The sequence below is a fragment of the Oncorhynchus nerka genome, linkage group LG14, assembly GCF_034236695.1.
Source record: "Oncorhynchus nerka isolate Pitt River linkage group LG14, Oner_Uvic_2.0, whole genome shotgun sequence".
NCBI classification, from domain to species: Eukaryota; Metazoa; Chordata; class Actinopteri; order Salmoniformes; family Salmonidae; genus Oncorhynchus; species Oncorhynchus nerka.
Genome location: NC_088409.1, coordinates 68507282 through 68579370, shown reverse-complemented (window position 1 = coordinate 68579370; position 72089 = coordinate 68507282). Strand labels below are relative to the sequence as shown.

Genomic DNA, 72089 nt, shown 5'->3' with positions numbered 1-72089 from the left:
GAATTTGTTCTGAATTTGGGGACTGTGAAAAGACCCCTGGTGGCATGTCTGGTGGGGTAAGTGTGTGTGTCAGAACTGTGTGTAAGACTATGCAAACAAGTTGGGATTTTCAACACATTGATTCTTATAAAAAGAAGTGATGCAGTCAGTCTCTCCTCAACTCTTAGCCAAGAGAGACTGGCATGCATAGTATTTATATCAGCCCTCTGATTACAATGACGAGCAAGACGTGCTGCTCTATTCTGGGCCATCTGCAGCTTAACTAGGTCTTTCTTTGCAGCACTCGACCACACAACTGAATAATAATCAAGATAAGACAAATCTAGAGCCTGCAGAACTTGCTTTGTGGAGTGTGGTGTCAAAAAGCAGAACATCTCTTTAATATGGACAGACCTCTCCTCATCTTTACAACCATTGAATCTATATGTTTTGTCCACGACAGTTTACAATCTAAGGTAACACTAGGTAATTTAGTCTCCTCAACTTGTTCAACAGCCACACCATTCATTACCAGATTCAGCTGAATCTAGAACTTAGGGAATGATTTGTACCAAATATAATGCTCTTAGTTTTAGAGACGTTCAGGACCAGTTTATTACTGGCCACCCATTCCAAAACAGATGGCAACTGTTTGTTACGTGTTTGAATGAATTCATTAGCTGTGGTTGCTAATGTGTATATGGTTGAATCATCAGCATACATGGACACACATGCTTTGTTTAATGCCAGTGACAGGTCATTGGTACAAATAGAAAACAGTAGAGGGCCTAGAGAGCTACCCTGCAGTACACCACACTGTACATGTTTGACATTAGAGAAGCTTCCATTAAACAAAACCCTTTGAGTTCTATTTGATAGATAGCTCTGAATCCACGATATGGCAGAGGTTGAAAAGCCATAACACATAGTTAGTCAATAAAATCAAAGGCTGCACTGAAATCTAACAGTACAGCTCCCAATCTTCTTACTTTCAATTTATTTCAACCAATCATCATTAATTTGTGTCAGTGCAGTACATGTTCAGTTCCCTTCTCTATAAGCATGCTGAAAGTCTTAATTTGTTTACAGAGAAATAGCATTGTATTTGGTCAAACACATTTTTTTCCAAAGGTTTGCTAAGAGCTGGCTGCAAGCGTATAATTATGCTGTTAGAACCAGTGAAGTGGAATTACTTTGGCTTCCCTCAAGGCCTGAGGACAAATACTTTCCTCTGCGCTCAGATGACCATCCTCAGTAGCTTTCCATCTAATTCTGCCATCTAAGTCAATGGCAGAATCACTACATACTTTATTCTGGTATTGCCTTTTTTATAATAATTTAAAAAAAGGTCAATGCCAGGGGGTTTGTCATTAATGATCAATAACAATAATTGTTCCTGTGCTCCATCTTCAATTTCTCAGAGATCGTTTCCCTCACTATGTCCTCAGACTCCGTCCAGGTCTCATGTGGAGAATCTGCAATTCGGTCCATAACCATATTGTTCTGCCTTGATTGTCCCTTGAGTCTGATTTATCCATCATTGTTATCATGGATTCACACACATAATTGATGTCCTCTCTCAATGACTTACAGATTGCTGTCATCTTGCCATTCTCCTGTTTCAACTCATCGAGCTGACCCTGGGAGAACTGCTAACTGTTCTTCAGGTCCTGGACCTGCCTTGTCAGATCGTCCCTTTGTTTATTAGCTGAATCCACCAGTATTTGGACAAAACACTTGAAGCTATTTTCTTGTTGTAACAACTGCTTGTAAAACCATTTTTGTTCGTTTAAAAGATCCTTCACGTGTGATAGAGAGACACCACTGTCTTCAACAGTACTCCCACCGGCTTTGGTCTTTGTCATGGTAGCAACGTCATGGTAGCAACGTAGGTTACACTGTTACTCTTCACAATTCCAGACGGCAGGTCACAGGAAAGATTGAAAACAACAAATAACAGGGATCTAGACAGCCACAAACCCGGGACAATCTGAGGTCTAAGCAACAATGGCTAATCGTGTTGAGGGCTGCGTTCAAGCCTTACAGAAACCATGCTAGCTTGATAGACAGTTAGGCTGCTGCTACTCCAAATAGCTCCTCAGACGCGTCCTTGGGTCGGCAGGATCACTAGACAGTACCAATACACTTTCAAAACAACAAACTTTTCAAAACAACAAAACCTAGCTCTCCTTCGTTTTAGAGGAAGTGACGTGTGTTTAAACAGTGTTCAACATTTAAAGACCTGCATCACTATACAGAGAGCTTTGCCGTTTCTAAATGTACTTATTTGTGTGATTTTGGAGCCTTTGTTCATGTTAATTGAGGGACTCCCATACTACACAACAAGGATGCAAAGTGATTTGCTATTTGGTGTAAGTTTCTCAAAAACATGTGAAATCACAAAAAGCTGTCTGGACCCCAACATCAAAAATAGAGACTTGGTTGTAAAAATAAGTTATTTTTAAATTCCGCTGTGGGTACTTCACATGCTGATTCCATTCATTAGCGTCCCTCTTGAAGCTTGACCGTGTTTGGACAATGCGCTTCACCACTTCTAATATTTACATTAGCCTGGACCACCAACAGTCTGTGTATGTTTAAATTAAGCTTTGAATTCTCAATTGGGTTCTATAGAAGAGAAGGGAGAGGAATTTTTGTGCATATGGAACATTTCTGGGATCTTTTATTTCACCTCATGAAACATGGGAGCAACATTTTGCATGTTGCGTTTATATTTTTTGTACAAGTGAACTCATACCAGTTCATATTAGCAGAGATCTCACAGAACTGCTACCTACGGCCTCCTTCAGAATTATTCTACAGGTATAACCAAATAAAGTGATCTGGAAGGTCATTTTTTCGATGGTCCAAGGGCATTGAGTTGTCAGCAAATCACGCCAACTCCACCCTTCTCCCAGACAGACAGGTACATCGAAGTAGTGCACTATATCCGGGAATAGGGCGCCATTTGGTACGAAATGATACTCTAATGGTTCTGATTTACAGACAGGCTCAGGTCTGAGATCCTCTGAAGCAGAGACATAAATTCACCTGTGATATCTGCTGGGACTCCTGCCATCTTCACCACCAAGCCAGACCTTTTGGCACCTGGTAATTTATCACCTTACAGGGAGCAGGGAAGGATGTGTGTGTGTTTGCCATCAAAATGCCTTCACTGTTCTCCCTCCCTCCTAAAACACAGGAGTCAGAGCCCAGGCTTATAGGGGGACTAGCAGAGAGCTTTCTGGGTACTTATATTTCAATGCATCCTAGCAACAGTGGTAACATACTCTATCCCTGAATGAAATCGAAGTACATAGGGTCTTACGCCCAAAAACCAAACCTCAAATCGAACCCAAAACCCTTAGTCTTCTAATCAAAAGCAAATGTTTTGGAAAAATGGGTTTAGAGAGACTGGTTTACGAGAACCCATCATTTTGGAGAATGGGAAATATCCAGCTAAGAAGAAATAATGAAGAAGAGAGAGGAGAGGCATTTTGGTGCTTTGGTCGAGCATAGCCTAAGAAGAATATAGGCCTAGCGGTCTTATTACGAATGAGTTCGAGTTCTAATCTAGAATGAGTTCTATCAATTCAAGCACTCAATCAAGTTAACACCCATTAAGTTAATGCAGCCTTTCTTCCAAGGGAGTCAACTAACCGATTACACAAATAAACTGTTTATTAACAGCTAATAATAATTACATAATTTATGTAATCTAGATTCTAGAAAATGCCAGATATTAAATGCTGAGGTTCATAGTATGAATTCCTCATTAAAGAGCAAATTCATAAAGCATAATAAACTGAATGTAAACTGAAAGCACACTTTGCTGGTGAAATACCTTTTACCAAGACAAATATGATTATTCATGTTCTAAATTGTTCAGTGGGGTCTTTCTCCAACATATCATAAACATTATAGCAAAAAAGTCCGATTTCATAACTTAATACATCTGATACCGTTCTCTGTTGTCATAGCGGTGCAGGTTTCTTCTAACAATATTTTAGGATTTTACATTTTGTAGTTGTCTTCAAAGTTCTTTACAAGGGTCATAAAAAGAAAAATGTGCATGACACGAGCTGAATGTAAAAGGCTTTGAAAATAAAAAGCTTGTTATACGCTCAGTGCTCCATTGACATTTCACAAAGATACACTTGTATTTTTGAGAAATCTTAGAAAAACAACTGACATTTCAAATTAATATGAACATTGTATACTAAAATATGAAAATACTGTACATGTCATGTTTCAAAATCGATATCCATTTTACATCTATTGTTTTATGTCCTGCGGATTTGAGATGACAATTTCAACAGAAATGTTGAACAGAATCTATAATTCTTGAACAGAATCCAGCCAAGCTGATGCGATTTTACAGATTTTTTACCACTTTCTTTCTCTGGCCTCCACGGATTTAGTCACCCTAATTCTGGTCATCCTACAAGGGTAAATACTCCAGTAACCTTTGAACAGATTATGACAGATTATTATAGAGACATGCGGTTCGGACCATTGTTTTTTTTGTTGAGAATTATGAGATTTTATTTTAATTTGACACGCTACTGCATCATGTATTCAAAGCTTCCTGCTATTTGTTTGAATCTGATTCTATTCACCAAGATCAAATTCACCCTCACATACACATCCATATACTCAGTGGCATCATGCCCATAGGGGGCCAAAAGACACATGCCCTCTCAGATCTGCCTCGTTTTAAACATTTTCAAAAATGTTAAAGTAACTACTAATCCTAATTTTTAAGCCCACGTTATACCATTATTCTTCATAAAAAGATCTGTCAGCGGTATTTTGCAGAGGGGGCATAGTAACTGGACCAGGCAAAGTGTACCCCCCTATAGATACCTAGGCAGGACGCTAAATACTCTGGTGCGTGCCGCATCGTCAGTGGAGGAGGAGAGAGTTTAGAGTGACACACACAGCGTTTGATTTGATTTTAGCTGCCAGTGATGGGATTGAGGTTTATCAATTTATTTGATAAAGTTATGTACACTATTGGTTCCTTCTTGATGAATAAATTAATCCAAAAATGTTTTGTTGTTTCTCTGTAATACTAACCATTAGGGATGTGCATCACCCTTAAAAGCACAATTCGATAAGCATCTAGATACATGGGCTCTGATACGATACAAGGATACTTTTAGTTTGAAATGATTCAGTTTGATTCCATTTGATTAGTGAAACAAATCGATGCAATGTGATTCTGTTCAATTCGATACACTAACAATTGTTTCATGAACACAATCATTTTCCATTCTAAATGATCTGATACTGAGGAATCAAATCCATTTTTTATTTGTCACATGCTTCATAAACAACAGGTGTGGAATAACAGTGAAATGCTTCACTACATGCCCTTCTCAACAATGCAGAGAGAAAATAATTTACTTAAGTATTCACACCACTGATTTAATACTTTGTATAATCACCTTTAGCAGCGATTCCAGCTTTGAGTCTTTCTGGGTAAGTCTCCAAGAGCTTTCCACACCTGGATGGTATAATATTTTCCGATTACTCTTTTCAAAATTTATCAAGCTCTGTCAAATTGGTTGTTGATCATTTCTAGACAACCATCTTCAAGTCTTGCCATAGATTTTCAAGCAGATTTAAGTCAAAACTGTAACTTGGCCAACATTCACTGTCTTCCTGGTAAGCAACTCCAGTGCAGATTTGGCCTTGTGTTTAGATTACTGTCCTGCTGAAAGGTGAATATATGTCCCAGTGTCTGGTGGAAAGAAGATGTCGTGGAAATTCTTACACAGGGACACACAAAGTCAATCTTAAATTAATAATTGTTTATTGTCAGCGCGCTGGAGAGGCTTACAACCAACTCAATGCACCATAGTACACGTCATTCAGGAGCTCTCCCTGGGCAGGCCCAGCCGTTGTCTTACATATGGCTATACACAGACACGTTATATTAGCATGATTTAGCATAATTAATGAATCATTGCCTTTTTGTGTAATTCATGTGACCGACCAATACATTTCATAACATGTGACAGACCAACACCTCACGAGTCTTCTCATCTCTAAGCTGAGACATCTTTAGTTTGTTCTCAAAACAAGGTCTGGGCATACTGCCAAATAGCAGCTACTGATAAGTGAGGATTTGTGTAGTCAGCCACTTGCATGAACACAGAAATTGGTTACAAAGACAACCAGGTTTTCCTCTAGGATTTTGCATGTGCTTAGCTCCATTCGGTTTATTTTGTATCCTGAAAAACTACCCAGTCCTTAATGATTACAAGCATACCTATAAACATGACACAGCCTCCACTATCCTTGAAAATATGAAGAGTGATAACTCTGTACTTTGCCCCAAAGATAAGTCTTTGTATTCAGGACAAAAAGTTAATTGCAAACAGGATGCATATTTTGGAATGTTTTGGAATATTTTTTATTCTGTACAGGTTTCCTTCTTTCCCTCTTTCAATTAGGTTAGTATTGTGGAGTAACTACAATGTTGTTGATCCATACTCAGTTTTCTCCTATCACAGCCATTAAAATCTGTAATTGTTTTAAAGTCACCATTGGCCTCATAGTGAAATCCCTGAGCTGTTTTCTTCCTCTCTGGCAACTGAGTTAGGAAGGATGACTGTATTTTTGTAGTGACTGGGTGTATTTATACACCATCCAAAGTGTAATGAGTAACTTTACCATGCTCAAATTGATATTCAATGTATGCTTAAAAAAATAAAAATGTTGTTATCTACCAATAGGTGCCCCACTTTTTGAGGCATTGGAAAACCTCCCTAGTCTTTGTGGTTGAATCTGTGTTTGAAATTCACTGCTCAACTGAGGGACTTTACATATTATATGTGTGGGGTACAGAGATGATGTAGTCATTCAACAATCATGTTAAACACTATTATTGCACACAGAGTGAGTCCATGAAAATTACTATGTGACTTGTTAAGCACATTTTTACTCCTGAACTTATTTAGGCTTGCCATAACAAAGGGGTTGAATACTTTTTCACTCATGACATTTCAATATTTCATTTTTAATTAATTAAAAACAAAACAAAAAAACAACAATTTATCTTTGACACTATGGGGTATTATGTGTAGGCCAGTGACACAAGATCTCTATTTTATTAATTTTAAATTCAGGCTGTAACACAAAATGTGGAAAAAGTTCATGGTTGTGAATACTTTTGTCAGGCACTGTATGCATCATATATAGCTGAAATTTTATTCACACAATTATATGAATGAATCGTAATGAATTTTCCTTTTTTGACGCCGTCATTCCAAAAAGACACAGTATGTACAGCGTCTACAGAAGAGTGAGAAAGTGTACCCAGAACCAACCAAGCCACTTCAACAGGTCAATCGTATTGATTTATTAAGATTGATTAAGGGTAGAGTAAATTAATTCTCCATTCTCTCCAATGAGCCGATTAATAGTACTGATTGAATGGTAGGGGATGATAGTTCACTGTTCAGCTCATAGTAAAGACCAATCAATTACCAGCCAAATGCTAGTAGAGTAGAGTTATTCAGTAGACTTCTGTCTCAGGGACCTCTATCTGGGTAACAATGAATGGTCGAGAAAATCAGGCTGCTGATATCTAGAATTGCTGTGTCAGACTTAAACGATTGCATTTCGACAAAGGTGTTATTGGAGGGTTTTTGGCTTCAAATTTGGATTAAAAGAAGATCTGGAATTTATTGTGAAAACATAGTTGTTTCACGTTGTCAAATATGTCTAATTATAAGTGGCTGATACACTGTCTAATCTGTCTGTTATACTGGCAGTCTAATCTTTCTGTTATACAGACATATTGACATGGCGTGGATCCAGGTTTTTACTCCCCATAGAACAGAATTAAAACGCTTATTGGCTGAAAAAGATTTAGACTGGAATTAGACTGATAATCTTCAATCAATCGTCAAATCCGCAACTAAATTCTGTTTTCTGCTGCTAGAGAAAATGTTGAGTCAACTTTTAATTTAGAAAATTAGTTATACAAAAATAGGCTAACTTTGAATTGTAACTGCTGGTCCTTAGTGTGGAAAAAAACTCATACATTTGCTTTCCCTAACTAATTGGGAAAATTCTCAAAACATGTCTGGTGTTTCACATTGTCCTGGTCGGCCAATGAAAATGGTGTAATTTATAATAAGTGGCTGATCTGGATAGCTGGGTCTGTGGGGGTGGATCATCATCATCTCTAAGTTGTTAAGGGCCTTTTGCAATCTGTCTGCATGCACAGCTGCCAGAGCCGCCAGATCTTGGCTTGGGTCATAGGTTTGAAGCCCATGGGCCAATAAACCCTAATAATCCCAAGATTTATATTAGAGATTCCATGGAATTAGACACCTAATCTGCCTGTGCCATTTCATAAGTAGCCTGATCTTGGTATAGACATCCTCTGTTTGGGCTCCTCTTAGGGTGTTTACTCCGTAAGCTCACTAATAAGATAAGTGTGATTGCGACTACCATTTTTCAGCTAAGGAGGATCCTTAATCTAAAAAAACTTGATGCATAGTTTGTTTCCTGAGACAGCAGGAGAGCAATATGAACGAGCATTAATCCATCCTCAGCCACCTTACTCCTGTATGGTAGGGTTATCCAGGGGCATTCACACAGACAAGGACCACAATTATCCAATAAACTACTTAACTATTTTGTCTGTTATTTTATTAGATATTCTATTTATTCTACAATATGCTCTATTTAATTTCAATAAAACAGGAAAGCTCTGAATTTTCTTTGACATGGAAAAACTGTCTGTGGTTAGTTCTACAATACTGTATTTTTTACCAAGCAAACAAATACAAAATGGAGCATTGAATCCAACCAACCATATTCTCTTTTGTCTTTGGTCACAAGACTATTGATAGAAGATTACCAGTCTAAATCCCCAATCTTATTTTCTACAGCCGATAAGCTTTTTTATTCTGTTTTCTGGCTGTAAAAACCTGGATGCAGGCCACGCCATGTCAAAAAGCTTTAACAGACAGATTACATGGATTAGCCACCTTCAATAAACAGACTATTCCACACCTGGGGCCTCATTTATCAAAGGTGCGTAAGCACAAAAAAAAGTCATCCTTGTGTGCTCCAGTTTTCCTCCAAAGTTTGGGATTTATCAAATTTGAACTTGATGGGAACTTCCATCATATTTCCACAAACACCTCAAACCATGAGTACACACAACTTATAGTGGTTGAAGAATTGTATTGCAAGTAAATACTGTTATTTTGGGGAAATGTAGGTCTTTGTTGACACGCATGGAAGAAATTAAATGGTAATAAAAAATACAACTTAAATTTAAAATATATGCTTTTGCTGTTGGCAAGGAGATCCTATAACTGGGCTTGTAGGCCTAAGCTAATATGTTTATTTCATTATATAAATCATAATCATACTGCAGGATAAGTCTCTCCTTTTCTAACATTTTTTTATTCCCGCTACTATACAACAAATATGACCATTTATTCATTCAAGCCTGATTGAAAGTAAATAGACCAGTATCCTATTAAAGATATTTAGGTAGGTTACAGTACTGCTGTGCGATAGGAGCATGACATCAGCATATTACATCTCAGAGCCTGTACCAGAGCAGGAGACAGAAAAACAATCATATATCGAAAAATGTAACATTGAACAATAGTTTGTTTTTGCATAGACGTGTGGGCTGTAGCATTTAATTGCAGAATGCGTGACCAGTGTTTGGCACACGCATGTTTAGTTTGAAAAAAGTCACCGTACAATATCAAAACATTCTCCCTACACCTCTACACAGAAATGAGATCAAATGTACCATTGTGCTTTCTTTTAGAAACTGTCATCATGGCCAAGTTCCAACATTTCCAAATCATACAGAGTCTGTATTTATCAAGTCAATAACGGCGCAAAACCATAATATTCTAGCACTGAGATGCAGTGCCTTAACACACACACACACGGATGCAGCGGTCTAACTATTTAACTGTACTTAGAATGCTTAAAAGGCCGCTAAAATGTTAAATATTGGCCTAGCGTCGTCCGGGTTAGGGAGGGTTTGGCCGGTAAGGATATCCTTGTCTCATCTCGCACAGCGACTCCTGTGGCAGGCCGGGCGCAGTGCACAGTGTTTCCTCCGACACATTGGTGCGGCTGGCTTCCGGGTTGGATGCGTGCTGTGTTAAGAAGCAGTGCTGCTTGGTTGGGTTGTGTTTCGGAGGACGCATGGCTTTCGACCTTCGTCTCTCCCGAGCCGATACGGGAGTTGTAGCGATGAGACAAGATAGTAACTACTAACAATTGGATACCACGAAATTGGGGAGAAAAGGGGGTAAAAAAATAGATAAAAATCTTTTAAAAACTCAGCAAAAAAAGAAATGTCCCTTTTTCAGGACAATGTCTTAAAGAATTTGTTTAAAAAAAATCCAAATAACTTCACAGATCCTCATTGGATAGGGTTTAAACACTGTTTCCCATGCTTGTTCAATGAACCATAATCAATTAATGAACATGCACCTGTGGAACGGTTGTTAAGACACTAACAGGTTACAGACGGTAGGCAATACAGGATGTCAACAACAACTGCCCGAGTTACACCAGGAACGCACAATCCCTGCATCAGTGCTCAGACTGTAAGGAATAGGCTGAGAGAGGCTGGACTGAGGGCTTGTAGGCCTGTTGTAAAGCAGGTCCTCACCAGACATCACCGGCAACAAGGTCGCCTATGGGCACAAACCCACAGTCGCTGGACCAGACAGGACTGGCAAAAAGTGCCCTTCACTGACAAGTCGCGGTTTTGTCTCACCAGGGGTGATGGTCGGATTCGTGTTTATCGTCGAAGGAATGAGCGTTACACTGAGGCCTGTACTCTGGAGTGGGATCGATTTGGAGGTGGAGGGTCCGTCATGGTCTGGGGCAGTGTGTCACAGCATCATCGGACTGAGCTTGTTGTCATTGCAGACAATCTCAACTCTGTGCGTTACAGGGAAGACATCCTCCTCCCTCATGTGGTACTCTTCCTGCAGGCTCATCCTGACATGACCCCCCAGCATGACAATGCCTCCAGCCATACTGCTCGTTCTGTGTGTGATTTCCTGCAAGACAGGAATGTCAGTGTTTTGCCATGGCCAGCGAAGAGCCCGGATCTCAATCCCATTGAGCACGTCAGGGACCTGTTGGATCGGAGGGTGAGGGCTAGGGACATTCCCCCCAGAAATGTCCGGGAAATTGCAGGTGCCTTCGTGGAAGAATGGGGTAACATCTGACAGCAGGAACTGGCAAATCTGGTGCAGTCCATGAGGAGATGCACTGCAGTACTTAATGCAGCTGGTGGCCACACCAGATACTGACTGTTACTTTTGATTTTGACAGTTTATGTCTCAGTGGTTGAATCTTATGTTCATACAAATATTTACACATGTTAAATTTCCTGAAAATAAACACAGTTTATATGCCATTCTATTTATCAGTGGGAATACTTGGGAACAGATTTCCTTAATTAAAATCACTTTGAGAGTGAAAATTATATATAAATAAAGCCTATTGGGTTTGCCCTGACAGCAAATAGAGTGCCGTTTAGAACCTGGGTCTTTTATTAGGACTGAGAAATGATCCTGCCTGGTCGTTGCAACGGAATCACCACCAGTGGCAAGCTGCCAGTCTCTCATCTCTGCTGTAACAAAGCACATTAAGAAAACACACTTGGCGTGTTCGAGCCCTGTTAATTACTGCGATGTAATGAGTAATTATTTAATGTGTGTGTCACACAGCAGCTACACCAGTTATGATTTGGCGTGGGGCAGCTACTGGGAGGTGTCATTGGTGTGAAGATGAAAACAAATGCAACAGATGCGAATCAGCATCACACCAATGACAGGAATAAAACACACATACACGCACTCAGTCGCCATATGGAGTAACTCCTACTTAACAAACATGAACATGCTGGGTGGAGTGTGTTGAGGTCATATGAATAGAAGATTTTATTACTCTGCCATTTTCAGCCATGAAAATGTCCTTGACTTTCCCTAAATACAGTGCATTCGGGAAAGTATTCAGACCCCTTGACTTTCCTAATTTTGTTACATTACAGCCTTATTCTAAAATGGATTAAAAAAAAGATATATATTTCTCAATCTACACACAATACCCAATAATGTATTGAATACATAAGTATTCAGACCCTTTACTCAGTACCTTGTTGAAGCACCTTTGGCAGCGATTACAGCCTTGAGTCTTCTTGTGTATGACACTACAAGTTTGGCACACCTGTATGAGGCGTTTCTCCCATTCTTCTCTGCAGAACCTCTCAAGCTCTGTCAGGTTGGATGGGGAGCGTTGCTGCACAGCTATTTTCAGGTCTCAAGAGATGTTTGATCGGGTTCAAGACCGGGCTCTGGCTGGGCCACTCAAGGACATTCATATAGACTTGTCCCAAAGCCACTCCTGCATCGCCTTAGTTGTGTGCTTAGGGTTGTTGTCCTGTTGGAAGGTGAACCTTTTCCCTAGTCTAAGGTCCTGAGTGCTCTGGAGCAGGTTTTCATCAAGGATCTCTGTACTTTGCTCCGTTCATCTTTCTCTCGATCCTGACTAGTCTCCCAGTCCCTGCCGCTCAAAAACATCCCCACAGCATGATGCTGCATCCACCATGCTTCACTGTAGGGGTGGTGCCAGGTTTCCTCCAGACGTGACTCTTGGCTTTCAGGCCAAAGACCTCAATCTTGGTTTCATCAGGCAAGTGAATCTTGTTTCTCATGGTCAGAGTCCTTTAGGTGCCTTTTGACAAACTCCAAAATATTTATCTGGACACTTTCGGTCTTTGATATTGCCACTATGCAAGTACTATTTACACCTTCTGTATCCTGTTCATGTGACAAATAAACTTAAATTTGATTTGCTATAGCATGTGTTTACCACAACGCCTCACATTTGAATCCTTAACGGGATGTGTGGGACTAAGGCTTAAGAGGGTGTGAATGATGCTGCAAGGGTGTAGACAAGAGCTCTCTAGTAGGTGTACCAAAAAATTCAAGGGCCATTTTCTCAAAAAAGACACGTTACACGTTTATTAACATATAAAGCAGAAATACTTTCCCATTGTTCCTCAACTGCAGTGTACAATATCCAATTTTATAGCTCTGAGTCTCTACTTATATCCAATGTAAAAAACACAATTTCAAATTTTGCTACACAAGACCAAATCAAAGCAGTTGGTCACATATGAATCTTAAGAAACAAGGTTCATTAAATCAATAATTTGCTAGCAACAGATGACATTCATATTCTGATATTATCTAAGTGCTTTTCAGAGACTACCTTTGATGATAGTGGTAGCAATACTTGGTTATAAGATCTACAGAAAAGACAAATGCCAAAGGTGGAGGTGTGGCTGTTTATATTCAGAACCACATTCATGTAAAGCTTAGAGAGGATCTCATGTTTAATACCGGTGAAATAATATGGCTACAGGTTCATCTGCCTCACCTAAAGCCCATTCTGGTGGGAAGATGCTATAGACCACCAAGTGCTAACAGTCAGTACCTGGATAATGTGTGAAACGCTTGATAATGTATGTGATGTCAAGATAGGTATATTATCTGGGTCATTTAAATATTGACTGGCTTTCATCAGGCTCATCACTCAAGAGAACGCTTTAAACTGCAACTAGTGCCTGCAACCTGGTTCAGGTTATCAGTCAACCTACTGGGGTAGTTACAAACAGCACAGGAATTAACTCATCAACATGTATTGATCACATCTTTACTAACGCTGCAGAAATGTGTTTAAAAGCAGTATCCAGAACCATCGGATGAAGTGATCACAATATAGTAGCCATATCAAGGAAAATCAAAAGGTCCAAAGGCTGGGCCTAATATAGTGTATAAGAGGTCATAGAAGAAGTTTTGTAGTGATTCCTATGTTGTGGATGTAAAGAATATTTGTTGGTCCGTGGTGTTTAATGAGGAGCAACCAGATGCTGCACTTGACACATCTATGAAATTGCTTAACCTAGTTACTAATAAGCATGTACCCATGAATAAAATGACTAGAGGGATGAGGCAAAAAATGCTAAATAGGTCTGGCTGTACGAGCGATTGGCAAACGTACTGCAAACTGAGAAATCATGTGACTAAAATTAATAAAAAGAAACACCATAAAACAAAGAATGATAGTAAAAAGTTTAGTACCTTCAATGAAATTTGGGCAAAACGGCTCATTTCGCTCCATCATTCAATCAGATGGCTCATTCATCACAAAACCCACTGATATTGCCAACTTCTTTAATGATTTTTTTCTTAGGTTTGACATGCCAGCAACAAATGCTGACACTTTACATCCAAGTACATCTGACCAAATTCTGAAAGACAAGCATTTTAATTTAGAATTCCATGAAGTGTGGAAGAACTGAAAAAAATTGTCTATCAATGACAAGTCACCGGGGTATGTCAACTTGTAACAAAAAAATACTTAATTAAGATAATAGCGGACGATATTGCCACATCTTTAATTTAAGCCTCCTAGAAAGTGTGTTCACTCAGGCCTGGAGGGAAGTAAAAGTTATTCCCCTACCTAAGGATAGTAAAGACTCCTTTACTGGCTCAAATAGTCAACCAATCAGCTTGTGGGGCTTCCGAGTGGCGCAGCGATCTAAGGCACTGTAGCTCAGTGCAAGAGGTGTCACTACAGTCCCTGGTTCGAATCCAGGCTGCATCATATCCGGCCATGATTGGGAGTCCCATAGGGCAGCGCAAAATTGGCCCAGTGTAGTCCGGAGTATGCCGTCATTGTAAATAAGAATTTGACTTGTCTAGTTGAATAACAATTTAAAAAACAAAATCTAGTTATCAACCCTTTGTAAACATCTGGAAAAATGTGTGTTTGACCAGATAAAATGCTATTTTACAGTAAACAAATTGTCAACAGACAATCAGCACGCTTATAGGGAAGGACATTCAACAAGCACAGCACTTACACAAATGACTGATGACTGGCTGAGCGAAATTGATGATAAAAAGATTGCGAGGGCTGTTTTGTTAGACTTCAGTGCGGCTTTGACATTATCAATCATAGTCTGTTGCTGTAAAATTGTATGCATTATGGCTTTACACCCCCTGCTATATTGTGGATAAAGAGTTACATGTCTAAGGGTGGGTGTTCTTTAATGGAAGCCTCTCCAACAAAATCCAGGTAGAATCAGGATTTCCCCGGGGCCCCTCATTTATCAATGTTGCATAGAAAAGCTTCTAAAGGAACTCAAAGAAAATGTAGAATGTTCGCAAGTACAAAAAAGTTGGTATTTATCAATTGCTCGTACGCTTGACTAACACACACCTGTGAGTATTTTGCCTTGATAAATCAGACATTCTAAAACACTGTGCTAGTGCACGTACAGTCTCATTTACATAAAGAACCTCCCTAAATGACCATTTATGCTCACAAACCTTCCCTTTGAAGCTGCAAGAAATGTCAAATTTCTGTCAGCCAACATGGAGAAATCAAATTAGAAAAAAAAAACTTTTCGGACACAGAAATATAACTTTTGATCACCGAAGTGGAAGCAAAACAAGCCATACGTTTTGGAGCCCTCAGCAATGCTTGGGAGCAAGTTAGAGCTGTGGTCAAATCTGCCTCACTTGAGTGAAGAACAGTAAATGAAATTAAAAATAAATGGTTTGATTTAAAATCATATTCAACAACAAAAACATGATGATCCACAAAAGGGATATAAGTGCAGCCGTAGGAGGGCAGAGTGACTCTTCACGGTCTGCTATGGACCTGTGCATTGGCAGCATAATTGGAGAGACCTCAGTGTCTGGCATCATTTGTGATGGTGATACTGAGGACCCTCTCCGAGACCCTGAAGGAATATCAGACACACCAACTGATGGTAAGTCAAGCTTTAATTTCACAACCACATTCAGACATGGACCACATCTAAATCATTTTTCTTGACAATAAATATAACAAATATATAGAACGAAATAAATATAGGCGGCAGGTAGCCTAGCGTTGGACTTGTAACTGAAAGGTGGCAAGAACGAATCCCTGAGCTGACAAGGTAAAACTCTGCCATTCTGCCCCTGAATAAGGCAGTTAACCCACTGTTCCTAGACCATCATTCAAAATAAGAATTAGTTCTTAAACTGACTTGCCTGGTTAAATAAAAAGGTAAAAAACATTAAGAAAAAACAAAAAAAATGAAATCTTGACAAACGTGGGTGATTTGCATGACCCCTCATTCCCAGGCCTACCAGAAGGGGAGCTTCTGGTAGGTGCTTCAGCTGCACCATATGTTTTGACTAACGCAGTCCTAAAACAACAAGAGATCAACACATCAATATTATTAATATTTGGAAGAACAGATACCTAAAACCGTTGTATGATATATAGATTCGTCCTCAGTGCCAGGGCTATGGGTAGTGGGAAACACTCCCTGTCAGGCATGGGCTCATCAGGTCTGGGTGGATCATTCAGTGGAATGTCATTTTTGATTGCAATGTTTTGAAGCACACTGCCAGCCTTGACAATGTAGCAAACCTAAACCGAGCTGTCTGTTTGAACTACTGGCACACAGCTCGGACACCCATGCATACCCCACAAGACATTCCATAAGAGGTCTCTTCACAGTCCCCAAGTCCAGAACAGACTATGGGAGATGCACAGTACAACGGAGATATGACTACATGGAACTCTATTTCACATCAAGTAACACATGCAAGCAGTAAAATGTGATTTTAAAAACAGATTAAAAAAATACACCTTATGGAACAGTTGGGACTGTGAAGCAACAACCATAGGCATAGACACACGCATACAAACACTATACACACGTACACATGGATTTTGTGCAATAGATATGTGGTAGTAGAGTAGGGGCCTGAGGGCACACACTTAATATGTTGTGAAATCTGTTGTCTATGTATTGTAATGTATAACTGATCAAGGATGATTAATGGAAACAGGATACATGAGCTCAATTTTGAGTCTCATAGCAAAGGGTCTGAATACTTATGTAAATAAGGTATCTTTTTTATTTTTAATAAATTAGCAAAAATGTCTAAAAACCTGTTCTCGCTTTGTCATTATGCGGTATTGTGTGTAGATTGATGAGTAAAAACAAAGATGTAATACATTTTAGAATAAGGCTGTAACATAACAAAATGTGGAAAAAGTCAAGGGTTCTGAATACGTTTAGAATCCACTGTAAATCTATTCAACACACTATTGTTCTTAGAATTACAATTTTACAAAGAGAGTTTGTGTTATAAGACATTTTAGGAGGACATGTCATTTGGCTGTAACTTAACAAAATGTGGGAAAAGTCAAGGGGTCTGAATCATTTCCAATGGCACTGTATATGTGATCATATCCAAATGTAAGCTAGGTTTGAAATGATGTTTTAGTCAAATATTATCTGTCTTGCGGTCAATTCCACAAATAATTTGGAATTTTGTTTCGGCCCCTGACCATCCACTCCAGAATTTTTTGGGGCACGCGGTTGAATCGGATTCCTGACCTAAAGACAATTTCAATGGGGGAACCGGAGTCCTGACATTTTGACCTTGCAAGGGCACCCACCATTTTTGACCAGGGTGCTAAAAGTAGAAAGTACAGTGCAACGGAGGGAGATGAAGATGTGCTAAGTGAGCACATTTAATGTTGACAATGTTTGCTAAAGTTAAAAACAGTTTGCTTATTTGTTACATTGTGGTTAAAATTATGAATGTAAATCATACTCCTAATGAATTAATCAGATGCATTTCGTGAGCTTGTCATTTTGCCAACGCACCTATAACGTTCGAAATCCATCAAAGCATATTGAGGCTATAATAAAGTTCAGATGAATGATTGGATTATAAGGACATAAGGTAAAGAAAACATTTCACCCTCTTGAACTGACCCACATTTTCCTGCATTCTAGAACACTTAGTGGACTAGTATTTATTGTATGTTTAATTAGAATGTAGGTCAAATCTATTAAAAAGCAGATAAAAAAATAAAAAAATGCTGGCCTTTTAAAGCTAACTGGAAAGGCCTGTAACAAGGAACCCAAACCAGCTGCGTGTGTGCACCATCGTGCATACATTTTGTCCCCCTACACTAAACGTGATCACGACACGCAGGTTAAAATATCAAAACAAACTCTGAACCAATTACATTCCTTTGGTGACAGGTCGAAGAGCATTAAACCTTTATCGCAATTTAGCTAGCTAGCTTGCACTTGCTAGCTAATTTGTCCTATTTAGTTAGCTTGCTGTTGCTAGCTAATTTGTCCTGGGATATAAACATGGAGTTATTTTACTGACTTGCTGTGCGATCTGCATCAGAAATATAACTGACTTCTATTTTAGCCCTTGGCAACGCAGACGCTAATTGGCGCGCACGAGCAGTGTGGGTGCAATAATTGAATAATATAGATTACAAAATGTATTTTGCAACGCGACACACATGAGACGCGAGCGGTTTAGTCAGCCTGTAAGAAATGTGCTTTACGTGTAGACACACTGAACAAACCGAGCTGAAACACATATGTATCGATCGACAGGGATGTATCGATCGACTAAATATCGATGTAACATACACCAAAAATTGTTTTGCTGGTCATAGCGTTTTGCCGGTATTCACACTAGCCATTAGTATTTTGTGTATCTAAGCGCTCTCTTACAAACCTTTCGGTACGGTGTTTAACTACATTTTCTTTAAATCAATTAGTAATCATGTTAGAGAATAATTGTGGGCATAGCGGGAAATGTTTATACATTATTCACATATGAGAAAATCAAACTTTCATTTCTAATTTTCTACAACTAGCCTACCATCCCAGTTATAATCAGAGATATTGTTTGGTCAGTTCAGGACAGAACTTTCCGAGACACTGCAGCGAATTTGTTCTGACCTGAGTTGACCAGTCAATCAAGGCCAAGCCTTTCGATCAGAAAGAGGAAAGCTGGAGAGTACAGCCTGGTCTTACCTCTAGCCCAGGGGTGTCAAACTCATTTTCCCCACAGGCTGCATTCACTCTTCACCAAGGTCAGGAGGGCCATATTTAAAATGGATTATTTCCTTTGTGTCAAAATGTGCAAATCATAGTCCTCTATCCATCGCTTTTGGAATTTGATGCTCCCTGAGTATCTAGATGGACAGAGTGAAGAGACTATAAATGTAGGTCTATCATTTCTACACAGTTTTGATTTTGTTTTAGTAATTTCAATGTGATTTTTTTTATTTTTTTTTTTTTTATTTTTTATGGATTATTGTTATTTATTTCATTTTTTCAAACCGCCCGTGGGACAGATTGAATTGGCTAACGGGCCTTGAGTTTGACACATGTGCTCTAGCCTATATAATTAGCATAACAGGTAATAAACCAGAAATAATATAAGCTATAACCTCTCAGTTTACGCCGAAACAAGTCCTGTTCTAAAAACAGTATTGTTAATGACAAATGTCCTAGCCGTCGCCTCCAAGCTTTTGCAGAGGGGCATCTCTGTAATCTCTTCTCTCAATTGAACCATTAAAAAAGCAGTTTAGGAGTGATTAAGCCATCGCAATCGATTAAGGCCTGGCAGCAGCCGCATCTACCGACGGGTCAATAAAGGCTTGTTAACTCAGTCACAGAGAGAAGCGTGACAACTTGGAAGAAGTTGTCAGTCCGTCATCAATATCAGACAGATTATGGGAGATATAATTAAATAATTATCCTGCCACTGTTGTGTTGTTGGTATTGATTTATTCGACCAAATGTCTCGCCACTCTACCCCATGCATAGCGTAGCATAGCATATGGACGCTTGGCAGGAGACAGAGTTTGAGTCCCAAATTGCGCCCTATATACACCTAATGGGCCCTGGTCTAAAGCAGTGCACTATATAGGGAAAAGGGTGCCATTTGGGATGTGTACACAGAGGCAAGTGACAAACACCAACTGAAACGGACTGCCCTAAGAACATATGCAAAAAACAAAACAAAAAAAAAAACAGTACAGTAGCCCTTTGTCTAGCACATGTACTGGAGTGTGAGGACATCAAACATATGGCCTGTTATTAAACCTCTTAAATGTAACTACATGTAATCCCAAAAATTAATTATTTATCATGACAGGCTCATAAACAATAAATAGCAATGCTGCATATTCTAAGAAAGGTTCAAATATCACCTTTCTGGTAAAATATATTACTTTTGAGGACACAAGCTCAAGTACATGAAAATAATGTGAAAATATTACTTGTTTTATATGATGCATGTCCTAACAAAACTACATGAATAAGGCTTGAAATCATTTATATGTTTTCTAAATATAGTATAATCCATTTAGAAAATGACTGACTAAGATTTCACCTTCCTTATAACTGTAGAAAAGATTAGTATATTTAGAGTTGAGAAAATGCATATTTTCTAAAGTTCTCTCTTGATCAAAATGTCCATCTCATTGCTGTGAACTTCTCAGAGCTCTAGCTTGGCTTCCTGAACTTGTTAGAAACTCACCATTCATCTCATTAAATCTTGTCCATCTATGACAAAGTGTTTGTTTAAAATCTATACTGAACAAAAATATAAACACAACATGTAAAGTGTTGGTCCCATGTTTCATGAGGTGAAATAACAGATCCCAGAATTTTTCCACATGCACAAAAAGCGTATTTCTCAAAAATGTTGTTCGCAAATTGCTTACATCACTGTTAGTGAACATTTCTTCTTTGTCAATATGATCCACCCATCTGACAGATGTGGCATATCAAGAAGCTTATTAAACATAATGACAGGTGCACCTTGTGCTGGGGACAAACTGAAGAGTATTTCTGTCTGTAATAAAGGGGCTGGATCGGATCCCCGAGCTGACAAGGTAAAATTCTGTCGTTCTGCCCCTGAACAAGGCAGTTAATCCACTGTTCTCCGGTAGGCCATCATTGTAAATAAGATTTTGTTCTTAACAGACTTGCCTAGTTAAATATATTAAATAAAGGCCTTTTGTGGTAAAAAAAACTCCTGATTGACTGGGCCTGGCACCCCAGTTGGTGGGCCTGGCACCCCAGTTGGTGGGCCTATGCCCTCACAGGCCCACCCATGGCTGCACCCCTGCCCAGTCATGTGAAATCCATAGATTAGGCCCTAATAAAGGTACTTCAATTGACTGATTTCCTTATATGAACTGTTACTCAGTAAAATCAATGAAATTGTTGAATGTTGCGTACATATTTTTGTTCAGTATACTAATCATTTTAAATTACTGGCTATAAATCAACAGCGATAAAACCACACTCTCCTGATGTGTTAACAAGTGACGTAAGCTTCAGCCAGGAGTTGATGGACATCCCAGTAGAGACATACGCCTGTGTCCATGAGAATCAGTGTAACCACTCAAAGCAAGACATTTCCATCTATGGTGTCCACATACTGATTTATAAACAAACCGGCACCATAACGGTCATTTTATCATAAAGTTAAATATTTACAGCATATTTCTGAACACAAAAGAGAGGGACAGATATTGGTTACAATGCCACCTCCATCTGTCACATTGGTTACTGAACCCACACTTCAAACCCACAGTAACATATGAAGATAGTACATTGTTATTTTCTAAGTGCAGAACAAAAGATGTCATTACATATGTTATACCTCTCATTCCTAGAACTGATTAGACCTGTTATGGTCAGGTTTACGTTACTGTCCTGATTATGATGCAAACATTTGGGGCACATTGACTTCAATTGGTTTTTGGTTAGAAAATGCTGATATTAATGGTTGGTGCAAACTTTGGGAACAGAATAATGGCACAAACACACTTGGCATCTGCACTGTTCAAGAAAATGTGTTTTTGTAGAATGTTCTGTGGAAATTGTTAAAAGTACTCCTTCTGTATATAATTGTAGGATTTGATTAACTTTGCAGTCATTAGTTTTTGTTTGACATACATTTTAAAGTGAAAAATTGGAGTCTCAGCATCATTCTGTTACCATGGAATTGCCCCAATCAAACCCAAATAGTGGATTTTAGTCTCTCCTTGTGCATAAACTGCTTTCAAGGAATCAACAATTGTTTGTATGTGTGTATATGGGGAGCACCAGCTTAGAGGCCAACCAGACCTAGTACAAGGTGCTGTGTCCCTCCCTGTAAGGTTGAGGCTTACCTGGTCCTGGGTGGGGTCCCGTGGGTGCTGGATCTCAGCTCCCACCACAGCAGCAGACAAGGAATTCTAGAAGGCACAACCTCTACACTGTGGTAGCCTCGTCACAGAGCATGCCACTGGGTCCCAGATAGCACAGTAGGCTGTATGTGTGTGTGTTTAAGAGAAAGTAAAGTAAAAAACAACTAAATGCTCCATTTCACCCATGTAAAGTAACCCCCAGAAAAGCCTGCAAGGAGAAAGCATCAAAGGCCTCTGAGCAGCTAGCCACTCATTAACCCACTCCTCAGCACAGGAAGGCATACATCAGAATCCCGGGGGAAAGTGAATTTGTACAAACACTCTTTGGCTGGTGACACTGATTGCTGTTTTATAATGACAGATAGTTTAAATGGATCATTACATTGAAGGGACTGTAAATACATATACCAATGGAACTATAGAATGCTGTTGAGGAAGTGTGTACTGTATGTATGGATGAAAGGTGCTTGGATCAGAGAAATAGAATGATTCATTCTTATTCTTCAGCTTGGATAGCAACACTGTCAAAGGGAAAAGTGACTAGGGGATTCTAGCAGGCACCATGGCTTCTTTTGTCCTGACTAATCTACAGAGTCAGTGATTTGGATGTATCCAGGTTAGAGCCTTTCAGAGTTGGGACATCGTTCAGACAGGTTGGTTTCGCTCACCCCCACTTCAAAGAAAGAGGAGCTCCCCAGCATAGACTTATGGCATCAATGAAGCAGGGGTTTTGTGACTATGGAAACATCTTGCTGACTGCAGTGTTTAGCTCCTATGACAGCTTCCCTCTCTTTTTCGGCATCCCCAAAGAGGTACTAAAACAAGCCTGAACAAGGAAAGTCTAATAGCAGGTTCTTCATATGTGGCTGTATTATTCCAAACCCCTACAGTGAAATCACAAATGAACTAATTCCTATAGGTTAGGCAACAATGTAAAGATGAAAGATAAAGTCAGATGTATGATTTATTTCAGGTCTACCTGTAGTGTTGTTGTCCCTGTAAGGCTGAAGACTGCTTCGGGGGGCCTGTATGGCCACGATTCCCCGGACCATCAGTAGGGTAGGGGGTACATGGGGGGCCTGGGTGGGAGATGGACACTGGGCTGGGCCTGTGGTCCCCCACCCTCTGGTGCATTTAAGCCTGGCTTTCTTCTCCAGATCACACAGAGTGCTCTGCAGGCCACCTAAGGTACATGGTCCAGTCCTCTGGAACAGGATCTCTGGTAATAAGTCATGTGGAAGTCAAGACTTGAGTTGGCATGATGTGCATCGTATCACCTGTTACACACAAACAATGTGCATCACTACCTCAGATACCTGGGCTCCAACCATGGTCTATGCAGTGGCCTCTAACTCACCTTTCTCCTCCAAGAGGCCCTGCTGGCCCCTCTATCCTGCTTACAGCTCCTCTGCACCTTGATGCCTAGAGGGAGCAAGCAACAGATGGATGGTTTTGTTTTCCAAATGAGCACTGATAAATTCACTGACAGAAAACGGGCACACTGACAAAATTACTCTGTGACACGTACGGGCTATTACTTTTTCTCCCCAATTGGTAGTTACAGTCTCGTCCCATCGCTGCAACTCCCGTACGGACTCGAGAGAGGCGAAGGTCGAGAGCCACTCGTCCTCCAAAACACGACCCTGCCAAGCTGCACTGCTTGAGTAATTTTGCTTGCTTAACCCGGAAGCCAGCCGTACCAATGTATTGGAGGAAACACTGTACAACTGGCAACCATGTCAGCAGGCATGCGCCCGGCCAACCGCAGGAGTCGCTAGAACGCGATGGGACAAGGACATCCCGGCAGGCCAAACCCTTCCCTAACCCGGAAGACGCTGAGCCAATTGTGCGCCGTCTTCCGGTCGCAGCCGGCTGCAACACAGCCCGGGATCGAAGCCGGGTCTGTAGTGACGCCTGCAGTGCCTTAGACCGCTGTGCCACTCGGGAAGTATGTAACCTTTCTGACTACCATGCCCGTCCTTTGTTAGACCAGTGGGGCTACGCTCAGTCTCAGGTTCACCTCCAGGACTTCCTGAGGGACACACTCTGCCCTCACATTTAGGGCTTTGGCCCTAATACTAGTCCCAGGCTTGGTAGAGGCCTGGTCCTTCCATCCTGTGATGGCTTGCTCTCCCTCAGTCTCCTCAGCCTTGGACCTGAACCAGCCACACTAGCAGATCTGACTCTGGCTGTCCTGCCATGGACCTATAGGCCCTGGTCTTTGGTCTGGGACACTGGATGTGGGTGCTAAGGGCACCCCTGCCTTGGTCCTGCCTCTGCCCCTCTGACTGCACCTGACTTGGGTTTGGGCCTGGTTCTTAGCTTGGGTCTAGGAAAGAACTCTCCCTTTCCATGGCTGGGTCTTGCCACAGCACCTTAACCTGCCAATTAAAGCAAATTATGTCAATATGCCAGTCGCCCTATACTGCTTAGTGTTCTGTTAAGTGGAAAAATCTCAAACAAGCTGAAACAATGGAAACAAACTTACTTTCCAATTATCATCAACCTGGAACCAAAACAAATGCAACTCCAATTAGTCTACTGCATGAATAAACACACTCATTGATTTAATTTGTTCAAACTCGTAAGAATATCTAAAACCCGACTTAGGCTAAACAATGACGAGATATTAAAGGGACTTAGGGAAGCCACAGTAAATACTCCAATAACCTTACAGTGCTACAGAACAACAGACTAACCGCCTATTAGGATGCTTTTAGGACATCTGCTTACCCTCTCCCATGGCACGCTTGTTGATACTGATGTTAACGAGGTGCCCAGTCACGTTCAGCCATGCAATTACATTAACTAATGATGCTACGGCACTGTCGTACAGTGAGGCTGATGAGCAGAGAGGAGAGCTTTAATTTAATGGTTCGGTCGACCACTTTGGGCTCCTCTGTCAACCAATCACAGGTTAGGGATCGTTAGGGAGGTTTGTGTTCTAACGAGACAACATCCTGTCACGCTAATGGGGCTTAATTTGCCAGACTTCACTGTTCCCGCCTCCCTCCGTCAAAAGTTTAGCTTCTTTAACCAATGGGATGATTGCCCATTTTCGGTAAACCCCAATAATCCAAACAAGGCCCTTAAAACCATGATCACAACTAATCCTCCTAACACTGTAAATGACCTTTTACTCTTCACAACATCATTAAAACATTTTCCCCATTAAGAGGAACGGTTAGCATGTATGTGACAATATATTCCATTTGCTTTAACTGTTCGCAAACAAAGATTACAGGCGTATATGTGAGGCAATAAATACATATTTACCAAGGTTTAATGGAAGCCATAATATCACATCAAACACAATACTATCTCACTTTGGCAGAGGGCTGCAAGCCAGAAATTAAGAAATTGAGAAAATGACCGCCACCATAGCAAAGACAGACAGGTAGAACAACTAATAAAATATAAACATAAAAACAGGTAATCGCAGTGCTAGAGGCATCACTACAGACCCGGGTTTGATCCCGGGCTGTATCACAACCGGCCGTGATAGGGAGTCCCATAGGGTGGCACACAATTGGCCCAGCATCGTCCGGGTTAGGGGAGGGTCTGGCCGTGGAGGCTTGTGGCGGTCCGAGCACCTTCAGGCTGAGCTCAGTCGTCAGTTGAATGGGGTTTCCTCCGACACATTGGTGCAGCTGGCTTCAGGGTTAAGCGGGTGGGTATTGAGAAGCGTGGTTTGGCGGGTCATGTTTCGGAGGACGCATGACTCGACCTTTGCCTCCTGAGCCCTTGGGGAGTTGCAGCGATGAGGCAAGATCGAAATTGGGGAGAAAAAGGGGGTCAAATACAAAAAAAGAACAATAATAATAAAAATTATAAACAACATAAATAAAAAATATATTATTTAAACTAGGCAGTCAATTACAGTTTCATAACAGAAAAATAAAATACAGCATTTATCATTTAAAATAACGTTTTTGAACGTCCTTGAGTGGCCCAGCCAGAGCCCGGACTTGAACCCAATCAAACATCTCTGGAGAGACCTGAAAATAGCTGTGCAGCGACGCTCCCCATCCAACCTGACAGAGCTCGAGAGGATCTACAGAGAGGAATGGGAGAAACTCCCCAAATACAGGTGTGCCAAGCTTGTTCCGTCATACCACAAAAGACTCGATGCTCTAATCACTGCCAAAGGTGCTTCAACAAAGTACTGAGTAAATGGTCTGAATACTTATGTAAATGTGATATTTCCATTTTGTAATACTTTTGCAAACATTTCTAAAAAACAGTTTTTGCTTTGTCATTATTGGGTATTGTGATGTCATTATTGGGTATTGTGATGTCATTATTGGGTATTGTGATGTCATTATTGGGTATTGTGTGTAGATAGATGAGGGGGGAAACAAAGCACTGTACACCTTGCCAATACAAGGTGCTTTATTGACAGTTCAATCTACCCATCTGCACTCTTCCACATCAACTTGACAACACAAACCAAAACCAGCAAACATGATTTTATTAATCAATTTTCCATATCACAATTATTTATATTTACTGATATATAATCACCCTGGAGATGTTCTCAAAATGGATGATGGGGTTTCTGAGGTTTCTTGTGTTACTGGAAAGGCCTTTGTGTGTTTCCCCAAGTCATTAAATACACGATACACATCCCACACCACACCTCCCCCCTCTAGTTTACATCAGACAATTACTTTATCATAGGATTGTACAGTAATTTTGGGGTAAAATGGAAGAGTTCTATCTGTGTGAAGTCAGACATGCTGCCTCACCCCCCACTCCTCTCCTCACTCCAAATAACACATCTCATTAAAACACATAACGGGACAATGCTTCCATCGCGTTTACAGGAAAATAAAGACGCATTTCTTCTTGCATTTTGATGATGTGTAAATATAAGACAAAAATATAAGACTGCACGCAATTTGTGCAACGTTCGTTAGCTCCAGACTGTTTAAACAGATAATGTCGGTCAGACGAGACGACCCAGCCATGCTGTCACGCTAGATAATGAGACATGATGATCTGAGAACTGGCTTTACTGAGCGTCTTGGTGTCTGTCTAATTGTCTATAGTCTATGGTTATAACCTGGAACCTGGGCCCGTGTTTATAAAGAGTTTCAGTTCCAATGTTGATCTAGGATCATTTTAATAATGATTTAAAAAGAAGCACTGATTCTAGATCAGCACTCCTACTGAGCCTCTGAATACAGGCCCTTGTGCCTAGTCATCTACAGTTATAAACTGGTGTCTAGTCATCTATGGATATAACCTGAGGGACAACAGAGAATTAGCTGGTTAGTTTAGGATGCTTTCTGTCTGGACCTGGACAGCCTGCGTGTCCTGCTGCCTGTCTGCCTGTTCTGGCCCTGGGTCCCCCCTGGGTCTGACCCTGCGCCTGGGTCTGGTTCACCTCCTGTCCTTCTCACTGACCTTGGTCCTCCTTTCTCTGGGTCTCTTGCTGTTGGGCCTTGTCACCACTCTCGCTGCCTGTCCTGTTCCCATCTCACACTGACAGTCTCTACTAGCTGAGGGAGCAAGAGCGCCGCCCCTCTGGGTATCAGTGGTAATGACCGTTCCTGTGCCCCTGCTCTGGGCCAAACAGGTCCTCAGACACAGCCTGGGCTGTTCCGGTAGATAGAGCAAGGCTGGCCGCAAGCACAGTTCCCTCCCCTGTCATCGTCCAATGCACTGTCCTGGGGAGAGGCTTGGTCCACATCCTCTTCATCATCAAACATCTCAGGTGTGAAGATGCTCTGGTCTTCCTCTAGCAGGGTGGGATCGTCTGGGCTCTGGTCCTGGCTGGGAGGGGTAGCTGCCGGTCCATCCGTCCCCTTACGGGCCTTCCTTCCTGGGCAGGGGATCCAGACTTACATTCTCCTGGTTCTCCTTCTCCCCCTCCACAGAGTCAGGCCGAGGCGGGACGACCAGAGGACCACAACGCCGGCCTGGGTCCCGGAAGATGGGGGGGTCTTGAAGTGGGTGGAGCTCACAGGAGTGGAGGTGGTGCAGGGGCCGTGGGTGGTGGAGACAGTGGGGGAGGGGCCTTGGGATCACTCTTCAGATGAGCGGAGGGGTGTTGCTGTGTCTGCTTCTGGTCACGTGCCCACAGAGAATACACACGTTATGGGAAACCATAGAAAGGAAAGACAACACAGTTGTATGAAGACTTATAATACATTTAGACATTCAGATGAGCTGATTGGAGCAGTCATCAGGTGTTGACAGTAAAGGTGAGAAAATAATGGGGAAAGTACATTGACGATGTCAACATTGGCCTCAAGGATCCTATATGCTGGGCCCGTAACAGCTAGGTTAGTGTGCAGTACACTGCACATGTTTAGTGGTTTAGGGGTGTGGGCAAAGGATGTCTTTCTGACTCTTATCCAGAACAGTGCAGTGGAGAAGAAATCACCACCACCGTCTCACGCTCAATATAACACAAACAATGGTCAATGTGATTTATTTAAAGCAACAGTCTAACATCTGCTCATCAAGCTGCTTGCCTCAGACCAACCCAGCATCACTCAGCCATGTATAAGGTCTCGTAGTAATGAGACAGATTGATCCAGCTCCTGACACCCCCACCCACCCCTCAAAACGCAATTGACCAAACAGCTCAGCCTTACAGCGACCCAAGTAACGAGACAGACAATAGACTAGAGCTCTAGAACAGAGTGTATCCACTTAATTTATAAACCCAGTGACCTCATAGTACTATCATTCCGTTAGGTTCAGAACCCATGTTTTTCTATGGATCCATCCTCAGTGAGGTCCAAGGTACCATATGAAGCCGGATATCTCGCTGCATTTACGCTCACTTAGCTTGACACCTATAAGAGGTTCTGCTGTAACAAACAGCGGAGGGTAGGATCAGAAGGAAACGGCATTGCTCCTCTACACCCCTAACATCCTTGTTCCATTACATTTATTTATCAGATAAGTAGATCCAAAAAGCCTCACACATTGTTCCCCTGTTCCCATCCACTTTACTGGGACAGGACTGTTCATATAATACCATCCCATCATGAATAACAAGATAGAGGAAGACACCAGATGTTGGTCTGCAGTGAGGTCATGTAGTCGAGGTAGTGGGAGATCTTTGTGGAAGACTGACTGATGCAATGGACTCATTAGGAACCACTTATACAAGGAGTTAACGTAAAGAGCTCTGGATGAAGCTTTCATATGTTTTTATGCACCAATCAAACCTCTGATAATCTACCAACTTCCCTGACATAACTTATTTATCTAATGTAATACATCCCTGTACATCTCATCTGTGTTTCCATGGCTGATGATGGACAGAGGCCACAGAGCAGGTGGGACAGAGACCATAGGGGGAACCCAGGACCTGACCCCCTGTAGCTGGGTGTGGGGCTCTGGGACCTGAGAGGTGGTAGTATGGTAGTGTGGTGCATCGTGGCCCAGAGAAGGCTGTCTGAGCTGGGGCTAGGACTGGGCCGACAGTGGGACAGATCTTCCACAGTCACTAGAGATTGACTGGCTGAACAGGATGGTGGTGCTGTCGAACATCTGGCTCCCTGCTCCATGGGTCTCTCCTGCCCCCTGTTGGCACCTGGAGAAGGTCATCAGCGACTGCATAGCACAGATGAAGGCGTTGTGGTGCCTGAATAGGTTATGCACCCACTTGTACAGACCTGGTGTAAACAGAGACCAATCTTGTTAGTGGAAAACAAAATATAAAAACAAAATTATTCCTACTTTTCTAATAACACTTAATTTATCAATCCTCTAGGTTAAAACCACAACACACCTCTATCTTGTGGACCACCAAGTGCCCAAGATAAGAAACTACACATTGTGTCAGGCAACGGAGACAGAGGGTTTGTTTGAGTAATTCAAGCTCGAGTGGCTGCAACCTGCGATCATTCATTTCAGTACCTGAGATGTATTAGTTGGGGTTGTTCCCAAACCGGTCGTCTACCAGAATGAGGGCTCCCCAGTCATTCTTGTGTCTAATACACCTGTGGTAGTAAAAACATGTTCAAGTTCAGGTAGTAACCTCCTGGGTTTCAAAATGATCAAACATTTTTATGCTTACTGATCATGAGCCTGATTTGTGAGCTAGGAAGAAGCCTCCTGTGATAGGCTGAGTCGAGGACAGAGAAACAAACAAGAACACAAAGAGACCCGTACCTGACCAGGGCTTGGTTGAGGGCTCTGTAGGCCTGGATCTCATACCAGCGGGAGCCTGACAGCAGACCCCTGGCTTTACAGTGCTGGTCATTATACTTCATCTTCAGCTCCACCTGAAAACACAGCAGGAATGTTAGATGGAGACACGCCACAGGACGGGTTATCAGGACACTGCCATACTGCCACCACAGACCAAACCAAAGCTGAAACAGAGCAGAACAGACAACGGGACACAGACTGGTATGCTTACAAAGACATTGAAAGATTAATGATAGAAAACATTTGTCCCGTTTTAAAATCTGGTTAGCTGAAGTCACTAGTCTGTTTCATATGGCAAGGATTTAGCATGATATCTCTGGCAGATCCATCACATTCGATAAGATATGGCAACCCTTTCTGTTTTATCTATCATGTGATGGGCAACATGACAGAGTCTGCAATCCACCCTGATCCATAGTAGCATACTTATTTATGACTTTTGTGTCCAATTTCAATTTAAAAAATGGTGCCGATTATTTTCTACTCAGTCAAGGCACTGTTTTTGTTTTTCCTGTCTTCTTCCAGAGGGTCTGCTTGTAAAAATGAACATGTATAAATAATGAACTTTTATTATGTTACAGCCTTATTCTAAAATTACATGTTTTCCTCATCAATATACACACACACAATACCCCATAACGACAAAGCTGAAACCGGTTCAGACCCTTTGCTATGAGACTCTAAATTGAGCTCAGGTGCATCCTGTTTCCACTGATCATCCTTGATATGTTTCTTCAATTTGATTGCAGTCCACCGGTGGTAAATTCAATTGAACAATGTATAAAAATATTTCCCGCAATGCGCACAATTCTTCTCTAACATGATTACTAATTGATTTAAAGAAAATGTAGTTCAACACCGTACCGAAAGTTTCGTAAGAGAGCGCATAGATACAAAATACTAATCGCTAGTGTGAATACCGGCAAAACGCTACGACCAGCAAAACATTTATTTGTGTATGTTACATCGATATTTAGTCGATCGATACACCCCAGACTTTTGGCCATCTGTTTCAGCTCGGTTTGTTTTCCAGTTATGTAGTTCACTGTCTCAACGTAAGGCACATTTCTTACAGACCTTTCCCGTTAGCTTTAAAAGGTCAGCATTTAAAAATAGATTTAATAGATTTGACCTACATTCTAATTAAACAGACGATAAATACTAGTCCACTAAGTGTTCTAGAATGCAGGAAAATGTGGGTCAGTTCAAGAGGGTGAAATGTTTTCTTTACCTTATGTCCTTATAATCCAAATCATTCATCTGTACTTTATTATAGCCTCAATATGCTTTGATGAATTTCGAACGTTATAGGTGCGTTGGCAAAATGACAAGCTCACGAAATGCATCTGATTAATTCATTAGGAGTATGATTTACATTCATAATTTTAACCACAATGTAACAAATAAGCAACATGTTTTTAACTTTAGCAAACATTGTCAAAATTAAATGTGCTCACTTAGCCTATCTTCATCTCCCTCCGTTGCACTGTACTTTCTACTTTTAGCACCCTGGTCAAAAATGGTGCGTGCCCTTGTATGGTCAAAATGTCAGAACTCCTGTTCCCCCATTGAAATTGTCTTTAGGTCAGGAATCAGATTCAACGGGACAATTTTTTTTCTTCTTCTGGAGGATGGTCAGGAGCCGAAACATAATTCCAAATAATTTGTAGACTTCAAATTGACCGTAAGAAACCACACATATATAATATTTGACTAAAACATAATTTCAAACCTAGCTTACATTTGGATATGATCACATATACAGTGCCTTTGGAAAGTAGTCAGCCCCCTTGACTTTTCCCACATTTTGTTAAGTTACAGCCAAATGGCATGTCTTCCTAAAACTTCTTATAACACAAACTCTCTTTGTAAAATCTAAATTCTAAGAACGAAAGTGTGTTGAATAGATTTACAGTGGATTCGGAAAGTATTCAGACCCCTTGACGTTTTACACCATTTGTTACATTACAGCCTTATTCTAAAATTCATTTATAACATTTTTTACTCATCAATCTACACACAATACCGCATAATGACAAATCGAAAAACAGGTTTTTAGACATTTTGGATAATTGATTAAAAACTAAGTATTCAGACCCTTTGCAATGAGACTCAATTGAGCTCAGGTGCATCCGGTTTCCATTGATCATCCTTGAAGTTTCTACAACTTGGAGTCCACCTGTCTATATATAGAGCAAAAACCAAGCCATGGGGTCGAAGGAATTGTCTGTAGAGCTCCGAGACCGGATTGTGTAGAGGCACAGATCTGGGGAAGAGTACCAAAACATTTCTGCAGCATTGAAGGTCCCCAAGAACACAGTGGCCTCCATCATTCTTAAATGGAAGAAGTTTGGAACCACCAATACTCTTCCTAGAGCTGGCCGCCTGGCCAAACTGAGCAATCGGGGGAGAAGGGCCTAGGTCAGGAAGGTGACCAAAAACCCGATGGTCACTCTGACTGAACTCCAGAGTTGCTCTGTGGAGATGGGAGAAACTTCTAGAAGGACAACCATCTCTGCAGCACTCCAACAATCAGGTCTTCATGGTAGAGTGGCCAGACGGAAGCCACTCCTTAGTAAAAGACACACCACAGCCCGCTTGGAGTTTGCTAAAAGGCACCTAAAGCACTCTCAGAACATGAGAAACACGATTTTATGGTCTCATGAAACCAAGATTGAACTCTTTGGCCTTAATGCCAAGCGTCACGTCTGGAGGAAACCTGGCACCATCCCTATGGTGAAGCATGGTGGTCATCATGGGGTGTCATCATGTGTGATTTTTTGTAATTTAATCCATTTTAAAATAAGGCTGTAACGTAACAAAATGTGGGAAAAGTGCCTTCGGAAAGTATTCAGACCCCTTGAGTTTATCCACATTTTGTTACGTTACAGCCTTAAAATAAAATTGATTAAATAAAAAAAATCCTCAGCAATCAACATACAATCAGAACATTTGACTGAATCTTGTGTAGCCCAGAGCATTATCTTTGACATGAAGTGAAAAGGACAAATCGCTACTTGTCAAACACCCCAAAACCACCAAATGTGCTCCAATGGCTGATAGGCTAGCCATAGCTGTGGGCCATCACCTGTGCTCAGACCTGCCATCCAGCACCTTTCAGGCATCAGGCAGGGCACATCTATTGAGAACTAATGTGATTCATGTGGGCTGTGGAGTGGGAAGGTGAGGGGCAGACCAGAATCTCAGGGGGAGACGCCAACCCCCTGTAAAAAAAGAGCCTGAAGAGGTTTATTGCCTGCCCAGAATTCCCCCTCAGACAGATCTGTTGTGAAAGGGGGAATAAAGGGGGCATACAGTGGAGATGAAGAAGAGCAGACAGGAGGTCGGAGGGGATCTAGGCAACACAAGTGATGAAGTTGATCTGGAAAACAGATCTGCTGTGAAAGATGGGAGGATAGAGCAAAAGGCAAAGAGATGATGAGACAGGAGGTGGGGGGCAGAAAAGGTGGTCCAGTCAACACAAGACGAGCAACAAGCCATGCCACAAAAAGGCCACGAAAGCATCCATCTCCATCAATTTGCATCCATCCATCAATTAATCTCTCCTGGATTTTCAGCGCTAACCTTTTGGGATTGACAAGTGAAAAGTTCATGTGGCGTCTGACGGGGGGGGGACATATGGGACATGCCAGCGAACAACAGGAACTGACAGGCAGGTGCCGTGTGTTCACAGCCCAGAGCACCATGTCCCCTAACGACACGGGCATGTACACACTGTTCCCCTCTCTGCTTTCTGTCCTGGCAGAGAGGTGTGTCATTACTGGACGTCATCATGGTCTGGATGAGTCCGTCCATATTTGGTCTGAGCCAAATAAAGAACAGGAATTAGATTCATTTAAAAAATAAATAAATAAACGCCTCACTAGACCATGTCAAAATGGACCTGCAGAAGCCACTCCATTTTCTTCCTGGCCAGATGTATACCACTCATGTCATGGGGGCTCACGAGGCGCAGGTTTAGTGGCTGGATGGTGAGATGAGATGTCTCCTCCTGTCTGTTAAACACCAGAGGGCTTGATGCATCTGCTTCTGAGACCACGAACGGAAATGGCCAGTATCCCCGAGCAGCCAATGTCATCGAAATCCAATGGGAGTCCATTTCAGCGTCCCACCCCAAGTGAAAACCATATCTGACATGACAGGATGCATATGTGAAAAAGCCAATTCTAGCTTCTAGCGAATCTCCTCCTAAATGTGAAAGAAACTGCCAGATAGAAGAGATTAGTTAAAATGTCAGGAGATCGCTAGTCGCTCGTTCGCTTTGGCCCAGTCCTCCCACCGCTACCTGTTCATGCTTAAAAACATACATTTAACCAGCAAGCATGGTTTGCAGCTGAGCGGACTGGTTTGCGTGTGCCCCCCTGGCAGTCCTAACCATCTTGTGCCTGTCAGTGAGATTGTGGAGCGCTCCATCTGCCTAATGTGGCAGAGCTGACAGCTGGGTGCCTCGTCCTCAGTGTGTCCCTGTAAGACGTGAACACAACCAGCACACACACACACATTCTTACACCCCCCCCCTAAACTGTCTGGTCCTCCTCCTCCATAAAGTATCAAAGCAGAGACACGAGGTCTCTATAAAACTATGTTTGTGTCTTAAAATGTCTGCTGTACTCCTCATTAAGAAAACAGAGATGCCGTATCAGTGGCCTTTCATTGCCTGTTGAACCAGAGGATTGTTTCTCTCCCTCACACACGACTCTGTATTGTAAGACATGCCTGTTGTGGAAAAAACAACTCTACATGTGTATAATGTAACATTGTGTGTGTCCCAAATGGCACCCTATTCCTTATATAGTGCAGGGCTCTGGTCAAAAGTAGTGCACTAAATAGGGAATAGGGTAACATTTGGGATGCACTTTAAAATGTAATAGTAGCTTAGCAGAGCTTTCGGTGTGGAGGACTGTTTACAGTTCACCTTTGATCTCAGGCACAATAACAGGCTAGTAAACGCAGGGCTGCTCTGTGCTTTGGTTAAAACCTTAAAGTTTTGTTGAGAGTTGGGTCTGGGAAAAGCAGTCTAGGCATGAAGGTAGGCGTCCACAATACATGAGGGCTCTACATAAGCTATAGGGGGTGCATGCTTGAAATGTGGGACAGGGTCAGTGAGTCCAAGTTAACGTGTGCTGAGAAGGGAATGTCTATATGTGCTTCCATAAAGGCATAAATGTTAAACAGCTGGGAGAGTAAGAATATATGTACTTTTGTGGCTGTGGGCATGTGAGCGAGACCATTTGAGTGTAGTATAAGTGTAGTTGTGAGAGAAAGTGTGCACTACATGTGTGATATGAACATGCGTGCATGTGAGTGTGTATCTGACCCCTCTAAGATCCCCGTCATAGCCGAGGCAGTGTTGTGTTGCTGTGTACCTGTGGCTTCCTGCCTGCCCGGCGCCTGCTTGGTTGTTTTAGCGTAGCTGTCAGAGGGGCCGTGGGGACAAACAGTCACAATGACCTGGACCTGACAGTCATTAGTGTCATGTCCTGTTCCCTCTTCTGGTAATGGGGGTCAGCTAGCAGACCTTACCACCCCCCCAGGGCTCCTCTGGGGCCAGGACCGGCAGCTGATACACCAGGAGTAGAAGAAAAATAAAAAGGAGAGAGCAAGAGAGCTGACATGCGGACTGCCATTTACACCATAGATGAGAGGAAAGAGAACTTTTCAGAAAATATCTGCTGTGCTGTTGGGTGAACCTGTTTCTCAGCATGAGTATCCCCCAGAAGCCCATAGCTCGCACTCTCTCTCTCTCTCCCCCCTCTTTCCTTCGGCCACATCTAGCCTACTCATCTCCCATCCCTCCAAGGCTACTCAAAATGTAGCCTGCGATCGGGCTACACGATAAGGCTAAATACTGATGCTGGGCCCCGCGACCCTGACCTTCATTTGAACTTTACCTATCGTCTTCTGATTTCATTTAACATTACATTTAAGTCATTTCGTCCATATTCAGGTGTAAATATGAGACAAGAAATCCACAGAAAAGTGTTATTAACCCACCTGCCTCTGTATGTGGTGATCTGCTCATCATCACCTAAGGCTCACAATAAAGACAGTACCCGCGCGCGATGCATGCATACTAACCAGTCTTACAAGGGTTTACATGGTTTTGTGTCCACGGCAGTACCAGTGTTTAATAATACATTCCTATGGATATTTTTTCGACCCGAAGGACCAACCGCACAGACAACCGGTAGAGCAAGTTCAAACGTTACATTATTCAACATTCTGGCTTGTGAGGAAACTTTCCAAGTGTTTGCAGTGCTTTAATTCAGACTGTATACACAGAAAGCTGGCATCACAGTCAGATTTATTAGGCAACACTGGGCCATGACAAAAAGGTAAGGAAGAATGGAGGGAGGAGGGATGGATGGAGGGAGGGTGAGAGGAAGACAAAGGTAGAATCTATCTGCTCAGGCAGACAGAACAATCACTTTGGGATGATTTTTTATTCATCTGTTATTTTACCAGGTAAATTGACTGAGAACACATTCTCATTTGCAGCAACGACCTGGAGAATAGTTACAGGGGAGAGGAGGGGGATGAATGAGCCAATTGTAAACTGGGGATTATTAGGTGACCGTGATGGTTTGAGGGCCAGATTGGGAATTTAGCCAGGACACCGGGGTTAACACCCCTACTCTTACGATAAGTGCCATGGGATCTTTAATGACCTCAGAGAGTCAGGACACCCGTTTAACGTCCCATCCGAAAGACGGCACCCTACACAGGGCAGTGTGTGGGGCATTGAGATATTTTTTTAGACCAGAGGAAAGAATGCCTCCTACTGGCCCTCCAACACCACTTCCAGCAGCATCTGGTCTCCCATCCAGGGACTGACCAGGACCAACCCTGCTTAGCATCAGAAGCAAGCCAGCAGTGGTAGGCAGGATGGTATACTGCTGGCAAATTATATTACAGAGCACCAGAAAAAGAAGAGGATGGAGGATGCACTTTGTATGTGTGTGTGTCCCAGTGTGTGTGTGTCCCAGTGTGTGTGTCCCAGTGTGTGTGTGTGTCCCAGTGTGTGTATGTGTGTGTGTCCCAGTGTGTGTATGTGTGTTCAGAACTTTTTCATTGTGGAGGTCTGTAGGAAAACACATTGGTAGCCAGCAGATTCTGTGAAGCGCTGACTGGACACAACGGTAAACAGGGGTCTTTCTCTCTGGGTCCTCTGCTGTGAAACAGACCTGATGGGCTCACCACCAAGAACTTGTGTCTGGTTCTTACCTGCAGGTCCTTGATGTTGAGGAAGGGGATGCCGACGTTGACCACTGTTCTGGCGTTGTCGTCTGTGAAGTCCAGTCCTTCACTCACCTTCCCTCTACACACAGCCATCAGCAGAGCTCCATTTGGGGGGGGGGGGGGGGGGCAGGAACAACCCCAACATCAACCCAGTCATCTGTCCTAAACAGATATGACTAGAATTCTTCCACATTTAAAAGGGTACCCAACACCAAACCAATTGGTGCTCAGTCCCTTGCAAAAGAGAGATACAGACAGACTGACACAGATAGACACAGAGAGTGAAGAAGAGAGAGTGAGACAGCCCAGTCTCACCTCTTTCCCATGCAAACTCTCCACTGATTCTGATGGCATCATAGTTTTCTCCTCCTCTTAGCTCTGTGATCAGTCTTCCTGTCCCCCAGCTTCTCCCCCAGCCCTGTGTTGGTCAAGCAGTCACACAGCTTGTCAAGCATCTAAGAAAACAGAACACCAGCAAACAAAGCAGGGCTTCATGGATGCAACAATAAAAATAATAAACCGTGTGATTTGTTCATATCTTTTTCAATTCATCTTTTTCTTAACATTTCTTCATTTGTTTACTCTTTGGCTGGTAGACATTGCATCATTTTCAAAACTCAGCTATCAGCAGATTCCTGAAGAATACACCACAAAGCCTTCCAATAAATAAATAACTATCAATTGGTCCTAACATGAATCAGGCTTGGCACCACTATGGGATGGAAGCTATTCTTCACATGGGTCTTAATGACCTAATGAAGCAACAGAGCAGGAGTTGAGACTACAGTAAACAGGAGAAAAACTATGGCCATATTACACCAAGAAATGTGGTCCACATTAGAGCCCCCTGAGAAAACCTTTCACATAGCAGCATAAATACTGAGGTTTGTCTGCCAGCCAAAAGCAGCAACCTCTCCTCTCACAAGACATACAGAGAAACAGGTTTCCAGGAAGTTAGAGGGGGCACAATCCTTTCAGGGTTAAACAGTCCAGTACACTGTCCCAACAACTTGGCATCCAGACACTGCAGGTGTGTGTCTTAAAGTCTGAAACAAAGTTCACATCATGATGGCACTGGAAGCTCCTCTGCCCCCCAGCCTGTCGTTCTCCCTCCTGTGGCTCAGTTTCCCCCTCCCCTGCCTCCACAAAGTTGATGCGTTTAAACCCCCCCACTCTTCCTACATCCATAATAAAATCACTGTTGCTGCTGTTAGTGCAAAAAGTCACAGTCTCTCCAGGGAGGAACATTGAGCTAAAAGCCCTCTCCTCGTCAGCTCCTAGCAGAGATCTAGTCATGTCTCCACCGTAGCCCATTATTTGCATGGCTTCACAATCAAAGGGCATCTTCATTGGTTTGGAAATGTGTTTGAAGGGTCAAGTAGAAGTTCTTCTTGTCTTGTAGTCAGCAGAAAAACTTCTCACATCAGAGCTGGGACAGAGAAGTAGTGGTACTAAAACATTGTTTGCAGTTAGTCGGTTACTCTAACACAGGGAAAGATAGGGAAATGAAACATTACGAGCGTGTGGATGGATGGATGGTTCCTCTGGTTCCTGGCACACCAAGATGACTGACTAATTACCAACACATTTGAATACAGGCCAGACCACCAAAATAACAATGTTACATTTAGCTATATTATGATAATCATTCAGAGGCGTATTTAATCAGGTCGCCTCACTCAGTGCCACAAAACAACCGGGAGGGCCGGGAAACAGGAACATTTGCATCAATAAAACACAACATTTTCAGAAAGGCTGCAGCGTTACATTGACAAGGGCCGTCCGCTTCATTCGTCAACCACCACCACAACTCCTCCACAAAACTGGTTGTCCCAACAACTGCTTTCCAATCCTGACTGACAACGGGTGAATTATTCATGTTATATACTTTAGGGTGGGAAACAAAACAGCCATTATCTGCCACACTGCACTTGAGGAAGACCAGAGGAGAGGCCGATTCAAGGAGGAAGGTAAGAGGAAGCTCAGTCTCTGACTGATCTAATTGATGGACTGGGTGACTGTAGTCAGCATCTTGGATTGTTGAGATTGTCCTTTATGCAGCCGACGTAAAACTTCTGCCAGGGAACAGCGAGTAACCTGATAACAAGGGAAGAGTAACCCGATAATAAAACGCCAGCCAGGGCTCTTAAAACACAGAGTGTAAGTCACAAATAGCACCCTATTCCCTATATAGTGCACTACTTTTGACCAGAGCTCTTTAGGCCCCCCCCCCCTATGGGATATGGTCAAAAGTAGTGGACTATAAAGGGAGTAGGGTGCCATTTGAGACACAGGAAGAGACACATGCACTTGAGCAGCACAAACAGTCTTTGTGCAGAGCTTGTCGTTTATATTCCCCGAGTTGTAATTTGTAAAGCCCTTATAAAAGCGGGGGGCGAAATACAATCCAGTCAGTGCCACTCCAGCAGGAGCCCCTTGGCTTGCAGCAGGGCCCAGGGTAATGCTTTTATCTCTCAGACACTAAGAGTAAACATCACTCTGACTGCATTCCAAATAGCACACTACTCCATACATAGTGCAGTGCTTTTGACCATTAACATAGTGTACTTTAAAAGGGAATAGGGTGCCATTTAGGATGAACCTTCTGTCTCGTTGCTCCAACTGATGCTGCCATTTAATTACGAGCACATTTTCCTTAATCTTGACTGAGTAGAGCTGGGTTCAAACGCGACGAGGCGAGGCAGGGCAGACAATAGGCAGGGAGCATAAATATTCAAATCAGTAGATGGTGATAGTGCTGACGTCATCCAAGTATTCCTATGCAAACTCCCGATTGTTCATGAACTATTTGAAATATGCCATATTGCTGAATCTTATACCTCAGTGGGTTGAATGGCAACAAACAATTGTTAAGGATCATGGTGAAAGTGGCCACAACTAGCAAAGGATTATAGTCGATGAGGTTGTTTTCATCCTGCCTGAGAGTCAACCGGGAGCCTCCTCGTAGCCTGCCTGTGTCAGCACGTGGTCCTGCCTGTGTCAGCACGTGGTCCTGCCTGTGTCAGCACGTGGTCCCAATTTCAGCAGTCGATTTCTGCCTAGTGCAATTTTAATTAAATGTAATTCAACTTGAAAGAATTCACAGTGGGGTTTCGAACTTGATCATAATAAACTAATTTTAAAGCCTAAAACGACCGCAATAAAAAAAACATACACATTTTGGCCGGTCTGTCGATCATACATAGGGTTTCTAGGGCAGACCAGGGCTTTTGGCGCCGCTAGGTTGCTACGCAGTAGCCGACCAGCAGTGCTTCTGACTTCACGCTCCAGACTGGACACTTGGGGCCTGGCAGGGAGACGAGACAAGGAGGAGGGCTGGCTAGGTCTAGGAGACTGTGCTACACTACTCTATGGAGAGGCAGGCAGACACATGACAGTCACCTAACTATTCATCAAGACTAGTCTCCTCTGCCAGACAGCTCACCTAGACCTCTAACTGATCTGACCAAACTAATGACAGCTAATATCATTTTGCAAGAACTATGCACAAGCAATCGGTGCACACCAAAGTGAGGACCTGTGTAGAGTTTATGTGGCCGAGTCCACATGTAGTACACAGAGTATAACTGGAAGGATGCCGTTGTGTACCATGGTGTGAGTGTGTGTGTGTAACTTCATGACTAATTTAAGGGCATTATCTGGCGGGTAGGTGGCGTATCCACAGGGTCTGCTGAAGCGCTACAGTAAATGTCAATCTGCACACTCGGCTGGCGCCCAGGTGCAAACACAACAGGAACGACCCACAGAGGGGAAAAGCACCACACACAGACATTTTAAAGTCAAATGTCTCCTTCTGAATTTACCGGTTGTGTACTTCATTTAAACAAATATGAAGGAAATAGATGAAGAGGAAACAAACTGAAGGTGGCAAACGTGTGACTCAAACCCCCTAGTGGCAATGTGTAGTCCACAACCACTGGATCGGCAACAGGCCAGTGCTAGCATGGCCCCTCATTCTACAAGGCACACAATAAGGGTCCAGGCAACATGACATGAGGAGGACTACAGCATTTAGCCAGTCTCAGAGTAACCAACAGGCAAAACTAACAGTGAATAATTCATGGTGATTTCTGGGTATGGTGTGTGTGTGTGTGTGTGTGTGCGTGCGTATGCGTGTGTGTGTGTGTGCGTGTGCAACGCTCAGGTTCTGGCAACAAACAACTTAGTAGAGTGGGCCAGATCTTTGCTTTGTCTAGTCTGGAGGGACGAATGCCACTCTTAGGCACTGAACTCTACACCTCTCTCTTGTGCACATCTTCCCTCCCTCCCTGGACCCACAATCTCCATATTTCACCTCTTTCCTCTCCACTCCCTCTGTCTGCCCTTCCCCCCCATCCCTGGTGTCGGTGGGCTGTGTTGCGACACGTCACTGTTCTGGTAGCGCCCGTTAAATTATGGAAGGGGTCTTGGGCGACTGTAGCATTAATGAAACATGCAGGCCTGCCTGCTCCTACACTGCTTTGTGGGGGAGAGCGGGAAATGTGTTGCAGCCTTAAATGATTCCGTTTAAATATGACTGCAATCATCACGCCAAGGACGGTGCCAACCTAGTGACCACCTGCCATCCCAACCCCTCCCCTGGTGTCCACATCTGGAGAGTGAAGCTTGGGCTGTCAAAGTTAAGCAGAAGATCTTCTTGGTATCTACTTGTAGTATTTCTCTCCAGAAGGGTTGGCTGTTAGTGAGCACAGACACGGGTCATCATGATGATGTGGTCGGTGACACTTTGCTTCTTGAAAGTCCAATATCTTGAAAACTTGACTGCTGACATTTAAAACATTTTGGGATTGTATCAATAATGAAACCCCCCCACCAAAATATAGTTTGAGTGGAATTCCCCTTTAAAGCTTTGCCTCCTCAAAGCTGTAGCTTAGCAAACATTTAGCCTACAACAGCAGCAGCAGTGCACCTCAGGTTTCCACTGTAAAAGGCCATATAAAACATCTCAGCTGGAACAGTAAAGATGGATACATCCCCGTCTGAGCAAGGTGACCCATAAACCCAGAGATAGAGGAGAGACACACCCTGTAGAGATGACAGCACACCTTACACTGAGTAATAATGTTGGAGCGTGGCTGGAAGACAGCAGGGCAAACGTGTGTGTCCAGCCTCCTCCTTCCTCAGCCCCCAGCCTCCTCCAGGCGCCAGCGTGGATGCCTTTTCACACATACAGCTAGGTGACATCACCCCTAATGGCCCTTATCTCAGTCTGCTTTAAAAGCATCTTGAGTTTCCTTTTGATCTTTTCACCTCTGGAAAACACTTTTTAATAAGCCCACCTCTCCTCTCCAACCCCCAGCGCTGAATTTTGTCCCTTTCCTCTTGCGGTGCGGCCAGACTGCGAGGCGCGGGCAGAGGGGTACCGTGGTTTTAATGGGCATTAACTGGGGGGCTGTTGAGGCTCATGTGCTACAAAACCACAGCTCCAGGAGGGCTCTGGGAGATGTCTGCGTGTGTAATGTCTGCAAGTAGTGTGTGTGCATGGCCACACACACACACGCCTGTGTGCGTGCATGCGTGAGAGAGTACCTTTAACTGTGTGTTCTTGAGTTGTACTGTATGTTCAGTGTGCGTATGCACCCTCACTGTGTCTGCCAGAAGTGTGTGTGTGTGTCTGTCAGAGGGCGACCGACAGAGCCGAAAGGAAAGCAGGACGCCTCTGTGGCCTTGCTGTGTGATCTTAGTACTGTGTGACTGTGTTCTTCATACCGCTGCCTCTCAGATAGGCATCATCCAGACATACTGGACAGGGGCACCTGGAGACGACCCATCCTCTGTCTCACTCACACACACGGCTCACCGGCTCCAGAGGGCCTCAACAGACTCTACAATTAATACCCCTCATCTCTTCATCATCTTTAAGAGACGTCTGTCTGCACATTAAATATTAATGCACAGAGGGCATAGAGCTCCTACACTAGTCATCAATAATACCCACCTAGAGTTGCTCTGTGGCTGTCTCTGCCTGCCTGGCGTCATGGCTGGGGGGAAAGAGACAAGACTGGATCCTAATAGGAGACTTTAAACATTCATATTCTGATAGCACTGATGTAGTCTCAACTGGATAGTCAACTAGAGGGAAAACCTTGAGCTTTGACAACATCAAAGGGTCAAATACAAAAACATAGGCCTATTGTAAATACGCATAAAGAATGTGTGTATTGTAAGACACTAAACAGGCACACAAGAAGACACACAAAAAAAAGGTATGCAGCACTATGCAAAAACACAAACAAACCTTCACATGTAACACTCGCGTATCTGTGCACGTGCGAGCACTAACACACATCCACAGTGACATGAGAGAGTCAGCTGGTCCCTAAGTGGACTGGTGGTGGTGATGTGACAGAGACACAGAGCCTGAATGGAAATCTATTATTCATGGAGGGAAGCATAACAAACAAAGGAGGACAAAGTATTTATCAACGGGCCCTTAGAAGTGTCTGGTTAACTGAAAGAGAATACCGGGTTTTATGTAAGGTATTTGTCAGCCTACGGCTATTTAAGAGACACCTATTAGGTCTACATAGACATACACTACCGGTCAAAGGTTTGGGGTCATTTAGAAATGTCCTTGTTTTTGAAAGAAAAGTACATTTTTCATCAAATTGATCAGAAATACAGTGTAGACATTGTTAATGTTGTAAATGACCATTGTAGCTGGAAACAGCAGATTTTTTAAATGGAATATCTACATAGGTGTACAGAGGCCCATTATCAGCAATTTGATATTTTAATAGACAAAAACAAGGACATTTCTAAGTGATCCCAAACTTTTGAAAGGTAGTGTATATTACAGCTGCTATGGACTCTTAGGACCTCTTCCTTTGGCATTCTGTTGAAATCAAACAAAACGTCTTTACTCTCTACCAGTTGCGCCAAACTTGCTTACACACAGCAAGGATATCATGGGTACATTAAAACACTCAACCTCAATATGTGGTCTCTAGCCCCTCCTGGTGGTAAATTGTAAGAACTGAAGATGATTTAAAGGAGAAATGGTCGTGTTCACTATGGCACTAAACGTTTTGCAATGGCAAAAGAAAATCTATTGAACTTTTTCAAACCGCGCTATGCTTGACCACATAGTCTAATTCCTTTCTGAGCATCGTTAACCATCAGATTGTTTCTGGATACTATGAAAACAATCATGAAACATAACATCAGTGGTGAGGCTGAAATTAAGGTAGGTGGTTTCTTCTGATCTGTGACTTGCTGATGACATGTCTGCCAGCCTCCAGCTGGATAGAGAACTTGACCCCAGCTCTGAGGAGAAGGATCCCATAGGAGACAATGTGCCTGAGGTCAGCACGATGCTGTGAACACTGTCCGAGATGTCTGAGAACGCCTGCCACCAAACACACACACCACCACACCCCTTAGGACAGGCAGCGCTCCATGTAATGTAATAATACGCTATGAGTAACATGTACTTTTATCCCCCAGTATAAAAGTTGTATACACAGCATTTACACTCCAGTACATCCTCCCCTGCTACTCACCACGGCTGAGTTGAGGCACCAGAAGCTGAGTGTGTGTACAAGGGTCTTGGCACTGTGGCGTCAGCGGTTGGGCCTGGCGAAGAAGCCCTGAGCATCTGGCACGTCTGGAGCAGTGGTCCAGGTGTAGGACTGCTGCAGCACCACGCAGTGGTCCTCTGCAAACCTGACCACGGGAACATGACCAGGACAGAAGTCTTCGTCAGTGATCGAAAGTGCTAGTATAATGTATTTTGTAGTATGTCTTGTTTTTCACCCTGACTACAATGCACATTTCCCAATTAGGACAATACAAATACTGACTGATTGTTAAAGACTGGTTCTGACCTGCTCTTCTCCCTGTAGAGGAAGTCTAGCCCAATGAAGAGACTCTTGAGGACAGAGGAGCTGACTGAGCTGATGGTGGGGACCTCCAATGTGTCCTCTCTCCCATTCACCAGCCCAACCCCTCTTTCTCCAACACCGCTGCTAGGTGCTTCTATACAGGGGGAGAGATGAGGGAGGGAAGGAGAAATGTGGAGAGATAAGAGAGGTGCTGTAGGCCTCCCTTCTAAACACACAAGTCTTGCAACAAAAAAAGGGGGTGAAAGTGAGAGATCAAAAGACAGGGACTGAGACAGAGACACAGGTGAGAGGAGACCTAGGTGGTCAACAACATTATCTGACCTGCAGCATGGCAAAGGTGTCAGTTGTGATGACCTTGGTATGGAAGAATCCCAGAACCTCCTTGCCATTCCACCCCTTACAGGACATCTCATACTCCCTCTCAGCCAGAACACTGCAGCTCTCCTGCATCCAACTACACCACAGGAGGAACAGACAAACAGACAAACAGACAGAGAGCGCGAGAGTGGCCATCTTAGAACTACTGTTTGATATTGAGGAAAGCAAGTCTAGTGAAGACATTCTTTACAAGTATTGATTACATTTCATTGTTAACCAAGATGGTTTGATTAGTAGACCAGTTGTGCTTGTGCTGGCCTAGAAAGAATGTACCAGGAATAGATAGGTAGAGAAACACCACTGTAGTTTCAGTTGGGGAGGTGATGAGGGAGCTCTTACTTGAGCAGGCTGCAGCAGAAGGCCCAGAGGGGTTAGGGTCTACCTAGATGGGTTAAGGTCTAACTCACTCCAGGAATTTAGGGTCTATTTACTTGAGCAGGCTGCAGCAGAAGGCCCAGAGGGGTTAGGGTCTACCTAGATGGGTTAAGGTCTAACTCACTCCAGGAATTTAGGGTCTATTTACTTGAGCAGGCTGCAGCAGAAGGCCCAGAGGGGTTAGGGTCTACCTAGATGGGTTAAGGTCTAAATCACTCCAGGAATTTAGGGTCTATTTACTTGAGCAGGCTGCAGCAGAAGGCCCAGAGGGGTTAGGGTCTACCTAGATGGGTTAAGGTCTAACTCACTCCAGGAATTTAAGGTCTATTTACTTGAGCAGGCTGCAGCAGAAGGACCAGAGGGGTTAGAGTCTACCTAGATGGGTTAAGGTCTAACTCACTCCAGGAATTTAGGGTCTATTTACTTGAGCAGGCTGCAGCAGAAGGACCAGAGGGGTTAGGGTCTACCTAGATGGGTTAAGGTCTAACTCACTCCAGGAATTTAGGGTCTATTTACTTGAGCAGGCTGCAGCAGAAGGACCAGAGGGGTTAGGGTCTACCTAGATGGGTTAAGGTCTAACTCACTCCAGGAATTTAGGGTCTATTTACTTGAGCAGGCTGCAGCAGAAGGCCCAGAGGGGTTAGGGTCTACCTAGATGGGTTAAGGTCTAACTCACTCCAGGAATTTAGGGTCTATTTACTTGAGCAGGCTGCAGCAGAAGGCCCAGAGGGGTTAGGGTCTACCTAGATGGGTTAAGGTCTAACTCACTCCAGGAATTTAGGGTCTATTTACTTGAGCAGGCTGCAGCAGAAGGACCAGAGGGGTTAGGGTCTACCTAGATGGGTTAAGGTCTAACTCACTCCAGGAATTTAAGGTCTATTTACTTGAGCAGGCTGCAGCAGAAGGACCAGAGGGGTTAGAGTCTACCTAGATGGGTTAAGGTCTAACTCACTCCAGGAATTTAGGGTCTATTTACTTGAGCAGGGAACAGCAGAAGGCCAGCAGCAGTTCGTGGTTGGAGCATCTGATGTTATCCAGCTTCTCCCTGGCAGACAGCAGCTGGGGTTTGTTCATGGTGTAGCTGGCAGTCCTCTATGTTGTGGGCCTCATCCAGAACCCCAATCTGACCCTTCAGGTTGATGGGAATCTGCAGGGGAGGAGAGGGAAGGAGATAGCCTCCCCTCCCACTGCACCCTAGTAGACATGCTGTAGGTTTGACCAGGTAGTTGTCAAGGAATATGTTCAGCTAAAAGTAAAAGGACACATCTATTCTTTAATGTGTGAAACCACCTTTTCTTCAGGCCTACATCCTCATCACTCACTCCTTCTCTAACTCCAACAACAATTCCCTGCATCCCTCGTTCTGCCAGATTCATGCTCTCCCTGATGATGGGGTCCAGTAGGTCGTTTTAGGGATAGAAGACAACACCCATCTCTCACTCCTCCTTATCCTTCTCTCTGCTCCCCTCACCATGCCTGCCCCTCCCACCAGACCCAAGCTCTCCCTGATGATGGGGGTCCAGTAGATAAGTTGTAGGGACAGAATAGGATACAGGCATGAGGTCCCTGGCAGCGTAGTAGGAGCAGGCCCTCAGCCTCCCCCCCAGCCGACTGATGTCCCAGGACTGATGGAGACCATGGACCCAGTGCAGTGTTCTGGTCCTGCATCTTGTGCACGCCGTTTTTGAAGCGGTACAACACGCCCTGCACATATTCCTTGACCACTACCTGGTCAAACCCGACGCTCCCTGCGTGTGGTACGTAAGAGAGAGAGGAGGAAGAGTTGTTTTCATCCTTGACAATACACACAATAAAACAAATTAAGTTCAGCTTACTGGTGACCTTGAGGACCTCTCAGAACCAACACTGATCAATACCTTCATCATGGTTTATACACATAGGACATGTACAGACACACACTCAATATAGGCCAGTACCAACAACTCTTCTGGCTTTACCAATAGCTCGGGGTAATTCCCAAGTGGCAGTCTCCAGTCTCATTACCCGGTCATCAGAGGCGCCTCATCTACCACCATGTCACAACCAGCCGGCTCCCCGATGACACACACACGTGACGACTATACTCCGTTACCGCCAAAGGCATGGAAAGAAAGGCAGCTATCAAAGGGGTGGATGGGTGCTCACTTCCTGCAACACATCATGGATAAACTTTTGCACTTAAAACGGTTTTGTTTCAAACGGTTCAGTGTGTGTGCGCGAGCACGCGTGTGGCGAAGGTTAAAGGATTAGCGTCCACTCAAGTAATTCTTATATTGGCTCAATGGCAGCTTAGGGGTGTGATTTGACTTCATGACTCCACAAAGAGAGAAAACACAACAGGGGAGTCTTAACCCAACGAAGCTCAGTCAGAGCCAGGTGTATGTAACAAGAGACTAGCTATAGACAGGGCCTAGAGGACTGGAGAGATACACAGGGCTGATGGAAGAATGAGTGTGATGGAGCTGTGGCCATTCTATCCTCTGGGGTTATCGCGGGGACATCTATTCTCTGTAACAGATCAGGATGTAACACTGTCACTGTGGCGACTGTAGGCTGAGGTGGACAGGACAGATAGACACCTCTGGTGACAGCGAAATAGGGGCTTATTATACGATCGGGCTGACCCATGTGTGTTTGTATGTGTGTGCTCATTACACTAGCCCACTCACCTTGAGGAGAACAGGAGTTAGGACTGTAACAGTAACACTGGCTATAAAGTCTCCCATCCGACACAAAACCTGTCTGAAGCCTCGTGACACGTCATCGTGCTAGAGACTGACCAATTGGGGATATTATGGGGTGTGATTGTCACCTGGGGCGACAGTGATGGGGGCTGTCTGCCTGTCCTTTAACTGTGGGGTTGGGTTACGAAGCCTTTCTTTCTAGAGCTCAGAGGCAGCTCAAATTCACTCCCTTTAAGTGTCTGTCACTGGGATTAGAAACACCACTCAAACTCATGATCGGAGGTGTGTGTTTCCATGTCTGAAGAGGTCATGGTTTTCACAGCTGGATTGGGGTGAATCTCAGTTCAAAATAATTAAATTCAGGCCCAGTAATAGTCAACGACCGCCAATGAGAGGTAAGAGGGCAACACTAATGTAGCCTAGCTAGGAGCTGAGCTGATCTAAGCCCTGGGGTGGAGCAGGCACAAGACCCTTATATTGGTGAAACTAGAAGTTAGGGAACCGGGCCAGCAACTGGACAGTCATCAGTTAAAATCCCAGGTTTGTGTGTATAGGATTCTAAAGCTACCGGTAGCTTACCAAAAATAAGATAAAACTATGGCAACCTATCGTAATTTTGATTCACTTAAATTATTCATATATAGAATTCATTTTTTGATATCTGTGTCTATATTGTCCGTGAGTTTCTAGAAGATATGTTTCAAGAGAAAATAGTCTAATTAATGAAAAAAAGCATTTAATCAACAATGGCATTATTTTTCTATTAACTCTGCAACTCTTCAAACTAACTTTTTTCACAACTGCCATCAGTTTGAAGCCGAAACATTGACAACAAATACATACTGACATAGTAAAATATACATGTGAGTAAAAAAACTACTTCATGCTGAAACCCAGTTGAAGTGAGGCACCACCTCTGAGTGGACACAGGTGTGGTCCCTACTAGAGACGATGGTGATGGGGGTGGAAGAGCAGAGAGTGTACGATTCATCTCGTGGGCCATCTGAGTGATCTGTTTGTGGGAGCGAGTGCCGAAGATTATCTTGGGAATTTGTTTCTTCTTGCTCTCTTTGGCCTTCTCCTTAGAAGACTTTCCCTCGGCTACTTTCCGGCCGCCTTTGGATGAGGCACAGGGACAGAGAGAGCAGGACACCACGGATGACTGGTGGACACATGGGGGGGAAAGATGGAGGGAGAAGGAAGATAAAATAACAAGATATCAAGAGTGTTATATCTTCAGAAAATTGTGAAAAACATTTTATTTTATTTTACATTGCTCACTATAAAAATATTGAGACCAAACAAAAATCACCAATACCAGACAACTGGTGAACTTTATATGCTCCATTAGTGAACATATAATAAAGTATAGCAAGAATGTGTATATGCACACAATACTGCCTGTCAGTCATGGTTAGATTACATTACCTGACTGCTGAAAGCTGGTTACCATTGTTGGGGATGTGAAAGTGTAGCTGCTTTTTAATTGGCTGTTAGTAACCACAGGGGATGTGTGGCGTCACCTTCTCTTGACACACAGGTGAAGCGTAGCCAGCAGCGCTGCTGAAACCAATACCAGTCAGGTGCTGAGCTCTTTAAAGTAGGACACTTTCCATCCCTTTCACTAACGCAAATAATTGGCATTGGTGTTAGTGAAAGGGGTATCAAACCATGAAGACTAAACAAGCCAACCTCAAATAGTACTGTTCACCGCAAAGTTCTAAGCTAACTACATAGTGTCCTTCAGCTGTTTCCATCAGAGGAAGTCAAATGTTCTCTTATGACACTGTTGAAGTAACCCTGAATCTAAACCTTGAGCTTATTGACTGCACAAGTCTTAAATTCTCAGAAATTCTTCTCTTCCATCTTTTACAACCTGGCACCACCCAGTTGATATGCCTCACCATATAAAGGAACGCTCAGGGTGTGGGTTACAACTCAAGCAAGCTGAGCCTGTGGTGCTTCAGTGGAGACTAGAAGGGCCAGGCGTTTCAGGTTACCCTACTTTCCGCTCTTTTTCCAAAAGTGTTTGCCATTAAATATTACAATGTGTGTTAGGGGGCCCGAAAGGAGCTCAGCCACTTTTCCCTTGATTGAACAGGTATTCACTCTGGGTGGTAGACTGATTTCCTCGCTCTCAGCGGTAGTGGGTGGAATTGTCCAGTGTTGAATGAGCCGGTATGTGTCTGTTGCAGAGGGCAGCCAACACCATCAGGCCCCCTGTTAGTTATCTACATTACATTCCAGGGGGGTGTCTGCTCACTCCTATGAGCCCAGCAGAGCCCCAAACCGTGTCGGTCTACATCTCAGACGGGGACGGGCACGTAAAGGGATACTCTTGTCAGAGGTTTCCTGCTCCTGCCTCTTGACAAGGGCCTCTATTCAGCAGTGCCCCCCCCCCTTCCATCCTCCCACCTGTCTATGAATAAGTAATTATTTGCCATGATTTCGCAGTAGGAGGGATATGTGGAGGGGTCTATTTAAATGTGGCAGCAGCAGTTAAGTTGATCGGGCTCTGTTGCACAGGCGAGGAGTGGATCCGCAGAGCTGAGCAGTATAACTGGTCTGTTCCAACGATGTGGCCCTTCTGTAACCTGATCCTACTAGGTGCCCCTCTGTTTATTCATCATGTCAGCTCAGGACTCTTTATACCCTTAACCCACAGGAGCTGCCTCCTAAATGGTACTCTATTACGTTGCTTCTGCCTATAGTGTTCATAAGAAAACCTCTTTAAAGAGATCACCCGGTGTGTTCCAAACAGTACTAGTCTCATCCTTATTGTCTGGGCATAGTGACAGTCAGAACCATGCCCTGGATGTGGTGGTAGTGTGGTTCTCAGTCACCCAGTATACTCTTGGCCAGGTAGACCTAGCTGATTCCAGCCCTGTGTGCCTTGAGTTTCAGCATTGCACAGCTGACACTTGAGGAGTCTTACACTCCGGGTGGGCCAGGTGATGGTGGTGGGGATTGGCGGGGACAGGCTGGCTCGCTGGATGCCAATTCGCTCCTCAGTCCTCAGACTTCAAGGTTCCGAATACACATGAAAATGTGCGCACACACACAGGGGGTGGGCTGGCTGAGTCGCAAATAGATGACTGCAGTGCCATTCTGATCAAATACCTTAGGAGCATGACACAAACTAGGCATCACCCCTCTCCTCTGGTATGTCCCCCAAATGGCACCCTATTCCCTATATAATACATTACTTATTGAACAGGGCCCATAGGGCTGTAGTCAAAAGTAGTGGACTATGTTGGAAATAGGGCACCATTTGGGATGCACATTGCTCTGCCCCGAATGGCCACCCAGCCCTCCCTCCTCATAAAGCAGTGGTTTATCCCTCTAGGTCCCGGGGCTCAGTAACCAGCAGGTGACCCCCATTCAATATTTATGCCTGGCTTTCACAGATCAGCGGCGAGGCAAACCCTCTTAATTAAAAAGTGGAGCTCTGTCCGTTCAAAGAGCCCCATTCAGGACGTCAGTCAGCAGCTCACAGCAGAGTGCAGCCGGTCAGGTATCAGACGGGGAAACCCAAGACGAACAGCGGGAGGGGACTTTCTCCTCCTAACTATTCCTTTTTCCCACTCCTCTTCCTGCCGTATGCAGCCTAAACACAACCTATATCACATGACACATTCACTTGGCACACAAGAAATGTGAGAACAATGCCAAAGGTATGTGATGGAACAGACCCACAGATTAAGTGGGCTATGCTGCCACCAAGTGGACACAAAGTAGTATTTGGGTGGCTGTACAACACAAATATTTATCTTCATGGATTCTAATGGTTGGTGTTAAGGTGGTAGTCAGTTGAGCTGTTCCTAGATCAGCATTAAAAAGCAACATATCCTTAGTTTAGAATAGATGTACTCACACAGTACTGTGTCTCAGAGGGCAGGTCCATCGGTCAGGGCTGGCCGATATTGCCAAAATATCATATCAGAATATTTTTCAAATGTTTGACTGTACAACAGTATTTGACTGTATTTTGTTTCTGAATAACACAAGTTCTAAATATGTTTTATGAGTAGTGCATGACCCTAGGATGGCAGAAAATTAATTATAAGTGATTTGAATGGGCTTTCTACATTCTGATGGTTTTATGCTCAACCAAACTAAATCAAATCAAATTTAGCAGATGTTGTAGCGGGTGCAGCAAAATGCTTATGTTACTAGCTCCTAACAATGCAGCAAAATGTCAAAGAGTACACAATAATAAAAAATTAAAAAATACTAAACAAAATTCAAGAAATGTCAGAACGAGGATACAACTGCATTTGAAAGTAGTCCAATTTCTAGAACGTTTCGTTAAATTTAGCACTGTATAAAATATCTTTGTAGACTAAAATTCCCTACCGGCATGAGTATCCGTACCGGTATATTGTACACACAATATTTCCCCGCCCTACCATCAGTTGAGCTGATCCTAGATCAGCACTAAAAAGAAACATATCCTATGTTTAGACTAGAAATTCTCACACAGTAGTGAGCCTCAGGGGGGGGTCATCAATTTAGCTGATCCTAGATCAGCACTTCCCAGCAAGTGGCAACATATCCTTAGTTTAGATAGATGTACTCACACAGCAGTGTGTCTCAGGGGTAGGTTTATAGTCTGTGCCTGGGTATTCAACTTGAAACAGGGACAAATCAGAACGGTTAGACTTATTGGTCCGTCTGTGAAAGCATTGTTAATATGGCTACCCATAAAAATACAGGAAATTCTATTGAATTCTAGAAGGCTACCTCCTGTTCCATGGTTGTGGTGTGGATGCACTTCCTATCAGGTTGGAAGTCATCATCCTTCTCCTGGTCGGAGGTGAGGGAGGTCTGGAACTTGTCAGACAGGCTAGAGACTTGGGCTTGTACTCCTCTGGTGGAGGGGGCACTGAATAGACACAGACAAGTATCAGCACTTGTATGGAATTGAAAAATGTCAAACCTGAGCTGAGCTAGAGGATTGAGAGTGTGAATTAAACTGCATCTACAGTACAGATAGTTTTTTTTCTCAATCCATTTCTCGGGGTGGACATCTTTGTTCTAGCCCAAGGGAACTGCATCTTCACCTCTGCTATGGTGTACTCCACAGGGTGAGACTGCCTTGACCAAACGGTGTACACACTGGAAAGAAATGTTGCTGCAAATGACAATGTAATTCACATCGATTGGTCACATCCCCCTCACATGTGGCTCTGAGTAGGGGTGGGTATAATTTGTGGAACGATCCAACAGGAATCTGTTCCAAAAACTTCGTAAATAACAAGGATGTCAACAAACAACGCATACAAAATTGTATAGCGGCAGATACCAGGTAGGGAGTGGGATATTTAAATACGTTTTTCACTCACCACGTTTATTCCGGAAAATGTCTGTCCTCACTCTGGTGGCCAATGGTCAAACATTAAGAATAAGCTACGTGGTGAGTTGATGCCTATTCGTCAACTAGTTGAATTGATCATGCTACTTTGTATGCGTTGTTAGTTGGCAACCTTGTACTTTACGCAGTTTTTGGAACAGATTCCTGTTGGAACGTTCCACAAATGATACCCACCCTCTGAGTAGAGCTAACTACATCAAAACTAACATCAAGCGCTAAAATGTGACGTTTGCAACTGGAAAGAGACTGTTTGCTTCTTTAGCTAGCTTAGTAACTTAGCTAACTAGCCCATTTCACTTGTATCTGTTTGAGTTGCCAAGTCAGTACCAGATAACGTTATCCTTGCTACTAGCGAACTATGTAGCTAGCTTGTATATTCTCCAACTAACACACCTTTTAGCAAGCATAAACGAACGAGCTATTTAAAATATCAATACACTTCATGTTTGAATGGGGTTACGTTTCTAGCTAAAAAGGAGGAGACGTACACGGCTCGTTAGCTGACTGTAAACATACCTGACTAACGAGCTAGAAGTTCTCGCCGTGGAAGAGAAGTCCCACAAACCAATCAAAAGGGATAACATTTTTGCGTCACGCAAAATGACAGTAGCCAATCACCACAGAGCATTTGCTGGGGGTCTCCCATGTGCTAGCAAAATATGCACAACCAATGGATAGTTGTGTACATTACAAAAGGGTTATTATTACCATATTTACCATATTACCATATTTATTCCTCCAATCCGATAATAAGGGGGTGTCAACAAATGTATCTAACACACCCAATGCATCACCGGGGGCAATACTGCCTACCCTCCAGGACAGCTACTGCACCCAATGTCACAGAAAGGCCAAGCAGATCACCAAGGACCTCATACAACTACTGCTGTGTACAAACCTTTCACATTCATACACTGTCCAGGCTGCATCACATCAGGCGGTGATTGGGAGTCCCATAGGGCGGCGCACAACTGGCCCCGCATCGTCCGGGTTTGGCCAGCGTAGGCCGTCATTGTAAATAATAATTTGTTCTTAATTAACTGACCTGCCTAGTTAAATAAATGTAAAAAATCAACAACAGAAAAAGGTCCTGTCCATACTGTCGATACACACCATTATGTTCATGCTGTATATTTATAGTCCAGACACTGACATTGCTCGTTCTGATATTTCTAAATTGTTATTTTTATTTACTTATGTGTAATGTTTTGTATTGCAATGGAACAGTATACGGCCTGTATTGCATATATCACCCACTTTCACGTTTCTGAGATAGATAGCTGACTCACCACAAAACCATATTTGTTCATAACCGTGGCCCATATTTTTCCTTTAGTGCCTAAAATAGAGATTAGTACCAGAAGTCCTTATTTCTAGAGACAGGATACAAAACCACACACAAGACATGTTGGAAGCTCCTATGTGTATTGCAAATGGCACATTATTCCCCATAAAGTACACTACAATGACACCCTAAAGTAATGCACTATATTAGTAAAAGGGTGCCATTTGGGAAGCATCCCTTGTCTTTTGAAGCATTATGTTTTGCTGCTGAGGTCAATTGAACATATCTGTGGTTTGACATTATATTTAAAGCATCAGTCTAAAAAACAACAGTCTAAGACCAGTTTGCTCGGCTCAGTTATTCTTTCAAGCAAATTGCTACTACTGCAGACACCAGGCTTGCCAAGGAAATGGACATTCAACCTACCATTTCTCTATTTGCATTCTGAAGTGTGCTGATTTGAAAAACAGAAAATACAGATGTGGATAAAGTCAGCTGTTTTGTAGTTACATTCCATTTATAAAATCCAATCTAAAATCTAAAATAAAATCTAGAGTCGGCTTTCTATTCCGCAACAAAGCCTCCTTCACTCACGCCGCCAAACTTACCCTAGTAAAACTGACTATCCTACCGATCCTCAACTTCGGCCATGTCATCTACAAAATAGCTTCCAATACTCTACTCAGCAAACTGGATGCATTTTATCACAGTTCCATCCGTTTTGTTACTAAAGCACCTTATACCACCCACCACTGCGACCTGTATGCTCTAGTCAGCTGGCCCTCGCTACATATTCGTCGCCAGACCCACTGGTTCCAGGTCATCTACAAGTCCATGCTAGGTAAAGCTCCTCCTTATCTCAGTTCACTGGTCACGATGGCAACACCCACCCGTAGCACGCGATCCAGCAGGTGTATCTCACTAATCATCCCTAAAGCCAACACCTCATTTGGCCGCCTTTCGTTCCAGTTCTCTGCTGCCTGTGACTGGAAAGAATTGCAAAAATCGCTGAAGTTGGAGATTTTTATCTCCCTCACCAACTTCAAACATCTGCTATCTGATCGCTGCAGCTGTACATAGTCTATCGGTAAATAGCCCACCCAATTTGACCTACCTCATCCCCATACTGTTTATATTTATTTACTTTTCTGCTCTTTTGCACATCAGTATCTCTACCTGCACATGACCATCTGATCATTTATCACTCCAGTGTTAATCTGCCAAATTGTAATTATTCGCCTACCTCCTCATGCCTTTTGCACACAATGTATATAGACTTTTTTTTTCTTTTTCTACTGTGTTATTGACTTGTTAATTGTTTACTCCATGTGTAACTCTGTGTTGTCTGATTCACACTGCTATGCTTTATCTTGGCCAGGTCGCAGTTGCAAATGAGAACTTGTTCTCAACTAGCCTACCTGATTAAATAAAGGTGAAATAAAAAAATTAAATAAAAATGATCCTGATCAGTTAAAATTCAAGCTAATGGCCAGCAGATGTCAGTGTTGTCTATAATAAACACCACTGACAGGAAATCGTGACCTCACTCAGCTTGGTGGTTGCAATATACAATATTGTGAGTACACACGCATAGTGTTAGTATATGGTTTGTCCAGCAAGGGTTGTTCCTCTTTCTGGGATGTCTGTGAGAGGGGGAAGTTTGAGTGAAAGAGGAGAAGGAAGAAACAGACTGAAGTTAGAGGTGGAGGAGAGGGAGAAACAGAGAAGGAAAAGAAAAAGGAATAGGTGAACAGGGAATGTGGAGGAGGATAGAAGACAGAGAAACATAGTGAACGTGGAAGAAGAGGAGAGAGGGGAAACATAGGAAACTCGAGGTTAGGCGACAGAACCAGAGGCTGGACACCAGATATCACCTTATCCTCCCGGCAACCCCCCAGCAACGTCCCGGCAACCTTGACGCACTGAAATAATTAGTATTGTCGCCCAGCGTCACGGCTCTCCATCTCCCCTGCTTCCCCCAGCCTGCCAGACCCCTCCACTCTGATTCATATTAGGTTTCTTATCTAATAACTCCGACTGCAGGAACCGTGGACCAAATGCTGTTTAACAGCAGCTGTAAAACACAAGTTGTAAAAAAACACAGCACACTACAGCCACAAACACACCCCAACTCCGTATTCCATCACACAGGCCTCAACCAACCACAACTCCTTATCTCATCACACTAACCAACACCAACTCCTTCCATCTTGAGAAAGAAAAAGAAAATAAAGGATGAATGAAGTAAATAAATGTAATGTCATTGTCTGGCTCTGTGCTCAGTGTTTAAGTAGGTGTGATGGGCTTTCTGTGAGTGTGACAGAGAAGTGCAGGTCCAGAGGCAGGTAGTCAGAGAGGAGAGAGCATGGTTTGTACAGAACTGATCATGTGGACAGACAGACTGCAGCAGTATGGTCCACATTGATTTGATTTGATACAGTAGAAGACAGACGGCAGCTCTGGTGCAGAGAATAGTGAACCCTTACAGCCTCTTAGCACTGTATGTTTTAGTGTGGTGCCATACCCCCACCAGTCTTTATTTCATTTCCAAACGATCCCCACTCAGCTTTCTGTCACACCTGCGTTCTGCCTCCTGTTCCAGAACACAAGTCAGCAGAGGAAATGGCCTGTGGCACAAACAGCACTCTATTCCTTATTTAGTGCACTACTTTTAACCAGGGCCCATTGACCTCTTCAACACAGCTCTGGTCCAGGAGGGCTGCTGGGGCCAGGGTCTCTCTCTCTCTCTCTCTTCTCTCCCCCCCCTCTCTCTCTCTTCCCCCCTCTCTCTCTCTCTTTCCCTCTCTCTCTCTCTCTCTCTCTGTGCCTTTTCTAATCTCATCACGAAGGGAAACAGGGATCCCACTGGGCACACACAGGTTGAATCAACATTGTTTCCACGCCATTTCAAAATGACGTGGAACCAACGTGGAGTAGATGTTGAATTGACGTCTGTGCACAATGGGTTGTGTATTAGAAGCATGGGCATTGGTGGTATTTCCTGGCTTGGACAACCACACTGTCTTACTGAGGAGTTGGGATGCATTCTAAATCACTACCTTATCCCTGTATAGTGCACTACTTCTGACCAGAGCTATATGGGAATAGGATGCCATTTGGGACATATCCTTGGGTTGCAGTTTTTGAACAGGCCCTGCACAAACGTTGCACTAATAGGTTGTGTCTTGGTGCAGCTACAGTGAATTCTCATAAATGCTGTCATCAGCTATAAGTGCAGTAGGCTAGGCTGTGATGTAAAGAGAAAAGACGGTGATTGTAGTTGGTCAGTCTCACCTCTTCTCACTAAAACCTGGCTGCCAGCAGTAGACATACACTACCGTTCAAAAGTTTGGGGTCACATTGAAATGTCCTTGTTTTTGAAAGATTGTTTTTTGTCCATTAAAATAACATCACATTGATCAGAAATACAGTGTAGACATTGTTAATGTTGTAAATGACTATTGTAGCTGGAAACGGCAGATTTTTCAAGGAATATCTACATAGGCGTACAGAGGCCCATTATCAGCAACCATCACTCCTGTATTCCAATGGGATATTTGTGTTAGCTAATCCAAGTTTATCATTTTAAAAGGCTAATTGATCATTAGAAAACCCTTTTGCAATTATGTTATCACAGCTGAAAACTGTTGTCCTTAATAAAGAAGCAATACAACTGGCCTTCTTTAGACTAGTTGAGTATCTGGAACATCAGCATTTGTGGTTTCAATTACAGGCTCAAAATGGCTAGAAACAAAGCACATTCTTCTGAAACTCGTCAGTCTATTCTTGTTCTGAGAAATGAAGGCTATTCCATGCGAGAAATTACCAAGAAACTGAAGATCTCGTACAACTCTGTCTACTACTCCCTTCACAGAACAGCGCAAACTGTCTCTATCCAGAATAGAACGAGGAGTGGGAGGCCCTGGTGCACAACTGAGCAAGAGGACAAGTACATTAGAGTGTCTAGTTTGAGAAACAGACGCCGCACAAGTCCTTAACTGGCAGCTTCATTAAATGCTACCCACAAAACATCAGTGTCAACGTCAACAGTGAAGACGTGACTCCAATTTACAGCTGTGATAACATAATTGCAAAAGTGTTTTCTAAGGATCAATTAGCCTTTTAAAATTATAAACTTGGATTAGCTAACACAACGTGCCATTGGAACATAGAAGTGATGGCTGCTGATAATCGGCCTCTGTACGCCTATGTAGATATTCCATAAAAAATCCAGCTACAATAGTCATTTACAACATTAACAATGTCTACACTGTATTTCTGATCAATTTGATGTCATTTTAATGGACAAAAAAATGTGCTTTTCTTGCATAAACAAGGACATTTCTAAGTGACCCCAAACTTTTGAACGGTAGCATAGCTAGCTTCACAATGAAAACATTGTGCTCTCCCCACAGAGGCTCAGGGTGATACATCAATGCCAGGAGGTCTTGTTATAACTACAGCCTGGGGTTGATAAATCCAATTTTGGACAATATATATTCATGACGTATAGCCATTGATTCTCAAGGAATACAAGCTTGTTTGATTTATTTTATTGTTTGTAAACAAACACTCTACAGCTTCAAAACATAGTTGAAATTATCATTTTGATTATGAACTGTCAGTGCCATCCCTCGCAAGTTGCGAATGCTGTTAATCGAATCGCAGAATGTAGATTTAAATCACCTCTGTTGAGTGGATCCCCTTCGAAAAGCTCTATTCATTAATGTGCCATCTCCCTTCCTGCTCTCGCAGCCCCTCCCCCTAAAATGATTTCCTTCTCAGGGGACAATAAATCTATTAGATGTTATTGTAAAGCTTCCTGGATTCAGGATACACCACATAGGGAATAGGGTGCCATCTGGGACAAAGCCAACATCTACATGTAAGACTGAAAACAAATGCCATAATTATCTAACTACTGCTGTTATCAGAACCCCACGACAGTAAGAGTTGTTTACAACTCTTCACCCACCCCTGCTTTAGTAGCAGGGTTAAACAGAACATGGCTTTTTGATCTAAATAATAAAGGCATGTATTTCCTTGGGAGGAAGGGATGGAGGGAGGGAGGGGTCACAGTAAGGGTACTTTGCTTCCGATGTACCATTCAGTGAACCTGGCTTTGAGATGTTGTTTTAATGGTGCACAGAGAAAGAGAGAAAGAGTGTGAGAGAGAGAGAAACAGACAGAGAGAGCGAGAGAGAGAGACAGACAACAGAGAGAAAGAATAACAGGGTGTAATATCCACCAAAGTGTTTTTCTAGTGACCACAGGGAGGCTGGGGGAGCGGAAGGCTCTCTCTCTCTCTCTCTCTCTTTCTCTTTCTCTCTCTCTCTCTCTCTCATATTCATTGCATTAAAATGTCAGGCCCTTAATGACTCGCTATGCATCCTCCCATATGCCTCCTCTTCTCTTTTCTCCTCTCCTCTCTTCTCCTCCTGCTCAGTTAAGCTCTCTATTGTTTGTTTTTAGGCTCCACGCCTCTCCTCTCCTCCTTTCCTCCTCCTCTCCTTTCCTCCCCCTCTACTCTCCTTTGATCTGGACCCAGCAGCAATGGAACAGAACCTAAAGAGAAATTGTGCGTGATGATGTTTGTGCTTGGCCATAAATTTAAATAGCCACGTTGACCTCTAAATACAAGAGTCTCTCTTTAGATCAAAATGTTAGTGTATCCTGCCCTAACAAGGAACAGCGGTACTTAATTGTATCCTTCAGTGGAAGGGTTTGATGAAAGTGCAAAATAGACACGGTTAAATATTGGTTGACAGAAGCCAGCTGAGTCAGCTTGAACATGCAGGTTTTGAAGGAGGAACATTCAAACCTATTTCCTGCACCAGACCTTCATCACCATCACATTAGTCTCAACAGACTTCCCACTCAGAGTAATGCAAGTAAATGGTGATCTGATCCACAGGGGAGTAGATAATGGAGAAATTATGGTTTGAGATCTTTAATACAGTATCCTCCCACTGGGACATACTGGTTGATTCAATGTTGTTTTTGGAATCAAAGTAGAAAATACTTTGGATTTGAAAAAAGTCATCAACCAGTACTGTTTTTATCATATTTCAACCAGCGTTGTCAATCTAAATGAGGATAAAACTTCAACTTAAATACATTGAATTAACCTGAATAACAATCTCATTTCAAAATAATCATCAGAACTATGTATACATTGAAATTGCATTGAAAATTCCACATAGTAACATAAAAAATATTTGGCAGGTAGACAACCTAAATAGCATTGACTAGTTGAAAGTAATTCCTTTAACTTTTCTTATACAATTGTCTATGAAAGTACATTCGGAGTGAGTTTGGGTTTCTGTAGGCAACACTGACATCTAATTTGTCCATCAAAGGACACCGTCATTTCAACATGTAGCTAGGATACTATCATTCATTCATGGTTGATTGGATCTTTGGAAGTTTAGAAGTAGTTATCATTAGCCCTACAAATAGGATGCCAAATTCATGATATTTATAACACGTCTACCTTTTGTATATTTTTAGTTTTTTGTTGTTTTGTATATGATTTCCAATTTAATCTACAAGTTAGTAATATGTTGGATTCAAGTCTCCATCTAAAGTAAAAATCAAAGTTGAAAAATAGGACTAAATCAAATCTAATTTTATTCGAAGTGCATTAAAAGTTTGATTTGATTTAGTGCTATTCTTTAACATACATTTTTGGTTGAGATGGAGATGTGAACATACCAACATATCAATCAATAATTTGTAGACATACTGGATATTGAATTGTGAACACAACCAAATATCAACATTTGAAGGAGATGTATCTTCTGCTTGGATAGTATATATACTGTATATTATGAATTACATATATAAAACACAATATCCAAAGGTAAAAGTTTATTGTTCACATCAAGAATTTGGCATCCTATTTATAGGGGTATTGGCAACTTTTTCTAAACTTCAAAAGATCCAATCAACCATGGACAAATTATAGTGTGTCTACAGGTAACTGCCAAAATAAAGGAAACACCAACATAAAGTTTCAGAACAGCTTCAATGCACCTTGTCATAGATTCTACAAGTGTCTGGAACTCTATTGAGTGGATGCGACAACATTCTTCAATGAGAAATTCCATCATTTGCTGCATAAGACGCCGCTCCAGAATCTCCCGTAAGTGTTCAATTTGGGTTGAGATCTGGTGACTGAGACACCCATGGCATATCGGTTACATCGTTTTCATGCTCATTAAACCATGCAGTGACCACTCATGCCCTATGGATGGGGGCATTGTAATCATATGGGTGTTGTAACACAGGGGATTAGCCATGGTAGCCAAAATAATGGCTTGCCCAGCATTTTTATACATAACCCTAATCACACTTGGTATGTTAATGCTTAATTAACTCAGGAATCACACCTGTATGGTTCCTGAGCCTACAGTCTATAGGGAGGAGGTCAGAGACCTGGCTGTGTGGTGCCAGGATAACAACCTCTCCCTCAACATGATCAAGACAAAAGAGATGATTGTGGACTACAGGAAAAGGAGGACCGAGCACGCCCCCATTCTCATTGATGGGGCTGTAGTGGAGCAGGTTGAGAGCTTCAATTTCCTTGGTGTCCACGTCACCAACAAACTATCATGGTCCAAACACACCAAGACAGTCGTGAAGAGGGCACGACAAAGCCTATTCCCCCTCAGGAGACTGAAAAGATTTGACATGGGTCCTCAGATCTTCAAAAAGTTCTACAGCTGCACCATTCGAGAGCACTACCTGGTATGGCAACTGCACGGCCTCCGACCGCAAGGCACTACAGAGGGTAGTGCGTACGGCCCAGTACATCACTGGGGCCACACTTTTTGCCATCCAGGACCTACCAGGCGGTGTCAGAGGAAGGCCCTAAAAATGGTCAAAGACTCCAGCCGCCCTAGTTATAGATTGTTCTCTCTGCTACCGGAGCGCCAAGTCTAGGTCCAAAGGGCTTCTTAACAGCTTCTACCTCCAAGCCAGAAGACTCCCAAACAGCTAATCAAATGGCTACCCCCACCCCACCCCCTCTTTTACGCTGCTGCTGCTCTCTGTTTATTATCTATGCATAGTCACTTTACCTCTACCTACATGTGCATAATATCCTCAATTACCTCGACTAACCTGTGCCCCCGCACATTGACTCTGTACCAGTACCCCCTGTATATAGTCTTGCTACTGTTATTTTACTGCTGCTCTTTAATTACTTGTTATTTTTATTTGTATTTTATGTTTTACTTATCTATTTTTACTTAACACTCATCTTTCTATATACTGCATTGTTGGTTAAGTAAGCATTTCACTGTAAGGTCGACACCTGTTGTTTTCGGCGTATGTGACAAAAAATATTTGATTTGATTTATTTGGCTGAACCTGCTTTCAATATACTTTGTATCCCTCATTTACTCAAGTGTTTCCTTTATTTTGGCAGTTACCTGTAGCTATGGAAATGATTGTGTCCATTGTGCAAATCAGATGTCAATGTAGCATACATAACCCAACCTCACTGCGAATTTACTTTCACATTCAGCTTGTGTAAGAAAAGTTAGTTACTTTCAACTATTCAATGCTATTTAGTTAGTCTATTCAAATGAGTATGGAAGCTGCTTATTATCTAAATGTGTTGACATAATAGCTCAGTGGAATCAAGCACAGCTTGTTTCCAAAGCTAAGCATGGTACGTAGACATCTGTGGTGTTCTGCATTAGCATCGAATAGCCCCTGTGATATGCAACTTTTCAGGGAAGTTAAGAACCGATATACACATGCAGTTAGGAAAGCTAAGGCTAGCTTTTTCAAGCAGAAATTTGCATCCTGTAGCACAAACTCAAAAACGTTCTGGGACACTGTAAAGTCCACGGAGAATAAGAGCACCTCCCACTGCACTGAGGCTAGGAAACACTGTCACCACCAATAAATCCACTATAATTGAGAATTTCAATAAGCATTTTTCTACGGCTGGCCATGCTTTCCACCTGGTTCCCCTACCCCGGTCAATAGCCCTGCACCTCCCACAGCAACTCCCTCAAGCCTCTCCCATTTCTCCTTCACCCAAATCCAAATAGCTGATGTTCTGAAAGAGCTGCAAAATCTGGACCCATACAAATCAGCCGGGCTAGACAATCTGGACCCTCTCTAAAATTATCTGACGAAATTGTTGCCACCTCTATTACTAGCCTGTTCAACCTCTCTTTCGTCCATCTGAGATTCCCAAAGATTGGAAAGCTGCCACGGTCATCCCCCTCTTCAAAGGGGGAGACACTCTAAACCCAAACTGCAACAGACCTATATCTATCCTACCCTGCCTTTCTGAGGTCTTCGAAAGCCAAGTTAACAAACAGATCACCGACCATTTCAAAACCCACCGTACCTTCCCCGCAATGCAATCTGGTTTCAGAGCTGGTCATGGGTGCACCTCAGCCACGCTCAAGGTCCTAAACAATATCATAACCGCCATCGATATGAGACATTACCGTGCAGCCGTATTCATCGAACTGGCCAAGGCTTTCGACTCTGTCAATCACCACATTCTTATCGGCAGACTCAACAGCCTTGGTTTCTCAAATGATTGCCTCGCCTGGTTCACCAACTATTTCTCTGATAAAGTTCAGTGTGTCAAATCGAGGGCCTGTTGTCCGGACCTCTGGCAGTCTCTATGTGGGTGCCACAGGGTTCAATTCTCGGACCAACTCTCTTCTCTGTATACATCAATGATGTCGCTCTTGCTGCTGGTGACTCTCAGACGACACCATTCTGTATACCTCTAGCCCTTCTTTGAACACTGTGTTAACTAACCTCCAGATGAGCTTCAATGCCATTACAACTCTCCTTCTATGGCCTCCAACTGTTCTTAAATGCAAGTAAAACTAAATGCATGCTCTTCAACCGATTGCTGCCCGCACCTGCCTGCCCATCCAGCATCACTACTCTGAACGGTTCTGCCTTAGACACATGCATAGGTATCTGGTTAGATTGTAAACTCTCCTTCCAGACTCACATTAAGCATCTCCAATCCAAAATGAAATCTAGAATCGGCTTCCTATTTCGCATTAAAGCATCCTTCACTCATGCTGCCAAACATACCTTCGTAAAACTGACCATCCTACCGATCCTCGACCTAGGCGATGTCATTTACAAAATAGCTTCCAACACTCTACTTAACAAATTGGATGCAGTCTATTACAGTGCCATCCGTTTTGTCACCATAGCCCCATATACTACCCACCACTGCGACCTGTACGCTCTCGTTGGCTGGCCCTCGCTTCATATTCGTCGCCAAACCCATTGGCTCCAGGTCATCTACAAGTCTCTGCTAGGTAAAGCCCCACCTTATCTCAGCTCACTGGTCACCATAGCAGCTTCCACCCGTAGCACACACTTCAGCAGGTATATCTCACTGGTCACCCCCAAAGCCAATTCTTCCTTTGGCTGCCTTTCCTTCCAGTTCTCTGCTGCCAATGACTGGAACGAACTGCAAAAATCACTGAAGCTGGAGACTCATATCCCCTTCGCTTTAAGCACCAGCTGTCAGAGCAGCTCACAGATCACTGCATCTGTACATAGCCCATCTGTAAATAGCCCATCCAACTACCTCATCCCCATACTGTATTTATTTATTTATCTTGCTCTTTTGCACCCCAGTATCTCTACTTGCACATTCATCTTCTGCACATCTACCATTCCAGTGTTTAATTGCTATATTGTAATTGCTTCGCCACCATGGCCTAATTATTGCCTTATTACCTTCCTTATCCTACCTCATTTGCACACACTGTATATATACTTTTTATACTGTATTATTGACTGTATGCTTGTTTATTCCATGTGTAACTATGTGCTGTTGTATGTGTCGAACTGCTTTACTTTATCTTGGCCAGGTCGCAGCTAGCCTTCCTGGTTAAATAAAGGTGAAATTAAAACTAAAAAACTAAAAAAATCTGGATGGGAGACTTGTTTTTACTGAAGTGCATTACCCCTCATATACCAGTAGGAGTCAATGTTCAGGCAGGAATCATTGGACTGTCGCTTTATTTCAATATTACTCTTTATTTAGGTTCATAGCACGACGTTGAAACAATGACGTTGATTCAAACATACCATTTTACTATCAACACTGTTTGTGGTATCATGCCAACTCCTTGTCACTCATCGTCATGCCTAAGATGTATGGCTTGAGAATGAGTAATGCAGTTAGTAAGCAAACAAACAGATCTGGGACCAGGCTAATGATACAATAAAGATGCATACTAAGAAACATCACTGTTGTCCGACATGTCAAATTAACAGGAGAGGTAGTCAGTTAAGTCGTTTGTGTCAGTTAGCTTTAGGATTCTATGTGACACTTAAAGAACAGCCTGTTTTGAATGAATAAAAATCCTGGTCAGTTTAGTAAGGGAAATGCCTCGGGAGTCCAACACTGTAATTACACTATGAGACCAGAATAAGACAGAGGACTTCTGGCAAAGAAGCTTTAGCAGCATATAACACAACAGCCATACTAGAAATTACACACAGAAAACTCCAAACACCAACTTGTGGAATTTCAACTTCGAGAAAAGGGTAAAATATATAACAAGTATATACAGTGCCAGTCAAAAGTTTGGATACACCTACTCATTCAAAGGTTTTTCTATATTTGACTATTTTCTACATTTTATACATTCTACATTCTCTCAACCAGCTTCATGAGGTAGTCACCTGGATTGCATTTCAATAAACATGTGGGCCTTGTTAAAAGTTATTTTGTGGAATTTCTTTCCTTCTTAATGTATTTGAGCCAATCAATTGTGTTGTGATAGGTAGGCCTATTTGGTAAAAAAGACCAAGTCCATATTATGGCAAAAATGTGTCAAATAAGCAAGGAGAAACGACAGTCCATCATTACTTTAAGATATGAAGGTCAGTCAATACGGAGCATTTCAAGAACTTTGTTTCTTCAAGTGCAGTCGCAAAAACCATCAAGTACTATGATGAAACTGGCTCTCATGAGGACCGCCACAGGAAAGGACCACCCCGAGTTACCTCTGCTGCAGAGAATTCAGTTAACTGCACCTCAGAATGCAGCCCAAATAAATGCTTCACGGAGTTCAAGTAACAGACACATCTAGACATTAACTGTTCAGAAGATACTGCATGAATCAGGCCTTCATGGTTGAATCGCTGCTAAGAAACCAATACTCAAGGACACCAATAAGAAGAAGAGACTTGCTTGGGCCAAGAATCACGAGCAATGGACATTAGACCAGTGGAAATCTGTCCTTAGGTCTGACAAATCCAAATTTGAGATTTTGGGTTCCAATCCACTGTGTCTTTGTGAGACGCAGAGTAGGTGAACGGATGATCTCCGCATGTGAGGTGTAATGGTGTGGGAGTGCTTTGCTGATGACACTGTCAGTGATTTAATTAGAATTCAAGGCACACTTAACCAGCATGGTCACCACAGCATTCTGCAGCGATATGCCATCCAATCTGCGCTTAGTGGGACTATCATTTATTTTTCAACAGGACAATGACCTAACACACCTCCAAGCTGTGTAAGGGCTATTTGACCAAGAAGGAGAGTGATGGAGTGCTGCATCAGATGACCTGGCCTCCACAATCACCCGATCTCAACCCAATTGAGATGATTTGGGATGAGTTGGACCGCAGAGTGAAGGAAAAGCAGCCAACAAGTGCTAAGACTGTTGGAAAAGCATTCCTCATGAAGCTGTTTGAGAGAATACCAAGAGTGTGCAAAGCTGTCATCAAGGCAAAGGGTGGGTACTTTGAAGTATATCAAATCTCAAATATATTTTGATTTGTTTAACACTTTTTTAGTTAAATTTGAATGAGTAGGTGTGTCCGAACTTTTGACTGGTACTGTATTTTTCCACCAAATATAGCGTTGGTGGTTTGAAAGGGCGAGAGTAAGTGACTGCATCCCAAATGGCACCCGATTCCCCATTTAGTTCACTTCTTTAGAGCAGGGCCCATATGACTTTTGTCAAAAGTAGGGCACCATTTAGGTAATAGGTTGCCATTTTGGATATACACAGCAATGGAACCCAGGGTCCTTACCATCCTCCCAATCTGAGGGACATTCCAAGGTCCTATGTGGCAAAAAAATGATTCAGTTAAATTATATTTTTAGAGACACAGTGGGATAACTGCTGTCAGTCAAGACCGTCATATTAAATGTCACATACAGAATAGTGTCAGATCGCTACTATATAAATGGTATTATCAGCAGAGCTTAGAGTGGAGGGGGTGGTTAGTGGTGCACACTCACTACTTTGTCTAGAAGGGGAAACATGTTTTTCTCAAATTCCCTGCTTTCACTCAGCTTGCTGCGTGGTGACAGGCATCCCTCCCTCCTTTCCTCCACCCCTCCATCCTGCATGGTGGCAACCCTCAGCCCAGCGGTTTGTCCTGTTTGTCCTCCAGTACTGAATCAGATCTGGGTGGAGCACCAACATCCACAATTTTCTAGCACCACTTCATAGTCACACAGCAGCACAATGTTCCTTGTGGTGGTGATTCTGAGGCAGGAATAAGAAGGAGGGGAAACATCTGCACCTTACGTGAGATGGTCCTCTTCCTCTCTCTCCCTCGCTCTCTCTAGCCTCTCTCTCTTTCCCCTCTTTCTCTCCACATGTGGCCCAGAATTGTAGGCTGGTCGGTTGGAGCGGTGTGGGCATTGATTGTAGCGGCAGACAGCTGCACCCCATCCGCTCCCATCATGTTTCTGATTAGGCCAGATGTGTCTGTTTGTTAGGCGTGGAGTCGTGTTTGATGTGCTGGCTCGGCTGCGTTGGCGGCAGTGTTATCGTGACAGGCTCTGAGGGTGTAGAGCTCAGCGGAAGTGAATTAACCTCATAAAGAGGCCTGTGGTGCAGCGGGGTGAAAACAGGCAGGGTAGAGAGACTTCAGCTGTGAGAAGGAACTTTCTGGAAATCACCCAGCAGTCACACCCAGAACCAGGCCCAGACCTGCAGGACCAGGCCCCAAACTCAAATCCAGACAGAGTCAAGCCCAAACCCAGACCCATTCCACCAGCGCCCGCCACAAACCCATACCTAAAACCAAACTCAGACAAAGGCCCAGAACCAGCCTCATTCCTCACTGGAGCTACTGGGGTTGTAGAAGAAGAGATAAAACATATTGGAAATAAGTTGTAAATATAAGGTTATTCTTAACAAATGTCAAATGAATAAAATAAAGTTGAAATACCAATTCTACACCCTCATCATCACAGAGGCACTTAAAAGTGTCTGAATATCCAGTCTGAATAACATACAGTAAAACATACAAGGATTTTAAGTCACGTGAAGGCGATATTTATTAAGAGCCAACTTTGCATGCTCTTTGCAAACGCCGCAAAAACCTTAACTTGAAATATATGGCAGTGGTAATGTATTTAGCAACATGTTGCTTTGCTCTATTTCATCTGTGAAATATTATTCAAGTCCTACATCAGAGCTGAGTATTGTAGCATATTGTGGCATGGAAAAGACCCACACCATAAATAATACTTCTATCTTCCATTCATTCCCCTGCAGGTAGGAGCGCGACGCTTCGCCATTCCACTGCAATGACACACAAATACAAGCAAAGACACACGCACACACCTAGTCACACACTCACTGACACACACAGACACAAACAGAGTTCCACCCATTGACAACATAATGACATGATGCATAGGCCACTTGTGGCTGGGTATTTGGGCCCAGTTGACTACCCCTGTCTCTCTCCACCAATGCCCAGAAACCAAGGCCTGCTGCCTGCCTGCCTGCCTGACCAACCAACCAGCCAGCCAGCCAGCCAGCCAACCGACCAATCAATCCAGTCCTCCAACAGGCAGACAGGCAGAGAGAAAGGGCTCTGGCAGGCCCTGCACACCCAGCATTTTGTTTAGCATGAAAGGTATTTTAGGAAGCGGGGCACATTGGGGCAGAACATTAAAAATAAACCTGCCGTTTATGGTCCGGAAAGGGCTTTGCATGGCCCAGCCACTCCTGCTTCCTCTGTAGTCTGGAGGCTAACACTCCCAGCCCCTCGGGGAGAGGAGAAATTGCACTTGTCTTTTCCTGCTACCACTAACTTCGCTGATAACTATTTTATTGAGGGAAAATGTACTTGCTACGATTGTGATATGTTGTTGTCTCACTGAGCTATATTAAGACAAATAATTGTAAGTCGCTGTGGATAAGAGTGTCTGCTAAATTACTAAAATGTCATTGTAAAATGAGAGGAGAGGGCTGAGGGGAGAGGAGAGAGGGGGAGGAGGATAGGAGGAAGGAGAGAGTGAAGAGGAGGGAGGAGAGGGCCGAGGGGAGAGGAGAGAGGGGGAGGAGGATAGGAGGAAGGAAAGAGTGAAGAGGAGGGAGGAGATGGCCGAGCACTCCACTACCAGTCTGTAATGAGGCAATATGACTGATGGTTCCCCATGCGTGAAACAACAATGCCTTCCAGGCTCGGTTACGGCCCGCTGGCCCAGGCTCTTACCATCAGGAAGAAACGAGGTTACCACACTAACAAGGAACTTCACTACATGTCTGGCCTGTTTGTTTCTTGACGGTTCAGATAAGATGCAAAGTAAAATGCAGGAATTTGTGGCTGGCTTCTTCGAGATGGTCTCCTCGAGAAGCTAGTTTCTTAGAGATTGTCTCTTTGCTAGAGCCATGCTAGCTATGTTTCTAATCTTTCCACCTGTAGTTTGTTACTGTAACCCTGCTCTCCTCTCCTGTACATCTGCTGTTAGTCTGTGGTCAGTGTGGGGTTTCCCAGTCACACACACAGAGTTTGATGCTCCACAGCACCAGACATAGACATAGAGAGAGAGAGAGAGAGAGAGAGAGAGAGAGAGAGAGAGAGAGAGAGAGAGAGAGAGAGAGAGAGAGAGAGAGAGGAAGTAACGGAAAAAGACAGATCCTCTTCCCTTCCTCTTCTCCATGAAACTCTCTCTCCCTCTGTTGCTCTGAGGCCTGGAGTCGTGGAGGCTTGCTGGGCTTCAACACAGCCTTTTCCCATGATGTACTGGGAATACCTCCAATAATCAGATTAGAGTGTATGCTGAGAAAAGGCTTCAGAGTCAACCAGTTGACACAGGAACAGAGAGAATGGGAGGGAAGTTGGACGTGGAGCCTCAGTTCGGAGTAAATAAGAGAAGTCCAGAGGGGAGGGCTATAATGTACACTTCCCCCGACAGGAAAGCCAATTTAATCCTATACCTCCTCCTACCAGGAGACTCTCAGCTGTGGAACTAGACATATCAAACAGCCATATAGAGTTAGAGTGAACCTGAGATACACAGCTGGGAGGGGAGAAGAAAAGGTTGGAAGGGGTCTCTCTCTGTCTGTCTGTCTGTCTGTCTGTCTGTCTGTCTGTCTGTCTGTCTGTCTGTCTGTCTGTCTGTCTGTCTGTCTGTCTGTCTGTCTGTCTGTCTGTCTGTCTGTCTGTCTGTCTGTCTGTCTGTCTGTCTGTCTGTTTGTTTGTTTAGGTTTTAAGGTGGGTCCAGCCCTGGGAGAATGGTGGTTTATGATGACGAGGTCTATTGTTGAGAGAAGCACTGTGACTCAGCCTCTCCCTTATATAAGACAAGACCTGGA

General features: G+C 43.1%; 1 long non-coding RNA gene and 1 pseudogene across 1 annotated transcript; both read right to left on the bottom strand.

Annotated features, from left to right (window-relative positions):
• Positions 1-15839: 15839 nt before the first annotated feature.
• Positions 15840-24955, bottom strand: LOC115136831 (uncharacterized). The gene is made up of 6 exons (XR_003864704.2): positions 24838-24955; positions 24593-24610; positions 23412-23526; positions 23084-23323; positions 22087-22226; positions 15840-16267 (listed from the first exon to the last, which is right to left on the bottom strand). It is a non-coding gene; the product is annotated as an uncharacterized LOC115136831 (long non-coding RNA).
• Positions 24956-26568: 1613 nt separating this feature from the next.
• LOC115137775 (Fanconi anemia group J protein homolog) lies at positions 26569-48921 on the bottom strand (annotated as a pseudogene).
• Between the last annotated feature and the right edge of the window lie 23168 nt (positions 48922-72089).